This window comes from Oratosquilla oratoria, chromosome 24 (genome assembly GCF_046742065.1).
Source record: "Oratosquilla oratoria isolate Oo_2021 chromosome 24, ASM4674206v1, whole genome shotgun sequence".
Taxonomy (NCBI): domain Eukaryota; kingdom Metazoa; phylum Arthropoda; class Malacostraca; order Stomatopoda; family Squillidae; genus Oratosquilla; species Oratosquilla oratoria.
In genome coordinates, this window is record NC_134800.1 from 8,685,594 (window position 1) to 8,757,682 (window position 72,089).

General features: G+C 38.0%; 2 protein-coding genes across 9 annotated transcripts in view; both read right to left on the minus strand.

The window, feature by feature from the left end:
• Window positions 1-5,346: 5,346 nt before the first annotated feature.
• LOC143038425 (sodium-coupled monocarboxylate transporter 1-like) lies at window positions 5,347-38,528 on the minus strand. 4 transcript variants are annotated; one of them, XM_076207594.1, is made up of 11 exons: window positions 38,506-38,528; window positions 17,173-17,799; window positions 16,826-17,014; window positions 13,809-13,963; window positions 11,265-11,405; window positions 10,301-10,519; window positions 9,487-9,605; window positions 8,871-9,025; window positions 8,092-8,351; window positions 7,124-7,227; window positions 5,347-6,867 (listed from the first exon to the last, which is right to left on the minus strand). In XM_076207594.1, exons 2-11 carry the CDS (start codon window positions 17,497-17,499, stop codon window positions 6,599-6,601), a joined length of 1,938 nt encoding a protein of 645 aa, XP_076063709.1. In that variant the 5' UTR covers window positions 17,500-17,799; window positions 38,506-38,528; the 3' UTR covers window positions 5,347-6,598. The 4 variants fall into 4 exon arrangements, with proteins under 4 accessions (XP_076063709.1, XP_076063707.1, XP_076063708.1 ...); XM_076207592.1 differs by having other exon boundaries at window positions 38,497-38,521; XM_076207593.1 differs by lacking the exon at window positions 38,506-38,528 and adding an exon at window positions 38,456-38,500.
• An 11,596-nt stretch (window positions 38,529-50,124) lies between these two features.
• The window catches only part of LOC143038426 (polyunsaturated fatty acid 5-lipoxygenase-like), a 94,500-nt gene continuing 72,535 nt past the window's right edge, over window positions 50,125-72,089 (minus strand). For all 5 annotated transcript variants that reach the window (XM_076207596.1, XM_076207599.1, XM_076207598.1 and 2 more), the window contains 10 exons: window positions 63,963-64,088; window positions 63,142-63,239; window positions 62,446-62,578; window positions 61,641-61,736; window positions 61,006-61,220; window positions 58,985-59,244; window positions 58,465-58,581; window positions 57,872-58,026; window positions 52,866-53,029; window positions 50,125-52,741 (listed from right to left, as the gene is read on the minus strand). In XM_076207596.1, the coding sequence (XP_076063711.1) occupies window positions 52,627-52,741; window positions 52,866-53,029; window positions 57,872-58,026; window positions 58,465-58,581; window positions 58,985-59,244; window positions 61,006-61,220; window positions 61,641-61,736; window positions 62,446-62,578; window positions 63,142-63,239; window positions 63,963-64,088 (1,479 nt within the window). In that variant the 3' untranslated portion in view covers window positions 50,125-52,626. The remainder of the gene's footprint in view (window positions 52,742-52,865; window positions 53,030-57,871; window positions 58,027-58,464; window positions 58,582-58,984; window positions 59,245-61,005; window positions 61,221-61,640; window positions 61,737-62,445; window positions 62,579-63,141; window positions 63,240-63,962; window positions 64,089-72,089) is intronic.

The window sequence follows — 72,089 nt, forward strand, 5'->3', positions numbered from 1 at the left end:
CCTCCTCCTCCTCCTCCTCACTGACTCAGACACAAGTTTAGTCTCCGGAGGTCGCACAAAATGGCGACAGTCGCGTCGTGTGGGTTCCTCACCGCTTAATGGTGTCGTCGTTAGCGTCGCACCTTCCCACTCTGCAGTACCGAGGTCGAGCCACGCTCACGGCTAAGAAAAGGCTTTCATTAATCCTGCAAGAGGCTGGGTATGTGGTGTATGTAAGGTCATAGTATTACACAGATTGGATTGTTTGGACTCTCATCTGGGAGGTAAATGGCTGTCGACCATGGGTCTAGCACGTGATTCAAGACCGTGGTGAATTAAAAGCACACACGCACACATACACACACACACACACACACACACACACACACACACACACACACACACACACACACACACATAGCTTGATTCAACGTATATAAACAGTTCCCAATCTCGCTTCAATTCTATTTATTTTTATTTTTGTCAATTATTATTACTGCAGATATATGGGATAGGAGGAAATCTTTCAAGAGCAGTCAAGAGTTTTTATGAGAGTAGTAGAGCTTGTGTTAGGATTAGAAATGTAGAGAGTGAGTGGTTTGAGGTAAAGGTGGGACTTCGTCAGGTATGTGTTATGTCGCCCTGGCTGTTCAATTTATACATGGATGTGGTGGTGCGAGAGGTAAACGCAAGGGTAATGGGCCGGGGATTGGAGATGGTTAAAGAAAATGGAGAGAAATGGGAGATAAGCCAGCTGTTGTTTGCGGACGACACTGCGTTGGTAGCGGGATCAGAGGAGGGATTGAGGAAGTTAGTGATAGAGTTTGGGGAGGTGTGCGAAAGAAGGAAGTTGAAGCTAAATGTGGGCAAAAGTAAGGTGATGAGATGTACAAAGGGTGAAATGGCAGCAGTCTGGAAGTGAGTATTAAGGGAGAGAGACTGGAGGAAGTGGATAGTTTTAGATACTTGGGTGCGAATGTGGCGGGAAAGGGAGGAGTGGAGGTGAAGGTAGAATGTAGATTGAGAGAAGCGAGTAAATGCCTTGGGGGATTAAAAAGTATAATAAGAAATAGACATTTGGGAATGGATGCTAAGAGGAGATTGTATGAAGGAGTGATTGTGCTGACAGCACTGTACAGGGCAGAAACATGGAACATAAGAGAGGAAGAGTTTGAATGTGTTTGAGATGAGGTGTCTGAGAAGTATGATAGGGGTTACTAGGCTGGATAGAGTGAAAAACGAGGAGGTGAGGAGGAGAAGGAGCTGGAAAGGGAGTTGGTAGATATGGTTGATGAAAGAGTATTAGGATGGTTTGGACACATGGAAAAAATGAGTGAATAAAGACTAGTAAAATAGGTGTGGAAGGAGTGAACATGAATGGGCGCCCTTAGGATGAGATGGATGGATGGGGTAAAAGGGGCATTGGGAAAGAGGGGAATGTCTGTTGAGGAAGGACGGGAGAGGACAAAAGATGGGGTGAATGGAGAATGGTTGTGTATGGATGATGCTGTGATGCATGAGGGGGAGTGGGTGGGGGATAGTGGGTGAGGGAGTATGTGTGAGAAATAAATTGACGCAGTCCGAAGGGATTTCTCTCCGTCTTCTCCTTTTCTGCATAAGGGGACGGAGAGGTGGGTCGCCGATTTAATGAAGCGGCTTTGCTGTGGATGTGCTGTGTCTTGCGACACTGCTTTTGACCCAGGGCTGTGGGCGAGATGCTGGGATGATCAAGGAGGTGGCAAGATAAGAGGGAGAGAAGGGGGTGGATGTGAGTGAAGTATGTTGGGCATGGAATGGATGGAAGTGGTTTTTATGCCTTTTTTTTTTTTTTTTTTTTTTTTTTTTTTGTCTACCTCCCTTGTAAGGGGGGAAAAGCCTTTGGTATATGTATGTGTGTATTATTTGATTATTTCTATTCATTTTTAAGACTTGTATAGCATTTATTTGAAAATTACATTTTATTCAATGAAAACTTTAGCCTCTAAGTATTGAAAAATATTTGTTGTGAATAAGATTTTTCTTAGCAAAATGTGTTCATATGAAAAATATATTTTTATCAGCGTAATTATTATCATTATTTTCGTTTTCTTTTTTTATCTATTTAGTTTTTTATTTATTCATTTATCTATTCATTTATTTTAGCTATTGTCATTTGTGTACTGGTTGACGAATATTTTATTCAGATTTGTGTGAGCGTCGTCGATCATGGAGCGAATTTAATGAAAAATTGTAAAATTGAAATAACGCCGTAGCAATTCTAGATAGCGTGAATTCATAGTTCTTTAAATTAAGATTTAATTATTTACCTATTTATATCTTTTATTTTTTGGTTTTTATTTGTGTAGTTTGATTATATATTTGTTTTCTACAAACTGATTCTGCCATCAGGCTATCTTATTCATCTTGGTGGCACAATTTTGAAAATAAAAGGGTTTAAATTATATCAAGTAAGGAAATCCTTAACAAAAAATAAACATATCTTTTTTAAATTGGACTACATTTTCATTCCTACGACGCCAAGGTGAAGAAGAAAACGTGTATGCCACGGGTAAAGAAAGAAAACGTAGCTTCACTTATAATATTAACTCATGACTTTAATTTACCGCTTACATCCCTGTCATCGATTTCGAAAAAAAAATGACGGAAATGGTTCTCAATTATTTTTTTATTTGAAAAATTAACTTTCTGTTGTCGGAAGATCTTATTATTCTAAGAAAACGTCATCATTGTTCTAGTGAAACTCACGCATGGACGAACTGATATAGCTTAGTATATAGTTCCCAAGGTCCTTGATAGTTCCTTCTAACTTACGTAGTAATGCGTTTGTTTATATCCTGCCTTGTACCAAGATCGAGAGAATACAAGGTCTCCTCGCGCGCATGTTGTGACGTCATCTGAAGGGGAGCCCACAGAGAAAATGGTGAAAACGTAAGTGAAAATGTTAGGTAAAAGAGAAAACGTACAGGCACCACAGAGTTTCTGGGAGATTTACCTTTTTTTATGTTCTGCAACCGTTAAAATGGGGGTTTCATTTTGGAAAAATGTTCTTGTGGTTTATCTTTGACATATTTAATAAAGAAACAGACGATGCAGTTAAAACTGGTGATTGACGTAAACGCCATCTAGTGAGAGAGCCGCACAGTAAAATGTATGTGGACGATGCGGCTCTCCGTGAGCTTTCCCGTCTTTCCTATATAGTCTTTGGGCCAAGCACTTCTAGTGACGTCAATGCGCAAACGACCTAAATACTGGATAGCTGTTGAGTAGACCTTGTATTCTCTCGATCTTGCCTTGTACCACGTGTGCTTCGGTCGAAATGCAATGGCTACTGAGCTGCATAAGAGGTCATTGTTTCAATATTCACAGCATGTGATTATTCACGGTCTTGGACCACGTGTTGGATAAGTGATCGACAGCTAATACCCTCTCGGATGAGAACTCGTATATGGCCGATATATGGGTAATGCTGCGACCTTACACACACACACACACACACATAGCTCCTTACCCACAGTTGTGTGTATATGCTTGTGTGTGTGTATCCGTGCGTGTGTATGTGTGTCTCTGGTCATGTGTGTGCATTTACCAAGTTATATTTACAGGGTAAGATCTATATTCGTAGGTTCCCGTTTCTGTTTTTGTTGGTCACAATTTTGAATTCACTTATAGTGTCTGTTTTTCCTCTTAAAGAAACCTGTATTTCTTCATGTCCTTCTAGCATACTTTTATGTGTATGTGTGTGATTCAGCATTGTCTTGGATCACGTGTTGGATTCGTGATCGACAGTTATTAACCTCCAGGCTGAGAGCTCAGAGCTCGTATGACCGATCTATGCGTAATACTGTGACCTTACACGCACACACACCCCAACTCTCCGCCCACGAGAGTTGGAGTAACACCCCGCAGCGCAGCGATAGTAACACCCTGCAGCGCAGCGATAGTAACACCCCGCAGCGCAGCGATACTGAAATTATTTCTGCCCTGGGCGGGAGTCGAACCCGGACTGCCGTAGTGGCAGGCGAGGACTCTAACCACAGCGCCACGAGGTGTGTGTGTTTTTCAGAGCCCACCATGATCACACATGAAGAGGCCAGGATTTCGTATGAAATCTTGCATTACATACAAGCACGCGGGAGCACACACACACACACACACACACACACACACACACACACACACACACACACACACACACACACACACACACACACACACACACACACACACACACACACACACACACACACACACACACGACTCGGTGGCGCAGTTGGTAGAGCGCTGGACTACCATCATGGTGGTGCTCGTAGTACTTGGTTCGAATCCTGCCCAGGGCCGAAATTATTTCGAAATCGCTGCGCTTCGAGTCATTACTCTGACTCTCGTGGGCGGGGAGTTGTGTGTGTGTGTGTGTGTGTAAGGTCATAGCATTACCCATAGATCGGTCATACGAGCTCTGAGCTCTCTTCCAAATAGCTGTCGATCACGAGTCCAACACGTGATCCAAAGACCAAGGTGAATACACACATACACACATACACATACACACAAGCACACACGCACATACACGCACGCGTGCGCACATAAACACACACACAGAACATACCGCACATACACGCACGCACACACACACACACACACACACACACACACACACACACACACACACACACACACACACACACACACACACACACACACTTCCATTACAAAATTAATCAACACACCTTTGGGAAAAAATGGCAATAAATTAGGAGGAAAATGCACCATACACTAAATATATAAAGTAATAATCTTTATTTCTCTGTTTAAGACAAGATAATTAAAAAAAATATTAATGGCAAATTAAGACAACAATATCGCCGTCGATGTGTACGCAAAACCCGCCATTTTCGATCAATGTCGCCATCGTTTGGCGTTTTTTTTTGTTTTTTTTTGTAAATTCCCGCCAATATTTGGCGACATTTATTCTATGCTAGTCTAATGTAACCCAATCTAGCCTAATCTAAGCAAAGGCCACAACAAATTCAGGAGAGAACGGCGATATTTTTTTGTCTTAATTTACTCCATAAGTACAAAATCTTATGCCCTGCCGTGCAAATGTCTTGTGAATAGGTGAACATGTTCAACTCTGGATCATTATCGGATTCATTAAACATGAATAAAATTGTCTGGCGTCATCAAGAACAGAATATGGAGATATGAAGTTCTTGGCGAGAGGCTTGTTCAGAAATGGCTAATTTGGGAGAGCGATATTTTTTTTTTTTTTTTTTTTTTTTTTTTTTTTTTTTTTTTTTTTTTTTTTTTTTTTACTGCTCTGAACATTTGAGTAACCATTTGGTTCAGCTGTGGAGATATTTATGTGTATTTTTTTTTATTCATTTGCTTATTTATTTATCTATTTGTTTATTTATCTACCTATCTATTTATTCGTATCTCTGTTTATCTACCTATTTTCCAAGATTCATTCACAAACTTGTAAGTCTGAAGGTCCTTACTGCTTTGTCAACATATTTTTCTTCATAAAACGGGAATTTATTTTGATTCCAAATTTCTTTACACTGAAACGAATACATTAGCCTGGTCAAATGATCCATACCCATTAAACTCGGATGACAAGACATCTTGTCCCCCGAGTTTAATGGGTTAAAATTTTGAAGTTGTATATTTTGTTGTCAAATCTGTTTTTAATAAAAAAGAATATATAATTCATAAACATAATTTTTTTTGTCCAACAACAATATATTTCATTGCCAAGTGTTTTTCTATATGATATTTTTTTTTTCATAAACAGCACCAAAAGATAATCTTATTTCTTATGTATCACAAGATAGATTTGTTTTTCTACTATACTGTAAGAAAATAAAACATCGTCACATATTTCCAATGTTAGCCAATATTTACCAATCTCGTTTATCTTACTTTTTAGATGTTAGATAATGTGGAACTGGAGTTTTGTTTAATTGTGGTTCTAGATCGATACTAGAGAGGTTTTAGAGGATTTTTTGAAAACATCTTTCGAAACACTAAGAATTTTTCTCTTTCACAAGAATACACATGATCGTTTCATTCTTACCACAAAAGTCTTTGATTATTTAACTAATTTTGCACGCTCACTTTCATGTCATATAACAAACTAGAAAATCTTCTAAATTTGTCTAGATAGAGTGGGAGAAATATGTACATAAGTTCCGAACGAGGGAAGGATTTGGTGTTGGTGTTGGAAAACGTTCGAATCCTTCTCACACCACCGTCACTTAAAAAGGATTAAATTCTACTTCTACAGGACCAACATCTCTCCTTCATAATGCAAAGGAACCAAAATAAAGTTTACCTTGGCCGGTCATTGTCTGCCTTGAACAGTAGTTGATCAAGAGCAAGCCATAAGGTTGGTTGCTCCATTCGCGAAGCACAAAAAACAGACCAAAGAAATACTAACTTCTTGATAGTGCTAAACGCGCCCAATAGTTGTGTTTGTGTATGTGTGTGCGTGTGTTTGTGTGTGTGTGTGTGTGTGTGTGTGTGTGTGTGTGTGTGTGTGTCTGTGTATGTGTATGTGTCTGTGTGTGTGCGTCTTTTCACGGCCTATATACACAAGCGTCCTCCCAATGTCCTCCGCCTAAGTGTCAATCATATCCTTCCTCGTCCCTTCGACGGAAACATTGAGCATCTGCGCGCTGTTGGGGTTTAGGTGCTGTAGCTGTTCCTCTTCCACTCCCCCAGTTGTCCCCTCTCCTCCCCCGGGGGCCCTTTTCGAGATCGTGGGTTTCCTTTGAGGTAGGAGGGACCTGAAGCCTTCTTTCCGAAGTCGAGGCACTGTCTGAGTGAAGAGCCTCCAGGCGCCCGCGTCGACCAGACGTTCATCGAGGTCCTCCGGGGAGTTGCCTCCTACAGGAGAAGAAGAAGGGGAGACGAGTTAGACGAAAAAAAGGGGAAAGGTGGATTGTACTTAGCTAAATGAAATAGTCCCATAAACATCGGTGTTGCTCAGGTTCTTCCCACTTACACCAGATAAATGTGATCACAGGAAAGAATATGGTTACCATTGATAAAAGTACTAACATGCCTGTATATTACTGTCAAAAAACGATTATCAAAATAGAGCTTCATAAACAGTGGTGCTACTCAGGCTCTTTCCACTTACCCCAGATGACTGTGACGACGATGGCGACCGAAATGAAAATGAGAGTACTCCACATGGAGTTGAGACAGTAGGACATCTGGTAGAGACCATTAAACCCACCCGCACTGCAACACAAAAAACAAAACAAAGGACAAATCAATACCAGACGTTTATAAAACCAAGAACAAATTGGTACCAAATGTTTATAAGGTAAAGAATGAATACCAAACGTTTTGATAAGACACCCTGGGTTCACTCCGGAGACTAGGTACCGACCTCTTGGGGTGCGCCTTGGGCTGGACGGGGAAGGTGTTGATGAGTTTTGTAGACGTAAGTCAGGGAGATAATTCTCTCTCACGTCCATCATACTAGGCCACGGTTTCCGGGGACCCGTCGATGGTTCCACCGTCTTGGATATAAACACCAAGTGCTCTGTTTATGTGGAACGGTCTTCAGATCTTTGCTTACTAAATAGGGTTCGTAGTGCGTCAATGCCTCAACTCCAAAAACAGGAGTTTTTGCCACTAAAGACTAAAGGGCGGACATACCAAGGAGGTCTCACTTGAAAAACGATGCGTTTTCTCCCTCCCACACACACACACACACACACACACACACTCACACTCTCTCTCTCTCTCTCTCTCTCTCTCTCTCTCTCTCTCTCTCTCTCTCTCTCTCTCTCTCTCTCTCTCTCTCTCTCTCTCTCTCTCTCTCTCTCTCTCTCTCTCTCTCTCTCTCTCTCTGGTAGTATTCCTAGGCAAGAATCGAGTTGCAATCTTCTCATGGTTAGGTAGGCATGAAAGGGATGCTTGTGATGATAACTATGGGAGTAAGAAGGGTGATGAGGTATGTCACTTCCTCCATGCCTAACCACTACGTTTTGCTGGTACCGCCGTGCGTAATAATAATAATTAAATAGAAAACAAAAAAATCGGGAGTTCTTCCTTTCTCTAGGCCTGCATTCACCCCAGGAACACTCCCTCACTCACCTCGCTTCCTCCTCCGGGAGTACAGGAGGAGTTGTCGTCGAAATATCTGTTATGTTTAATACACTTGTCGTCGCAGCGTCGTCGAGTAGTGTGGTGGTGGTGGTGGTGATGTTAGGGGTGGTGGTGGTGGTGTTGGTGGTTGGAGGAGGAGGACATCCTTCCACCGAAAGAGGCAGGAACTTCGGGGGCGTCCCCATCATGATGCTGACCCCGATCCACATACTGAAGATGGACGCGGAGACGAAGCCGAAGGAAGCTCCCTGCGAGGAAGGATGCGAAATTGAGACGTGAGGACTTCTGTGCTTGATGGCACTTTTCCTTTTGTTCTTTCCGTTTGGGAAGAGAGGGCTTGGCAGTTGACGATTTACAAAAAGAGAAAGAGAGAGAGAGAGAGAGAGAGGTCGGGAGGGAGGGAGGGAGGGAGAGACAGAGTGAGATAGAGAGGGACGGGGAGAGATAGAGAGAAACAGATGGAGTGGAGGGAGGATTTTTGTACGAGAGAGTTTGGGAGGGAGAGAGGGACAGGGTGAGAGAGAGAGGGACAGAGAGAGATAGAGAGAAACAGATTGGGTGGAGGGAGGATTTTTGTACGAGTTCGGGAGGGAGAGAGGGACAGGGTGAGAGAGAGAAGGACGGAGAGAGATAGAGGGAAACAGATGGAGTGGATGGAGGATTTTTGTACGAGAGAGTTTGGGAGGGAGAGAGGGACAGGTTGAGAGAGAGAGAGAGAGAAACAGGTGGAGGGAATGTTTTTGTACGAGAAGACGCGACCCACTGACCTTGATGTTGACCCAAGGGAGGAAGACGGCTACGAGGAAGAGCCCCACCATGGGGCCGGCGAAGACCCCCAAGATGGACAGCACAGCTTCCATCAGGGTCGAGAAAGACTCTGCCAAGAAGCCCATGAGAATCCCGACCACGCCTGAGACAGCCACTGGAACCAGAGATCATTTGGTTCTTGAAAAGTGACCGTTAAGGAACCCAAAAGCATTACTGTTGAAAAAATAACTTGGTTCTTGAAAAATGACCGTTAATGAATACAAAATCATTACATTCGAAAAACCATTTGGTTCTTGAAAAGTGACCGTTGAGGAACCCGAAAGCATCACAGTTGAGAAATCATTTGGCTCTCGAAAAATGATCGTTAATGAATTCTAAATCATTACAGTTAAGAAACTATTTGGTACTTGAAAAGGGACCTTGAGGAATCCAAAAGCGTGACTTTTGAGAAACCATTTAGTTCTTGAAAAATGACCGTTAAGGAATTCAAAAACATCAGTCGATAAAGAATACATTTGTACTTTTTTTCGACGGATTTGAGAAAAGTAATACTCGCTTTGAGAGACTATTAACAATACAAGCACTCTTCCGTACTAAAGTGGCATAAGATCCTACCGATGCACTTCTGTAGGTGACCTATCTTGACCGGACTCCAGCCTTCGAAGCACTTCTTGCCCTTTAGGAAGTCTTCCCAGATGAGAGCGGTCATCGAGTTGACCTGCGTGGACACGGAGCTGCAGAAAGGTAGAAGGAATGGTAAATTGGCTCAAGATGATAGAGATGGAATAATTTTTGTTGTTGTTGTTGTTATTATTATTATTATTATTATTATTATTATTATTATTACTATTACTATTGTTATCATTACTATTGTTATTACTGTTATTATTATCATTATTATTGATTATTGTTATTGTTACTATTATTACTATTGTTATTGGATTTGATTGGCGTTGATTGGTGTTCCGGCAAGACACGTTCCCGCGTCCTTTTCTTGTTATGTATAAATTGATTTCGAGCGTTATTCCTCTAAAGAAGCCACTCAGGCGAAACTATTTAGGAACAAAAGTATTTCCCTCAGCCCGTGTTCCCTTTACCACCTATCCATATTATTATCATTGTTAGTGTTACTATGTTTTTATTTATTTTATTTATATATTTTTACTGTTTTTTTTTTTTTTTTTTTTTTTTTTTTACTTCGTGAATGAGAGGTCTGTTGATATGACATGAAATTTTGGTGCCGCAACCACAGAAGAAATAATAATGATAATAATAGTGATAACAAAAAATAACAATAATAATAGTAATGAAGATAATGAAAAAATAGTGATAATGATAAAGTAATAATAAAAATTTCTCCTTCCAAACCTTCCTTTATCAAGTGGACACACCCTCTTCCTCTTCCTCTTCCTCTTCCTCTTCCTCTTACCTGAGAACGGCCGAGTAGATGGCAGCTACAAAGAGACCTGCGAGGCCAGGGATGATAGTGAGTTTCTGGAGGACATACGAGAGGACAACGAGGCCAGGTTTCTTGAGGTTGAGGGACGTGAGAGGATCACAGTCGACGAAATTGGCGAAGATCACCAGACCAGAGAGGTTGGTCAGTCCACGGATGACCACCAACCCCACGGCGCCATAGTACATCACCCTGGAGGTGCAAGCAAGGTCATCATATTAAGACAGCAAACTAAGACTCGTAGTAATATGATCTAAATCGGACAAATTTAGAATCAAGAAAGAAACAGGCAAGAACTGGTTGATTAACAAAGTAGATAACAGATTGGGTAGACTTAGTAACCATGTAGTGAGGGCTGAAATATTTGGTTATTTCAAGAGATAACTTTATGGATAGGGGTGAGAGGTAGTAAGGGACATGGAACTGCCTAGTGTAGGCATTATGGTCTCTTGCCGTCTCCTCCGTTCTAGGTTCTTGAGTTCTTATGTTTGTTGTGGTTTTGTGTCTTCCAGTTGGGTCAATGACGTCATCAGATGCGTCATCATGCAACCCGTCATGTGATAAGCAGTTAGGGGGTGGGGTGGAGGCTTTTTCCGTTTCATTTATTTATTCGTTTATTCATTTATTTGTAGTAATCAATCAGTTTATTTACTTATTTATTTATTTATTCATTTGTGTAAAAAGATCATCAACAACATTTAACGACTTCACAAAAACATAAATTCCACTTTTGCCCGCGAGTTCGTTTTCGTTGCGATGGCTGAACTGGCGTCTCAGGGGGTAAGACGGCCATCAGGAAGCCCGCGGGAAAGATGGCGTGACAACATCAATGAAGCGCTTAGGCACAGAGGATCTTGCCACAAGCACTACAAGAGAGGAAACGGTATGATGGTGAAAAAATGTGAGAAGTCCGTCTTCGCTACTTTTCGGTACTCACTTCTGGGACTGTCTGATGGATCCTGTGCTGAAGGCTCTCTGCATCTGGCTTTGGGTGACCCCATACGTGTTGAGGGTGAAGAAGAAGCCAAGGATGATGACCAACCAGAGGCTGTGGCGCTCGTAAGGGTCCAAGCTGAGGCTGAAAGAGGATTGAGGAAAATCAGAAGATCTCCATGTAGTGGACTTTAGCTAAGGTGTCAACGCTCCCTCTCCAAAGGCTGAATGAGGGTTAGGATGGTTGATGAAATTGTTTATCGTTTTATAGGTGGAAATGTACATAGTCATAGGCGGTATACAGTGTCGCATTTCTCTCTCTCTCTCTCTCTCTCTCTCTCTCTCTCTCTCTCTCTCTCTCTCTCTCTCTCTCTCTCTCTCTCTCTCTCTCTCTCTCTCTCCCTCTCTCTCTCTTTATTTCTTTTTTCAATCTACAGTCCTACCACTTACTGTGTAGGGGATTCTTTCCCCCCTTCTCCTCCTCCTCCTCCTCCTCCTCCTCTTCCTCATCTTCCTCCTTCTCTTCCTCTTTCTCCTCCTCTTCCTCCTCCTCCTCCTCCTCTTCCTCGTCCTCCTCCTTTTCCACGTCCTCCTCTTCCTCCACATCTTCCTCCTCTTCTTCCTCTTCCTCCTCCTCTTCCTCTTCCTCCTCTTCCTCCTCCTCCTCTTCCTCCTCCTCCTCTTCCTCCTCCTCGTCCTCCTCTTCCTCTTCCTTTTCTTTCTCCTCTTCCTCCTCCTCCTCTTCCTCCTCTTCCTCCACCAGACGATTTTATTCAGCTGATGGAGACGACATCGTTACCAAGTTCGTTACCCAGTAACGGTTGCGGTAACGGTTATCCGGTGACGTCACGAAGACCAATATAATCAAAAGAAGTCTTGTAACGGTTATTCGGTGACGTCACAGGTCGACGAAGGCCAATGTAATCAAAAAGAAGTCTTATATAACTTAAAGAAATGAAAAATGAAATAAATAAAATTATATATATAAGAGAAATAATAATAAATGCAAGGTTAGTACTTTAGTGGGACTTGTTGAGCTAAAACAAGGTATTTGTCTGACTAATAAAAGAAAATGGCGGTACGTGGGTAGTTGTGACAGATGGCTAAAACTAAGAAAGCTAGTTTAACTATCTAACCGATTTCGTTTAACATCTAGGCTAGGACGGTGCCCCTCTCAGAAGACTTTGTAGCCTTGAATTTAATGAATCATACCCTTGGTCCAACTCGCTGGCGGCAAAGGAAGTGACGTCACCTCAACCTCCGCCGCAAGCAGCGACGCTCTAAACTGTTCAGCCAGCGAGCATCCCTAATTAGTTAAGAAAAAGATTAAGGAGAGAGAGAGAGAGAGAGAGGTTCGTGATGTGTGTGGTCGTGTACATCGGTTGAATGGCCAACACAGAACGTTCAAAACCAGACTGCCATTGCAAGAGAGAGAGAAGACTATTAAGGGGGAGGGGGGAAGTCTAGGTTACAGAGGCATAGAATTAACTCCCCAGGGCTCGTATCACCCCCCCTCTCTCTCCACTCTCTCCACCCTTCCCCTCATTAGGGGGTTTCTGCCGCTTCTTCACTCTCTCTCTCTCTCTCTCTACCTCTCTCTCTCTCTCTACCTCTACCTCGCTCTCTCTATCCTCTCATTCTCTCTCTCTCTCTCTCTCTCTCTGTCCTCTCTATCCCCCCTCTCTCTCTCTCTCTCTCTCTCTCTCTCTCTCTCTCTCTCTCTCTCTCTCTCTCTCTCTCTCTCTCTCTCTCTCTCTCTCTCTCTCTCTCTCTCTCTCTCTCTCTCTCTCTCTCTCTCTCTCTCTCTCTCTCTCTCTCTGTCCTCTCTATCCTCTCTCTCTCCAGAGTCGTGGCGTGTGTAGTCTCCGCGTGACAGCTTCTTTCAAGTGGCCGACATTCTTGAATGCACCATCTTCCGCCTCCTCTTCCTCTTCCTCCTCCTCCTCTTCCTCCTCTTCCTCTTCCTCCTCGTCCCTCTCCTCCCCCCTCATTTCTCCTCCTCCTCCTCCTATGCCTCCCCCTCATTTCTCCTCCTCCTCCTCTCCTCCTTTTCCTCCCCATCCTCTTCCTCCTCCTCTTCCTCCTCCTTCTCCTCCTACACCTCCCTCCTCATTTCTCCTCTTCCTCCTTTTCCCCCTCCCATCTCCCTCCTCCACCTCGTCCTCCTCGTCCCCCTCTTCCTTCTCCTCTTCTTCCCCCTCTTCTTCAGCCTCCTCTCCTCCTACTACTCCTCCACCTCTTCCTCCCCTCCCTCCTCCTCTCCTTCTTCTTCCTCTTCTTCCTCCTCCTCTCCTCCTCCTGCTCCTTCTCCTCCTCCTCCATCTTTCCCCCTACACCCCACTTTATTATTATTCATTTGTTAATTTTTATTTATTTGTTTATTTATTATTATCTATCTATTTTATTTATTTTTATCTTATTATTTATCTTATTATCATCATTATCATTATTATTATTGTTGTTATCAGTATTATTATTATTTTATTTTATTTTACTTATTTATTTATTTATTTATTTATTTATTTTTTGGTCAACAATGGCGTCTTACTTGAAGAACTCGACGCGGTCCTTTTGGAAGCCGATCTCCCAGACGTTGTCCAATCCGCCCACCAGGACGGTGCCCTGGATCACGATGGTCAGGATGCCCACGAGCATCACCACGGACTGGAAGACGTCGGCGTAGACCACGGCCTTGACACCCCCCTGCAGCAGGAACATGGAGTTGGAGGGTCAGATACTGACGGAGTGGACATCGAAAAGGAAGAACAAGACTATGTATATATATCTATATATATATATATATATATATATAGATTATATATATATATATATGTATGTATATATATGTATATACATATATATATACATATATATATATATGTATATATATATGTATATATATATATATATATATATGCTAATAAGAACACGGGTACGTGTGTTCACTTATGCAAAGTAGACCACTTGGAAAAAGAAACTAACGAAGCAGAGCGCTTTCGTATATTACATCTTCAGTGCAACAAGTACATAGTGATAGGAATACATAGACATTATATACATGATACAAAGGGGACTAGGACAGTTTTGAATAAGCATACCGACCAATTACCCCCTAGAGAGCGGAAGGTCATTGTCAATTATCTTACGATGGTCGGGCGACATTAGGTCATAGTCGCCAAGGACCTTCCGCTCCCCTTGGCGACTGTGACCTCATGCCGCCCGACCATCGTAAGATAATTGACAATGACCTTCCGCTCTCTAGGGGGTAATTGGTCGGTATGCTTATTCAAAACTGTCCTAGTCCCCTTTGTATCATGTATATAATGTCTATGTATTCCTATCACTATGTACTTGTTGCACTGAAGATGTAATATACGAAAGCGCTCTGCTTCGTTAGTTTCTTTTTCCAAGTGGTCTACTTTGCATATATATATATATATATATATGTATATATATGCAGTCAATCGCTAGTAACAGCGAGTATCAATCAAATAATTCTCACAGTCGATCAGGTTTAGCAATGAGTGAGACCTCGGTTCAAGCTCCAGGGCGGCTGTTAGAATTATTTTATAAATAATTAAATATATATATATATATATATATATATATATATATATGTGTGTATACATATATATATATATATGTATGTATATATATGTATATATATATATATATACATATATACATATATACATATATATTATTTGGACAAAATTATATATATATATATATATATATATATATATATATATATATATATATATATATATATATAAAATTTGGACAAAATGCCGTGGCACATGTCTCTATCATTTCTTGTAACCTGTACTTTCCTGAAGAGGACTATAGCTATTAACCTAAATATAGAAGTTATACTTTCCTTTAAGTTTCCTTTTATTCCCATCGTGGGTTCTTCGTGATTATATATATATATATATATATATATATATATATATATATATTATATATATATATATATATATATATATATATATATATATATATATTAGGAAAGTATAATATAGTGGCACATTTGTAAAATGAGACTTATTAACTCACTGTCGGAGAATGATATAAGATGGACAGAACATCTGTATATTTCTACCACTATCTCTGGTTCTCTTCAGCAGAAGAGGACCACAGATAGTGGTGTGTGTGTGTGTGTGTGTGTGTGTGTGTGTGTGTATTCACCTCGGATCTGCTGCAGCCTCTTTTCGAGACAGCCAGACACCACCCTACGGCAGTGAGCTCAGAGCTCATTATTAGCAGATCTCTGGGTAGGTCTGAGACCACTCACACTCCACACACCGGGAATGCAAGGTCACAACTCCTTGACTAACGCCCCGTACCTACTCGCTGCTAGGTGAACAGGGGTTACACGTGAAAGGAGACAAACCCAACTTGTCTCCGCCCGGCCGGGGAATCGAACCCCGGTTCTCCGGCTTGTGAGGCCAGTGCCTTACCGATCCGCCACCGGGCCGTGGTGTGTGTGTGTGTGTGTGTGTGTGTGTGTGTGTGTGTGTGTGTGTGTGTGTGTGTGTAATGCCGACACTCGACACAAGCAATCTCATGAACAACAAGTCACTTGTCACGGCCAAGGAGAACAAAAAGTCCCCAAATTATCTTTCCGAGGAGCTTCGTTGGTCGCACTGGAAGAGGGTAAAATGATCCGAAATTACACATAATTGGAAAATGCTGAGGAAGGAGGCAATTCTGGTGGAAATGCAGGACGAGATGGGAGGGATGGTGGTGGTGGTAATTGGTATGTAATGTTTTGTGTAAGTATATGTATGTATGTATATATATATATATATATATATATATATATATATGTGTGTGTGTGTGTGTGTGTGTGTGTGTGTGTGTGTGTGTGTGTGTGTGTGAGGATTGTGTTTGTGATAAGGATAAGGAATTTTGTGATAAGGATGGTGGTGGTGGTAATTGGTATGTAATGTTATGTGTAAGTATATGTATGTATGTATATATATATATATATATATATATATATATATATATATATATGTGTGTGTGTGTGTATGTGTATGTGTGAGGATAGTGTTTGTGTTTGTGATAAGGATAAGGAATTTCATGTAAGCCTGAAGAAAATGTAATTTGGAGATTAGAAATGTTGGTACTAAAGGAAATGACGCTTTGTGGAATATAGTCAATTGTCCTATTTTTAATATGTAATTGTCCTTTATTTATAGCTACTTGTCCTTTTTATATATAGCGACTTGTCTTTTTTATGATAATACAAGCAAACACGACATTTCCTTTTTACAAAGTTGAGATTTACAACAAGACTGCAGTGCCTATTTCTTCTTCTTTTTTCTCTCTTTTTTTTTTTTTTTACTTTTTTTTCAGAACGTTCATAATGACAACAAGACTACAGGGTCAAACTTGAGGGACAACCTGACCTACATCTTGAACGACCTGATCAAGGAGGACCTCAAAATCTCGACAAAAACTTACCTAAGGGGCAGACAATACACGACTAAATGTCGTATGATTGAGCCCGGATATACTCACGAAGATATACTACGAGATATACTCAAATATACTCACAAAGGCCGCATAGGCTGTGCATGTGGTCCCCATGATGAACATGTTGGCGTGGATGGAGAGCCCAGTGGACGCCTGTAAGATGATGGCTGGAGGGTAAATGAGGAAGCCCAGGAAGAGGTACGCGCCTATTAGGGTTAAGATCGCCGTCGCTTGCCGAAGTACCGAAGACTTGAATCGTTTCTCGACATACTGAAGAAGGAGAGAAGATGACGTCATTTTTTTTTTTTTTTTTTTTTTTTTTTTTTTTTTTTTTTTTTTTTTTTTTTTTTTTTTTTTTTTTTTTTTTTTTTTTTTTTTTTTTTTTTTGTCAAGTACTACCTCGACCCCTCCCCCCGAGGACGACCTACCTGGTAAAGGCTGACCATTTTGAGTGGGTAGAAGATGGGCACGAAGTACTTCGCCACGACCACCATCCCAGCGACAACGCCGATGTCCATCATCCAAATCTGTGTTCCATGAGTGTAAACTTCCCCTGCATTCCCGAGGATCGTGAGCGCTGAGATCGTACCTACAGTCAGGGACGCTGCCAGGGGCAGAGGAGAGAAGCCCCTGTCCCCAAGCATGTACTCCGAGGGCGTGGCCCTGATTCCCTTGACGCTGTGGTAGATCCCAATCCCAGCGCTGATGATTATCGAGATTACGAAAAGAACGATGTCGACGGTTCCCCAACCCATTTTGAAATCTTCGACTTGCGCGTCTAAGTTGATTTTCAGTTAAACGACGTTTGAGATGTTTTTTTTTTTTTGGTATTGTGACCCTCTGAAGTTGGTACTTGGAAGTCTTGTTCGTTATGGTGTGAAGGGTAGATCGACTGAATTAGCGTTGAATCCGTTGAATCATGGTTTGAATTGTGATCCTGTTGATTTCGGTTACGAGTCGTCGCGCATTTTGAAAAATCTCGTAACGGTCACTTCCGGTAATATTTTATCTAATTCATGAATGGTTGTTTTCTGGGTACTAGAATGAGCTCTATGCTGAAAGAATCAGAAAAATATATATTCATATTCATTGAGGAGAATAAATTGCCCAAGAAAAAACATACAGTGTATATTTCAAAATATATAGAATTTCAACATTAAATCGACATTTTGGTGTCGTTGCACAAGATTGGGTTTGAGATGCGCAAGTAACGGACTGTGCCTTGCTGCATTGTTTCTGACCCAGGTAGTGGGCATGAAATATACAGTATATACTGTCTATACATATATATATATATATATATATATATATATATATATATATATATATATATATATGAGTGTGTGTGTGTGTGTGTGTGTGTGTGTGTGTGTGTGTGTGTGTGTGTGTGTGTGTACACTGTATGCATGTATCTGTATGTACAGTTTGTATGTATGTACCCATGTATGTATATATACGTGTGTGTGTGTGTGTCTGTATGTATTTCTATATGTACAGTATGTATGTATGCATGTGATGGACATCATCATAAGCTTACCAAGTAGTATACGATATTTTTATGTATAAAATCACATTAATATTCATATGTAAAGATAATTCACATGTTTCTCCACCAGATATTTACATATGTATATATATATATATATATATATATATATATATATATATATGTATATATATTATATATATATATATATATATATATATATATGTATATATGTATATATATATATATATTCGGAGTTAAGTATCAAATAGTGGTTAGTAGTTCCCTAATTATGATTATTATTTACCTATTTGTTTATTTTCTTTAACAAGGAAAGCTCGGTAATGTGCTCCAGTAACGTTGCCCTTTTCTGTTATATATTTATTTATTAATTTATTTATATATTTACTTATCTGTTCGTTATCTTCTTCGTTTGCCTTATACTAGTACTGCTTTATGTAACATGCCTCCTTCGTCGTTATTATTCGTTGCGGTTATGTTTTTAATTTTTCATAGATATTTTTTTTCGCAGTATTCTAAGAATTAGTTACAAGTCTCGTTTTTTTTTCCAATTTACTGCTACGAATTTTTATTTGCGCGATGGAATCCGGGATACTGAACTAGACTTTTGTCTTTCGCTGTACATTCCTCAGCACTTTTCCTCCTTGGTGGTGAAACGTTTGATTATCTTGTTAAGACTTTAATTGGAAGGTATGTAACGATAGATCGGCAAGATGGAATTTCCCACTGTGACGTCATGTCGTTTTCTCCGAGAGCGCGGGCGTTTCTGTTGATTTTATCATTATTAGATAATTTCCACTTACAAATTTAGCTATGCAAATATAGATTTTGTCATTTGAATGTTATATGTATTTTCTATGCAAAAGATATTATAACAAGGCATTTTTTGCATTGAGTTTTATTAAATATTTGTGTTTAGAAATTATATTACTTTAAAAACAATACAAAAGTATCTTAATATAAAACGAATAGTATACAAGCACGGTTTTGCTTTGTGAAATGCAAACAGTCTAACGTGTCACAGTTGCCTAAATCCAGGAAAAGAATACTGTAAAATCATGGACAAATATCTTGAAATATCTTTAGGATTTCATAGTGCAAATATAATTTTTATTGGTGATTATTTGATATATCTTTATTCAATATTTACCTTACAGTACCCGTAACATTATTTTGAATTATCGTACATCATTGGATCCACCTTGACAGCACCAAGTAAAATGTGAATTACTTGAATATGCATTATTTTTTTTACATTCCAAAACATGATAAAAATTACGCAAATATATGTTTCTAATAACTGTACATCTTTTTTATATACTGTGATGACTTAACCAAAAAAAAATATTTTCCTTATAGTTTTAATTTATATTAGGATTGATTGTAAGATTAGCATAGAATAAGACTTATTGTACCACTGTCGGAGATTGAAATAAGATGAACAGAAAATCTGTATATTTCAACCACTACCTGTGGTCCTCTTCAGCAGCATGAAAAGGACCACAGATAGTGGTCGAAATATACAGATTTTATATCCATCTTATCTCATTCTCCGACAGTGGGCCAATAAGTCTTATTTTACAAATGTGCTACTATATTAAACCTTTCTATTAGAATTATATCCTTAACGTTTCAACTACCGTCTTAAGATAAAGACGAGACTAGGTAGTGTAGCATCTTCTATGCTTATGCGGTAGAAAAGTAGTGTTTTTAATAAATCCTTGTTTGTTCCAACACAAGTTATATACATTTGTCTTCATCTTAAAAAGACATAAATTTAGATTATGTTGACTAGTCTAACACGCGATCCAAGACCATAGATGGTGAATCACACACACACACACACACACACACACACACACACACACACACACACACACACACACACACACACACACACACACACACACACACACTTCCCTGTGTACCGTAGAGGTTAGTGTCGTGGCCTGCCACGCTGCGGGACCGAGATCGCACCTTTGTCAATGCTTGAAAGCTTCTTTCATACCGTAAGCCATTACTGTCTCCATTAAGATAGGAGATGGGTTATATGTGTGTGTGTAAGGTCACAGAAGTACTTAATGACTAGACTACATCGAGTTTGTGTTTATACACACACACACACACAACACACACACACACACACACACACACACACACACACACACACACACATATATATATATATATATATTATATATATATATATATATATGTATGTATGTATGTATGTATGAATGCATATGATAAGTTTACATAGTTCTAAAATTAGTTCATTTCTCAGTTCCTAGAATAATATTCTTTCTGAAATCTAGCGAAGTCAATAGATGTAATATAGTTTCTACAAATAGTCAATCATTTAGTTTCTTCTCTTTTGCTTTTCCTCTTTTTGCCAAATTGAAACTTAAAAGAGGACATGCCGGTATGTAAAGAATCACCTTTATATATATATATATGTATATATATATATATATATATATATATATATGTGTGTATGTATGTATATATACGTGCTAGCTCAGTTTCGAGTCCTTGGCTGTACCACGTTTCAAATTTTGCATGTATGCCTCCTTGAGTGTCTCGATGTTGATGGTTTAGAGTTAAAGTGAAGTTAAGTTGATAAATGTATATACGTATGTATATATATATATATATATATATATATATATATATATATATATATGTATATATATATATACATATATATATATATATATATATGTATATATATATATATATATATATATATATATATATATATATATATATGCAGAAGAAATCACTTGAACACTTGATTCTAATTATGCCAAAAAATCACAAGGAAAATAACAGAAAGGAGACCGAGAGCTTTCGTCTGAAAATGTCTGAATAGACGAAAGCGCTTGGTCTTATTTGTTATTTTCCTTGTGTTTTTTCGGCATAAATATATATATATATATATATATGTATATGTATATATATAGTATATATATATATATGTATGTATGTTTGTGTCTGTGTGTGTGTATATATATATATATATATATATTTATTTATATATATATATATATATATATATATATATAATGTGTTTATGTATACATATTGGGGAGGCACATGGATGAATTAAATTTTCTGGCGTCAGCGGGGACAGTACTACCTGGCAGGTAAGGAGGATGAGCGTCTTGCTTCACCTCGACCTCCCATTTGGTGGCGCGGGAAACCTTCCCTTCTCACAACACGTGCCTCTTCAGGATTGCACAACTTCCCTTGCGTCTTAATCATCTTCTTCTTTTTCTTCTTCGTCTTCTTCTTCTTCTTCTTCTTCTCCTTCCTCTTTTTCTTCTTCTTCTTCGTCTTCTTCATCTTCTTCGTCTTCCTTGCGTCTTCATCATCTTTTTTTTGTTTTGTTTTTTGTCTTCTTCATCTTCCTCTGCTTCATCTTCGTTTTCCTCTGCTTCTTTTCCATCTTCTTCTGTTTCTTGTTATCATTCTTGTTTTTTTCTGCTGCTTCTTCTTTTTCTTCTTCGTTTTCCTCTGCTTCTTTTCCATCTTCTTCTGTTTCTTGTTATCATTCTTGTTTTTTTCTGCTGCTTCTTCTTTTTCTTCTTCGTCTTCCTCTGCTTCTTTTCCGTCTTCTTCTACTTATCATTATTCTTGTTTTTCTGCTACTGATTCTTCTTTTTCTTGTTCTGCTTCTTTCCCTTGTTCCTCTTCGTCGTCTGCTTCTTCTCCTTCTACTTCTTTTTCAACTTCTTTTTCTTCTTTTTCTTCCACATCCTCTTCTTCCTGTTGTCTTCTTCTTCTTCTTCTTCTGCTTCATTTCATTGACTCATTCTGTGTCCAGATTTCTCTCAGGCGAATAAAATCGTCAATTACAAAGAATTACAAAAGTGGAGCATGCCGACAGGAGACCTTTTGGTCCATAACTAAGTCGGATGCAAAAAAAGAATAATAATGATAAATAGATAAAGATATGATATCGTAAATAATGATAAATAAAATAAATAGATAAATGCATATGTATAGTTAAATAATAAACAAACAGGTAAATAGTGAATAATAAATTGACATATAACTAATAGTAAATATGAATCAAGCAAATGATAATCAACAAACAGACAAACGATAACAAAACAAACAAATAATAAAAAATAAAATCAAAATCACCGACGTTCAGCATCGGTCAAGTGTCATCAACAATTATTTATCGACAATGACAACATTTAACAATATTTTTATTTTGTTAACTAGTACTTGTCCTATACCTTCAATATCAACTTGAAAATTATATACTCAATGTTTATGCATTGATATAATTATTCATAGATAATAATGTTTGACAATATTTTTATTTTAGTAATCATTACTTGCCAATGTTAAACGTGATACTCGTACAGTCAGAGTTACATAGAAAATACGTAAATAGCATCTGTAAGTGTTCACTGTATATAGAACATCGGGTATTCTGGGCCCGAGCTAAGTTCAATGAACGTTCTGACGTTCCCAGTACGTTCTCAGCACGTTCTCAGCACGCTCCGAACGTGACTGGCTCGTAGATGATGTCAAAAAAAAAACAAAAAAAAAAAAACAGTCGGGAGGGTAGTTGTCTATCACGAGCTCATCACGTGATCCAAGGCCATGATGAATCACACGAGGTAAAAAATCGTCAACTTTTGTCCAAAACAGACGCTTACATGAGGATCAGACGAGAGAAAAAATCGTCAACTTTTGTCCAAAACAGACGCTTACATGAGGATCAGACGAGAGAAAAAATCGTCAACTTTTGCCCGAGACAGACGCTTACGTGAGGTTCAGACGAGGGTAAGAAATCGTCAACTTTTGCCCGAGACAGACGCTTACATGAGGATCAGACGAGGAAAAAAATCGTCAACTTTTGCCCGAAACAGACGCTTACGTGAGGTTCAGACGAGGGAAAAAATCGTCAATTTTTGCAAGTCAGCGTGATTAAAACGTCCTTCCAATCACCGTTCAGTGGATATTTTCTAGAATAAAATCGTCTGGCGGCTGGCAAAATAAACGTATAAAAAAGTGGGTAAGTTACTCAAAGGATTAAAAGAGCGCAAGTTTCACGCCAGGAGTCGCTTCGCCGCAGCCAGGGTCTACGAATCATTACGAAAAATACGCTCACTATTAATCATAATACAGCGAACTCACAGTAATGATTGGAAAATTTCAAGATTCCAATATTCATATTTCTCTTCCAATATATATATATATATATATATATATATATATACATAAATATAAATATATATATATATATATATACATATATATATATATATATATATGTATATATTATCAACCACAATACACTCTAATTCTAAGCCACCAACATCGAGACTCGAGGAGGCCAACATGCAGAAATTGAAACTTGGAACAGCCAAGGACTCGAACCTGTGCTAACACGTGACAAGTGTTAGTAACTTAACCGATTGTGCCATCAGTGTTCTACATATATATATATATATATATATATATATATATATATATATATATATTAATATATATATATACCATCAAATCAAGTATCATTATTATCATTATCATTATTATTATGACTATTATTATTATCATCATTATCATTATTATCATTATTGTTATTATTATTATTATTATTATTATTATTATTTATTATTTCATAAATGTACAGTAGCCCTAACATACAACAGGAATGTACATATGCACCAGAGGGAGAGACAAAAAGAAAGAAATCTAACTGAAAAATGTCGTAAGATGGGGAGAGAAACAAGGACAGAGAAAGAAATGGGAAAAGAAAACGTGCAAAGAAAAAAGAGAAAAGAAGAGAGAGATAAAAGAGAAAAAGAGAGGGAGATAAAAGAGAAAAAGAGAGAGGGAGATAAAAGAGAGAGAGAGAGAGAGAGAGAGAGAGAGAGAGAGAGAGAGAGAGAAATATCCTTAAAAGGAAACATAGGCATTTGCCAAAACCTTCCTGACATCGGGCATCTCCTTAACCAGGATCTTATGGTCGTAAGATACCTTCGGACCATCATCAGCATCTCATAAGGTACGGGGAACCTCTCGTGTAAGTGCTTACAGGTGGGTGGGAAGTGGCTAAGATATAAGAGAAGGCAAAGGCCTAGTAAGCTTCTCCAACTCTTTAATTGTGCGTGCGCGCGTGTGTGTGTGTTTGTGTATGTATATATATATATATATATATATATATATATATATGTATATATAAATATATATATATATATATATATATATATATATATAGAGAGAGAGAGAGAGAGAGAGAGAGAGAGAGAGAGAGAGAGAGAGAGAGAGAGAGAGACGCCTCTTCAGATCATTGAGCTTCGAGCTCATCCTGTTTGTATATATACAAACTTCCGTGCATATATTAGGGATAGAAATTGTATTTAATCACAGAAAACCATCGCTTCTATCCTTGATAACAACGCTGCACCGAATAGAAGTTGACAGTGTTCTGCATTAGATTAATCAATCTCCAATCATAAAAGATGACTTAGGGACTCTGGTCCGTGAGGGCGTCACTTAGTGGGCTTTGTTTTATATTGTTTATGAATGAACGTTTCAGTGTGCACAGCTACAAGCCAAAGTGTTTATCTACAATTTTCACAACGACAATATTTTTTTCCAAGTACGTGAAGCATTTAACTAAGTCCTTTTCTTGAATAGATTAGAAAAATATTAAAAAGAAACAGAAAAATAATTTGAATTTTATTTCATAAACAACTATGGGTAGGTCAAAATTTTTGCTCGTGAATTTAACATCTAATGCAATGCAATGATATTGTATATTTACAATGAGAAAGCAAAATGTGCATTCACTGTATCCTACTAATTGACATTTTTAATTCGAAATAAAAAAAAGTACCTTCGTTCAGTAATTGGAAAATCTAATAATTTCTCAGGAAAGTTTGCATCACATGTGTTTCCATTGTATTTATACTGAATGGGGGTAATTTTTTTTTTTTTTTTTTTTTTTTTTTTTTTTTTTTTTTTTTTTTTTTTTTTTTTTTTTTTTTTTTTTTTTTTTTTTTTTTTTTTTTTTTTTTTTTTTTTTTTCTAAGATCATCAAAGGATACGGGCCCTGAAAAAGGTTAAGAACCACAGGTCTGATGGAAGGTATATTCTTGAAACGACGAAGACATTTAAGAACCATTTTCTGAGTAAGCCCCAGTGACGTCACAGCTTCAGTAAATTCGAGTGTAACATACGCAGAAGGATCATCGTCATCGAGGGGGAGATAGGAAAGACGAGTAGGTGGAGGGGGGAGAAGTGAATAGGGGGAGGATATTTCACACCTAGGGGGGGGGGGGAATGTGGTTGTTGAACCGAGAGAGGATGGGGAGGGGGGGAAGGGGGTTGTAGATTGTTTCGTTATCTTTGACCCTCCCCTCCTCTCTCTCTCTTCCCCCCTCTCTCTTCCCCCCTCTCTCTTCCCCCTCTTTTCCCCCCTTTCCCACTCTCCCCCCTCGATCCTAAATCCCTCCCTACTAACATGGATAAATATAATAACAACAAAATACCCAAAGTGCTGGATATCATTTTTGGTCCATATTGTAACCTGATTATGAAAAATAAACAAGTAAATAAACGAATTAATAAATAAATAAAATTTAACGGAATCCACAATCCAAAAAACAAAAGTGGGCCTTTGGAAAAGGGGTCTATGATGTGAATGAGGTTGGGAAACGCTCGGGGGGCCCCGCTGTATGACGTCAGAGACTCGCGACAGGATACAGCGACGGGGCCCACCCCAGATAAGCCCAGGCAGGACGGCCAGACCGGGTCTGGGTTTTTTTCATTGTACGCATCTCTTTTTTTATTATGTAACCTGTATTTTTTTTACAACTAAAAGGTGTGTATGTGGGTATGTGCGTGTGTGTCTCTGTGTGTGTGTAAATTTGTTTGTACAAGTGTGTGTGCGTGTGCACATGTGTGTGCATGTGTTTCTGTGTGTGTGTGTATTCACTATTCACTTGGTCTTTTGGATCACGTGTTGGACCCGTGATCGACAGCTATTTCCCTCCTGGAAGAGAGCTCAGAGCTCGTAGGTCCGATCTATGGGTAATGCTATGACCTTGCACACACACACACACACCCAACTCCCCGCCCACGAGAGTTGGAGTAACACCCCTCAGCGCTGCGATACTGATAATTTCAGCCCCGGGCGAGGATCGAACCCGGACCTCCGTAGTGGCAGGCCAGAGCTCTAACCACAGCGCCATGAGAGGTGTGTGTGTGTGTGTGTGTGTGTGTGTGTGTGTGTGTGTGTGTGTGTGTGTGTGTGTGTGTGTGTGTGTGCGCGCATTTGTTTATGCAAGTGTGTGTGCGTGTGCACATATGTGTATGTGTTTCTGTGTGTTTATGCAAGTGTGTGTGTGTGTGTTTATGTGTGTGTATTTGTTTTTGCAAGTGTGTGTGTATATATGTGTGTGTGTGTGTGTGTATTTGTGTGTGTGTGTGTGTGTGTGTGTGTGTTTGTTTTTTGCAAGTGTGTGTGTATATGTGTGTGTGTGTGTGTGTGTGTGTGTGTGTGTGTGTGTGTGTGTGTATGTGTGTGTGTGCGCGCGCCACAACTCACCACGTAAGAAATGCAACCCCACAGATGAATAAAATCGCCTGGCGGTGTTAGCCAGAATAAAAAGGCAAGTGCCACCTTCTTCATAAGGGACTAATCTAGATCAGTCTAACCCTTCAACCTAGTGCCAGTTAGAACCAGATAATCAGGTGCCATTTGGAACGGAAGCGACCAAAACTCGTTTAACTTCTTTAACAGAGCAAAGAAACGTTCAATGATTAAAATTTCATCTAAACTAAAAAATAAAAAAAAAACGAAGAAAAAAAAACACGGACATACGAGTAGCCACAGGGTTTTCCGTAAGCTTGATTGCTCCTAAAAGCACATATGACGTAATACACGTCATGTACATCTGAGTAAACAAGGTCCTTGGCGCTTTCTGGAGGCGGTGTTGGTGTCGGTGTCTGGTATCATACACGGAAAACTGACTGGTGTTTTTTTTTTCCAAAACTGTCAATGGCTGACGATTTATTTATTTATCTATTTGTTTATTTATTTATTTATTTATCTATTTACTTTTTTATTAATCAATTTATTTATCTTTTTACTTTTTTATAAAAAGGATTGCTAGCAGAACGCCGAAGTAGTCGTTTAACCAAAATGTAAAATAAAAAACGACACAGACATTTTTTAACCCCAGCAAAGAAAAAAATACAAATAAAATACACACATTTACATAATGAAAAAGAAATTCGATCTTCTTTTACAAACATTATAACGGAAAAGGACGCCGAAAGAACTTGTCCCCCAACTAAAAAAAAAAAAAAAAAAAAAAAAAAAAAAAAAAAAAATAATAAATTCGAAAGCGATAAATGTTGTCTTTTGTGAATGCGCAGATGGGATTTATTTATGTTCACCCACGCGCAGGTCCCTCGAATTGCCGGACGCGGTTGCTCGCTGATACACCATCGTGGTCTCCAGTGTTGTGGATGTCGATTATATATAATTGTTCTTTTGTAGTAAACTAAGTTTGGTCTTCATGATGATGATAAGCTTGAAAATTTTAATTCTAATTTACGAAAAACTCTTGTTCAACTCGAAGGACCTCTCTCATTGGATAAGACAAAATGCCAGATTCTGATAAGATTAGGCACTAAGAAAAACTTAGATTTTTTTTTTTTTTTTTTTTTTTTTTTTTTTTTTTTTTTTTTTTTTTTTTTTTTTTTGTCGCCTTCCCGCCTGGCCAGGACTATTGGGAATCGAACTCATGACCACTTGCTCATGAGTTCGACACTATCCACTGAGCTAACGAGCGGCACATATAAGACTTTAATTCATCACATACAAAGTCATTCTGATACTGCACTTTAGAGTTTGCTGTGGAGCTCATCTTAAAACCAACAGAACCCAGATAGAACCCTTTTAGCCCCCATCAAACCCACCGACAAATGAATAAATTAATAAATAAATATATAAATGAAAATAAAAAAGGAAGAGACAAGCCACTCCGAAATTAGGAAATCAAATGGAAATCTCATAGATTATTTTATTTTATTTTATTTTATCTTATCTTATTTTGTTTACTAATATTATTTCTTTTTTTTCGCTGCATTCCGAAATTAGGAAATCAAATGGGAAATCTCATTGGTTCTTTTATTCTACTCATTATTATCATTATTATTATTATTATTGTTGTTATTATTATTATTATCATTAATATTATCATTATTATTATTATTATTATTATTATTATTATCATTATCATTATCATTATTATTATTATTATTATTATTATTATTATTATTATTATTATTATTATTAATTATTCTTTTCGCTGCAGTCGACAACATATATTTGTGCTCTTGTTCCCACGCGTGATTTCAGTGACTTGAGAGCAACCCATTGCACATCACAAGATTTGAACTTCCGATTAATCTTTTGATTACTTTTGGGTGAAGTATACATTTGTTCTCTCTCTCTCTCTCTCTCTCTCTCTCTCTCATTCTCTCCTGAACACAATATCCTGTCGCCCAGCAGCCGTTGACAGTTATTCCCTTCCAACTGATTACATAATTCCTCTCCCCCTTCCCCTCCCCATGACGAAACAAGTGATAGAGGTAAGACCCGTGGCATCGAGTGGGACTTGGGAAGGTGTCGCTGGTGGCACTTGAAACCCTCGCGGGACATGAGACTCGAGTTTATCGCAACGAGGGCGACAAGATAAGCTCAGCCGGCTAATGGAAGAAGGGGCCAGCGACCTTCGCTGTTTAGTGTCTTTGCATGGTCGGCAGGGAGTTGTGCGTTTTGTTTATACGTTTGTGGGTGTGGGAGTTTACGTTTGTGGATGTGGGTGGGTTGCTGTTACGCTCATAGTGCCCCGTCGCTCTCTCTTAACTTAGAATTTATCTTAAATTCACTTATGCTGTTGGCCTAGCCCCTAGATTATAATTTTTTATCCTAATTTGTTCCACAATTTGACCTATGTGTGTGTGTGTGTGTGTGTGTGTGTGTGTGTGTGTGTGTATTCACCTCGGATCTGCTGCAGCCTCTTTTCGAGTGAGCTCAGAGCTCATTATTAGCAGATCTCTGGGTAGGTCTGAGACCACTCGCACTCCACACACCGGGAATGCAAGGTCACAACTCCTTGACTAACGTCCCGTACCTACTCGCTGCTAGGTGAACAGGGGCTACACGTGAAAGGAGACAAACCCAACTTGTCTCCGCCCGGCCGGGGAATCGAACCCCGGTTCTCCGGCTTGTGAGGCCAGTGCTGTACCAATCCGCTATCGGGCCGTGTGTGTGTGTGTGTGTGTGTGTGTGTGTGTGTGTGTGTGTGTGTGTGTGTGTGTGTGTGTGTGTGTGTGTGTGTGTGTGTGTGTGTGTACTTGTTGACGTGACCAGGTCAGATTTAAGTCTTGGTCACTCCAAAACAAAACCCTGGATGTAAAAGTGTTCAACCTTCATGGACCAATGCAGGACCACCCTATCCATGCGTTCAAGATACAGCCTGTGTACCAGGATGGTGTCCAGATTTAACATATTTTGATTGTTAGAAATCCAGTCCCATCATTGACTTTTGGTCCATCCTGTACAACACTGGTACACCGCACCTCTAATGTAGTTCTTCCAGGGGACCGAACACGGACTTCCCGATTTCTATGCAGTGACACTATCCACCGCTACACGAAGGTGCTTACTATGAGTGTACAATGTCCTGACTCCGCTCAACGCATGTTTCATGCAATAAGGCCCTGTTCACACTGGCGGTTTGAACCGCGCGGAAACCGCGGCGGTACCGCATAGTCAAGGAAAAACTGCGCGGCTGCGTGTGAACGCCTCCATTGATTTACATTGTAAATGAACCGCGCGGTTCAAACTGCTAGTCGTTTAAGTCTTAAACTGATTTAAGGTCTTTTAAGGTCCTTTAAACCCCAATTAAGTTAGTGTAGTAGACTTAATTGATATTCATTTTAATTTATTTTATTTTGTTTTACTTATTTTTTTATTTTTCTATGTTTTTGTATTTAATTCATCCATTTATCTATTTATTTTCATTTTATTTATTTGTTCATTTATTTCTTTATCTCTTCGATTTATTTTATATTTATTTATTTAGCTATTTATTTATTTAGCGTCGCGAGGCGATATGAGCGTGCGCGTGCACACACACACACACACACACACACACACACACACACACACACACACACGGATGTAACTCTTATACTGTATACTACAATTGGGTGAATAACTTGATTAAATAACTGCACACACACGCATACACGAACACACACACACACACACACACACACACACACACACACACAGTGGTATAGGGAGAGTGAGAGAGAGAGAGACAGAGAGAGAGAGAGATAGAGAGAGAGACTATTATTAATGATCATCCTGAGTGTCGCTCTCATTTCCGTTGTGTGAGTTCCCTCCTTCCCCCAACCGTTGTCGCTGTTCAGTTCCCAAGCGACGGCTGGTTTTAGTGTCAGCAGACTTATCCATATTTCTAGTACCAGCTGCCTTTTCTAGATTACAGGATTAGTCTTCCTGTCTAGGTTTATAGTGCTGTCTCTCTTGTCTATATTTCTAGTACCTGCTGCCTTTTCTAGATTATAGGACCAGCCTTCCTGTCTAGGCTTGTAGCGCTATCTCTCTTGTCTAGATTTCTAGTACCATCTGTGTTTTCTAGATTGCAGGACCAGCCTTTCGGTCTAGGTTTGTAGCGTTGTCTCTCTTGTCTAGGTTTCTAGTACCTGTTGTCTTTCCTAGATTATAGGACCACCTTTTCTCTCTAGGTTTGTAGCGTTCTTTATTCTAGAATTGTAGGTCTGTCTTTTCTAGGGTTTTAGAACCAACTGTCTAGATTTTTTGGTGCCATGTTTCTAGGCTCCTAGTGCCTTGCTGTCTGTCTGTTCTAGATTTCTAGAGACATTGCTGTGGTCATAAACGGTGTTGTTTGCCCCCATAGCGTAGAGTGTATCTATTTCTAAGATATATATTTTCTAGGATGATCTGACGTCATCGTTATTGCTGGGTCTCCGATTTTTTTTTTTTTTTTTTTTTTTTTTTTTTTTTTAAGTTGTTGATGTATGGAGGTTTCTTCTTCTTCGGATGAATAAAATCGTCTGGCGGATGGATATGATTGAAAATGGATGACTGGGTTATATGGGTGGTAGGGTCTAATCTATTTATTAATCTATTTATTAATTGATTTATTCACTTTGATTTTTTTTTATTAATTTAATTTATTTAGTTGATTTATCTTATATATTTTGTTTATTTACTTTATTAATTTATTCATCGCTATGTTTACAAAACGAAACCACACGTTAGATGTGTGCCCTATGGCCGCCATACAAGGACACCCTATGACGTCATTTCCGACATGATGACGTCACAGAACGTCTTTGTCCTCCGAAAATGTCGGAGACCCGAAGGCCCTTTGCGGCCATAGGGCAGTCGAAGAACGTTCTGGCATAAATATTCTATGTTGATGTTTATGTTATGTCGTCAGGGGGGTCGCAGATATTAGGGGGCGATTGTCACTCCACCATTAAGGGGGGGGGGTTAGGGTTTCAGGGTTGGGGGGGTCTCACAGATTTTTAGATTCAATATTTTTTTTCTTTTTACAAATTTACCGTTGGGCAGAATCTACAGTCTGCGTGACCTACATGATGTCCGATTATTATTATTATTTATTTTTTTTTTTATTTATTTTTTTTTTTTTTTTTTTGAGAGAGAGAGAGAGAGAGAGAGAGAGAGAGAGAGAGAGGCCGAGGGACATCAAAAAGGAGTTGAGGGCATCCAGTCACATCATTTGAGAGAAAAGAATTTAATCAATTTTGTTGATTTATGGTTAAATCGAATAAAGTGTTTCTGTTTCATTTGTGTTTATATGTTCAGAATATCTTCCTTTCCCATAATATCTCTGGGTACTATGAGGCCTTTATACTTGATTAGATCAGTGGTTCCCAAACTGAGCGTAAATTACCCCCCTGGTGGGGTAATCTAACAAATTTTCGGGTGTAATAGAGGAGTGACAAAAACAATAATAAGAATTCTGAAAATCTAGAAGTCAAGAATTTCTCATCTAGCTTCAAAGCATGCAACCCCATTCATCTTACTGATGTTCTCGACATTTTTGGTAGTAGTCATTAGAGATGCACAATGCTCAAAAACAATAAATGAATTATAATATCTCTAGTGTTTCAATTTAGCCACATATATCAATGTTAACTACATTTTCTGAAAGAGGTAACATGCTTAATGTGGCATGTTAAATTGGGTAACAAAATGAAAAAGTTTGGGAACCACTGGATGGCTGCACGAGCAATCCAAGATCAAAGTCCTGTGTAGAACACTCGTTATTTGTTTTTGAATGGGGCAGTTTTCCTTCGAGATACAAAGTATGAGGCTGAATATTTCAACCGAACCTACAACCAACGCGTTTACTCAAATATGCTGTGCGTCATCCACCATTGGCTGTGGTAGGCTGAACATCGCACCAAGCAAAACGTTCCTTAAACGACATATAACACTTCTCTTCATTTGAATCTCTTCAAAACCATTACTCAAAAATTGGAGGGTATTATATATTTACATACGCGTGTGTCCGTGTGTGATGATTCACCACGGTCTTGGATCACGTGTTGGATTCGTGATGGACAGTTATTTCCCCCTCCTGGATAAGAGCTCAGAGCTCATATGGCCCGACTCATATGGCACTACTTACACACACACACACACACACACACACACACACACACACACACACACACACACACACAACTCCTTGCCCACCAGAATCGGAGTGCCAGCTCACAGTGCAGCGATGCTGAAATTTGTTCAGCCCTGGGTGGGACTCGAACTTGGATTGCTGAATTGGCGGTTGAGAACGGTTCCACTGCACCCTCGAGCCGTGTGTGTGTATGTGTGTGTGGACCTAATAGCCTCTCATTAGGACTAACAATCCCACTTTCATCCAAAGGAATAAGCCGAACCTGCGGATCTTGCATCATCACTAGTCTGGTCTATCAATGTTCCACTAAGAAAGTTCCTTTTAATTAATTGATTAATTAATTTATCTATTTAATTAACTATTTGTTTAGTGCGTTCTTTGCAGACTTTGTTGTCCTGGCTTAAAATATATATAAATAAATAAAACAAAAACAAACAAAAAAATAAAAAATAAAAACGGAAGGGAAGCAAATCGAAATATGGGAATTCGAGAAAGATTATATTTGTTTATTTATTATTATCGTTTTATTTATTTATTTATTTATTTTCTATTTTATTTATCTATTTGTATTTTATTTTATCTATTTATTTATTTATTTTATTTTATTTTTTATTATTATTTTTTTTTTTTTTTTTTTACTCTGGAGAAAAAGTTACTGTCACCGCTTCTTGGCCATCCTACAGGCGGGTCCTTTCCTCCCAAAGGACACCATAAATAAGGAAGGAATGTATACAACACGTCATGCGCAGTTCCATCATGCAGACTCTGCATCACCACTAACTCGGTAGGAATGCATCATAGTTAGGGAACCAGTTTAAGTAACCGAGTTAATGTCTTCGTGAAGTAGAGGTGATTATCACGGAGAAAGAAAAAATATTATAATTGTTAGATTAGCGCATTGTCGCCTTTCATTTGTTATATAGTAGTGTCCTATATGATATCGTGGATTATTTATTTATTCGTTTTTTTTTCAAAGAAAATTGTACGAATACAACAACAATGAAATATATGTTCGCTTAGAACGTGTCGTGGGCATGGCTCAAGTGTCTTTAATGTTATGTGGGTCTTTCTCTCTCTCTCTCTCTCTCTCTCTCTCTCTCTCTCTCTCTCTCTCTCTCCTCTCTCTCCCTCTCTCTCTCTCTCTCTCTCCCCTCTCTCTCTCTCCCTCTCTCTCCTCTCTCTCCCTCTCTCTCTCTCTCTCTCTCTCTCTCTCTCTCTCTCTCTCTCTCTCTCTCTCTCTCTCTCTCTCTCTCTCTCTCTCTCTCTCTCTCTCTCTTTGACTATCTCTCTCCATCTTTTTCTCTCTGACTGTTTCAGTCTTTCCCTCTTCCTCTCTTCTCTCTCTATCTATATCTCTGTGTGAGTGAGTGTGTGTGTGTATGTGTGTGTGTGTGTGTCGACAAGAAAATCACCCAACCAATGACATGCAGTGCCTGTTGATGAGATAGGTGGACCAGCTCCCAGGTAGGACGCCCTATTTTTCATTTATTCCACACAAAACAGACGATGAATATCAGCGGACGACAACCGATTACAGATGGAGTTGAGAACTGACAGGGGACCTTTGGGTCCATAGCAAGGCTGAATACTGAGGAGGTGAATGGAGGCGAAATATCACCAGTAAATATCACCACGATGTACCCTTCTGAAATACTTAATTACATTTGTGTGTTCTCAACCTGGGGGGGGGGGGTCATGACGACCCCCGAGGGAACCATTAGAAGAATTTAGGGAAATTATGGGTTGCTGTTGCAAATTATACACTTATATCCAGTGTGAGGAATCTGGATATGGAAACTTCTTTTAATCAATGTTTTATTATTACTATTATTTAGTTGTTTATTTTATTTACGTTATTTATCTGTTATTATCATTGCTTATCATTATTAATTCTATTTATTTATTATTTATTTTGTTTTATTTTATTATTAATATTATCTTTTATATCTATTTTATTTATTTATTTATTTATTTATTTATTTATTTATTATTTTATTTTATTTTAGCGCGCGGGGTGGGACTTTGGAGGGAAAATGAAGCAGAGCCCCACGAATATTGACATTTCATAAAGGGGGAGAATGGAGCGAAAATGGTTGAGAACCACTTGTCTAATTCAAGAGCATCGTGGCATTAGCCCAACATCGAGAGCATCTGCTCTTCTTGTAAAGGTGTCGAGCGACAGTAGAGTTTCCGCTGGAAATTCCTAGGTCGACCTCGAAAAAAATCCTTCATCCTCCCTCACAAGTTACTCCGTGTAAAGAAGTGGTTCTCAGCCTCAATGGAACCTCTGGAGGATCTAGTGAGGCTCTTAAGTGAGTCCACCGACCGAAAATTAGTGGTAGTTAGTGGATGCTTAGTGATATAATTCATGGTTGAACTGGTCTTCTCCACGTTCATGAACAGTAGCACATAAATATAGAGATTAATAAGAAAATATGATCTTGGCGCATTTGACCCTACTGCTTCATAACAGTGCGGGGGGTTTTCTAATTAGTGGTAGTTAGTGGATGCTTGGTGATATAATTCACTGTTGAACTGGTCTTCTCTACTGCTTCATGACAGTGTGGAGGTTCTTCTAATTAGTGGAAGTTAGTGGATACTTAACAATTCAGTGTTAAATTAGTCTTTTTCGGGAGGCTTATGAACAGTAGTACATAAGAATGGATATTAATAAGAAAATAAGATCTTGGCTTCGAAACTGACCTTCCGGATTCTTGAGCACCTCAGATGAATAAAATCACCTGGCAGCAGATAGAACTAACACTAAAATAGGTTTAGATAGTAAACGAGTCGGTTTTAAGTGCTATACTAGAAAAGTTTATAGTTACCAAATTTCATTGTTGTTTCACTTCCCTCTCCTCCCTTCAAATTCCGTTTTCTTCCTGTAGTTCTTTTTCTTCGTTTTTTTTTTTCCATCTTCACCCTTCCCCTTCCCTCCTCCCCCTCTCCCCTTCCCCCTCCAGGGTACATGATATCAAGGATCATGCTTCAGGAGATGTCTAACATGACTTGCCCTCAGTACCACGCCGACGCACCCGTCCGACTATAGGCCAGACCATTTTATTCAGCTGAAAGAGAGAGGGACAATCTGGGCTAAGGTCTGAGCGGGGAGTCTCGATCCATCCAAGATCTCGTTCAGGTCGGGGTCCGCCATGACACAAAACATACTCACACACACACACACACACACACACACACACACACACACACACACACACACACACATGTATATATATATATATATATATATATAATATAATATATATATATATATTATGTATATGTGTGTGTGTGTGTGTGTGTGTGTGTGTGTGTGTGTGTGTGTGTGTGTGTGTGTGTGTGTGTGTGTGTGTGTGTGTGTGTAGAACATATGCTAATGATCACGGTGGCGTCGGGAGCTTGGTATTAGTTAATACCACGATTTGGCTCTTTTTGCGCTCAGTTGTGTAGTCGTTAGAGCGAAAGGCATTATGATGGTCCCCTCGTCTCTGTTCTTCAAAGGGAGATAAGTGAGGAGCTCTTATGTCAGGAGACACTCAACTATAACCGAGGTTGTCACCTTTGCCCAGTGTACTCGGGCTGCCAGGGAAATCAGAAGACGTCAGTTTCGAACGTGGGTGGCACGTCATTTGATTCGCTATCAGAACCAGCGCGCTACTCGGCAAAAAAATAACTAGATTAATGATTAAATAAAAACACAAATAAAATGGGACTCGCATGGATGGCAACATTACCACCAGAGGTATTGCTATATAAGTGATCATATAATTTCCCTTAGATCGGCTGAAAGAGAGTATAGTGCCAGGATGTAGTTACCTTGTTTCTTTAGAGAAGATCGTTCGTAGGAGTCTGTCAACTAAGCTCTGCCCATTTTTGAAACTCTGTGTCCTGATTGGTGTAGATCGCTTCAAGGTTACCAATGACGTGTGAGAGTCATCAGTTCAAATAAATGTTACTGTGCTGTTGAAAATATACTCTATGTTGGCTTTTCAAAAATTGAATTTATTCATTTCTTGGCTATCTTATTTTTGGGTCATTTTTGAAATATATAAACAAAAGATAAAACGTATTTATCAACCATAATTCACTTTAATTCTAAGCCATCAACATCGAGACACTCGAGGAGACATACATGCAGAAATTGAAACGTGGTACAGCCAAGCAATCGGTTAAGTCACCATCACTTGTCACGTGTTAGCGTAGGTTCGAGTCCTTGGCTGTACCACGTTTCAATTTCTGCATGTATGCCTCTTCGAGTGTCTCGATGTTGATAGCTTAGAATTAAAGTGAACTGTGGTTGATAAATGTAATTCTGTTCTCTGGGACCCATTCAGTGTTGTACAAAAAATAAAATGTATTGTGAAATGGGGGCAGGGCTACAAGGGAGTAGGCGGAGCTTCTGTGACCGATTGCCAATAAAGGACTCTGATTGGCTCGAAGGTTTTCGTGACCTTAAGGGAGTTTGGTGGGGGGGGGGTAGCTTTTCAAAACCCTACAAGATTCAATGAAATTTGGGAGGCGGAAGAGGGGAGGGGAGATGAGTAATGCCAAACCTCCTCCCCCCACCCCCTCCCCCCGAATGACTTTATATTACGATTTGTGGAAAAATATTTTAAAGGTTCATATCCCTTTTTAAGGGTTCAGATCCCTCGGTGGCATTGGATCGGAACCTATTTGTTAATTCCATGATAATGTGGTAGTAGTCAGTGACTCAGATTTGTTTACTTTTTTTAACACTTCACAATAATTTGGAGTTCTGCGAGGCAGTTTTATATTCTATATTATTTCGTTCGTTTTATCATTTCCAAATTTTAACATCAATTAACTTTGTATATGAAAAAAACACTCGAAAGTAGATAACTTAACCCTACTGATTACACAAAAGAAAATATATTATAAATGCTTAAAGGTGTTACTAATCCTTCACGTTTTGTTTGAACACACGAAAATTCGAACACTGCGCAGCTTCGACATTACTCTGCGCAAGGTCCATACAAACTTGCGCAATCCTAGAAATTAGTTGCCCAGTTACAGAATTTATTTGCGCAGTACTAGAACCTAGTTGCGCAATTCTAGGATTTGTTTGCGCAGTTCCAACGCATCCTTGCTCAGTTCTAGAACTTCTTTGCGCAGTTCTGGAATTTATTTGCGCAATTATAGAACTCATTTGCACAGTTCCTGACACATCCCTTGTTCAGTTCTAGAACTTCTTTGTACAATTCACTTCGCCCCCAACGTCTCAATTCTCGCACAAGACACATCACGCTTCAGTTCCAGTAACTCACGTCGTTCCAGCACTTTCTCACGTCGTTCCAGAACTTCCTTGCGTCGTTCCAGCACTTTCTCCCGTCGTCCCAGCACTTTCTCACGTCGTCCCAACACTTTCTCACGTCGTCCCAACACTTTCTCACGTCGTCCCAACCCCGGCAGGATCACCGATACCCGACACTAAGTTCCGACAACGAAGCTTCCCTGCAGAAGACCTCATGTACCTTCCACCGACACGGGATGAAGACTGGAGGGTCGTCACGCGTCCACGCGTGAAGGCACGATGGTCTGCCCCGTGGATATGTGCGTGCGTGCGTATATGCGTGTATTTACCTCGTTATATCTAGTTGGGAGTGTATGGGGTTTTAGTAATGCTAGTGAGGTCCCGTCTTTTTTCCTCCGTTTGACAAAACCTTGCTTTAAATTATTTTATAGCTTTGGCATGGGTTATATTTTCATCTTGTTCCACGGGTCTCCTTCTATGTGGAAAGCTATACTTCCTGTGTATGTGTGTTTGTGTGATTCACCATGGTCTTGGATCACGTGTTGGACTCATGATCGACAGCTATTACCCTCCCGGAAGAGAGCTCATATATGACCGATCTATGGGTAATGCTGTGACCTTACGAGCACGCACACACACCCAACTCCCCGCCCACGAAAGTTGGAATAACGACTTGCAGCTCACCGATACTGAAATTATTTCATCCTTGGGCGGGATTCGAATCCGGACCACCGTGGTGGTGGCCGTGAACGCTACCACTGCGCCGTGTGTGTGTGTGTGTGATCCACCATGGTAAAGGACCACGTGCTTTACTTGTGATCGACTGTAGATCAGAGATCAGAGTTCATGCTCGTACATTACATACCCATTCCATTGCTCAAGGGGTGAAAGTAACGGCTTGCAGAGTGGAAACTCATCTCCGTCTTTTTTTCTTTTCTTTCTTCATTCCACAACTTTTTTTTTTTAATAATCTATGTTGTCTTATTCGTGGAATAAGAATTTTCCTGTAATGTGTTCATCACTTGTATTTTTTTCAATCATTTCGACGATCGTGGGTGAAAATATGTTGGGAAGTCACGTGACCTATCCATTGACGTGTCTAGTCATTTGGTAAGTTGACTAGACGGGATTATGAGCACAGTAGTATTCTCCCAACCCTCCCCTCGTCTCTCCGGCCAGGTGCTTTGCTGGGTGAATGGTACAGGACTTCAAGGGTCCTTAGGGGGGAAAATAAATAAATAAATAAAAGATATTTGACTGAACTCCACCTAAGCAAAATACTACAGTATTTCTGTCGTTTGATTTTTTTTTTTTTTTTTTTTGTATGTGCGTTTGTGTTTTTCTAATTTGTTTGTTTCTTTGTTTATTTGTTCATTGTTATTCTATTTTATTCACATATCTATATATTGATTTATTTATTAGATCTGTTCATATATCATTTATTTATTTATCATTATTATATATATTTTTCGCATCCGACCTAGTTATGGACCAAAAGGTCTCCTGTCCTCAAAACCCGCCTTTTTAATCCTTTGTAAAATATTTTATTCATTCATTTGCATTTTTTTTTTTTTTTTTTTTAACTAATTCTCCTGCCTCGGGACGAGGAAGGTCCGAGTTCGATTCCCCGTGGAAAAAAAAAAAAACACTTTCATGTCTTTCCGACCCCTCTCCATAACGGCGGAATTCAGAGGTGCGGTAGCCCAGTGTCGCATATGTATACATACATATATATATATATATATATATATATATATATATATATATATATATATATATATATATATATATATATATATATATATATATATATATATATGCTAGTGCTTCATCAGTATGATCGAGATTATTACACTGATTTTAGACTTCATTCACAACCTTAACAAGCAGGATTAAAGCAAACATGGTGAGATACAGAGGCTGCAGCATCCCTGAGACGGCCTCAGTAGAAACCCATTTCAAATATGTCAACAATGGACGGAATAACTTCAAAACATTCAACAACACAGCTGCCGACCACTTGCGTATACTTGACAGTAACCCATACGAAGACACCTAAAGTGACTAAAGAGACCAGGCGTTGATACCCTAGTCGGATCCCCAGCTGTATCCAAATTTAGTAGTGCGCACCAGCTGTTCATGTATTTGCATAAATGAAGGTCGAGATCAAGAAAAAAGCGAATGAGGATACACTTATGGTCCCTCATGATTGTACATATTGTACATACGTACACATATCTATATACGATGATCTACGTTCCCTCTAAGCTGTGTTTTACATGTTTTACAACTAGTGCAAATAAAGAAAAAAATGTGAGCACACAAGGTTTTCAAATTATATTAAAATCTATTCAATAAAGAAGTTCCACTCAAACATCAACTTATAAATTCTCTAGAAATATAGTAACTTGCCAACCGTCAAACTAATATTCTTTTTTTTTCTCTCTCTCTTTCTCTCTCTCTCTCTCTTCTAACTCTAGCGCTTCCATTGCAAACGAAATTACTTTGCCGCCATGGGTTCAACCGCACATACTTTTTGCGCACACTCACGGAAAAAAATAAGAAATAATATATATATATATATATATATATATATATATATATATATATATATATATATATATATACATGTATGTATGTATGTATGTATGTATATATGGAACATTGACGATGATGCACTGGGTTTTGTTCTAACTAGGAACGGGATATACAGTTGTCATATTTCTGAATACTGCAGTGGTAGTGGAAACAACTCAACAGCAATACATAAGTGTGGGGTATACGAGAATATATAGGTTGATAGCTTCTCGTGATTAAGCTGATTTGACCATTTTAGTCAAAATACAATAGTTCACTAAAATACAATTGAAATGTGGAATTCCTGTAATTCAAATTAGATATTTCATAAGCATTGTTTATTTTTTTTAAATATCTATTTGATCTTCCAAACAGCATTTCGTACTGTAACGTAACATTTTTCTCCATGTCAAACTTCCTTCTGTGTCTGTTGGTCGACATGACGTCATGGCGTCGATGACGTAATGCAACGTAATCCTTCCCACGCATCACATGAAAGTCAGTCTGCAACAAAAAACAAACTATGCGTGGGGAGTCCACCAAAGCAAGTTCAGTTTTATATTAATTCCTTCCACTACGATCAACTGAAATTTGTTTTCCTACTCTTCCATAAACTGAGGAATATATAGTCTTTTTCAATTACTTAAACAAATGCACACGTATTATCATGTATGCAAACATAACTATACATACATAGGCTACGCACAGACAGACATGCGTCGCCAAAAGGGATATACGAGAAATACATTTTCCATATAGATGCCTAAATACTCGGAATAATTTAGAAGCTAATATAGCCTAAGTTGTATAAATACAATAATTCAAATCTAGATATGACAATGCTTCTAACCCAAGTTAGAACGATACTTGAATCTGAAGCAAAGTATGCCAGTTAAGTAGATACATACAACGATGCTGAAAATTTCAACACTGGACGGGACTCGAACTCAGATCGTTGAATTAGTGGTACCGTTTTCGACTGCTAATTTAGCGATCCGAGTTTGAGTCCTGCCCAGGGTTGAAAATTTCAGCATACGTCAAAGCGCTTCGGCATCTAATTCTGACGGACAGTGTGTGTGTGTGTATTCACCTTGGTCTTTGGATCACGTGCTCAACTCGTGATCGACAGCTATTTCCCTCCCGGATGAGAGCTCAGAGCTCGTATGACCGATCTAGGGGTAATATTGTGAATTTACACGCACACACACACCCAACTCCCCGCCCACGAGAGTTGGAGTAATACCCCGCAGCGCAGCGATACTGAAATTATTTCAGCCTTGGGTGGGAGTCTAACCCGGACCGCCGTTGTGGCAGGCGAGAACTCTAACCACTGCGCCACGAGTTGTGTGTATTTACCTAGTTGAATTTTACGGGAAGGGGAGCTATGCTCGTGGTGTCCCGTCTTCATATCTCATTTTGTTGAAACTATTTTTAAATTCATGTATTGTTTTTGCACACACTACTTTCTCATCTAACTTGTTCCAACTGTCTATTACTCTGTGAGGAAAGCTGTTCTTTTTCACATCTCTTCTATAGCTGTCTTTCTTGATTTTCTTTCCGTGTCCTCTTGTATTTCTATCATCCCATTTTATTAGAACATCTCTATCAATAATTTCTATGCCTTTCATGATTCTGTAAATAGCTATCAAATCTCCTCTCTCTCTTCTTTGCTCTAGTGTCTGTAGCTCAAGTTTTGCTAGTCTCTCTTCATATGATAGTTTTGAGAGTGTTGGTGCCAATTTTGTAATTGCTCTTTGTATTCTTTCAAGTTTTTTTTATACATTTTTTGTACTTGGTGACCACATCGTTGCTGTATATTCCAATCTTGGTCTTATCAGAGTGATTAGTATTTTCTTCACCATTTCTTCATCCAGGTATGTAAATGCCACTTTGATTGTTCTTATTAAGTTATAAGTTTCTCCAAAAATCTTATTTATTTGTTTCTCATGTGACATATTGTTCATAACAATGACTCCCAGGTCCTCCTCATTTTCATTTTTTTTTATACTTTCTTCTCCCAATTCATATGATCCTATTATTCTGTTTTTACTTTTTCCAAATTCCATTATACTACACTTTTTAGTATTGAACTCCATCTCTCACTTCCTACTCCATTCCCAGACTCTATTTAGATCACTCTGTAGTGATTCACAATCTTCTTCCGTGTTCACTTTTTTTAATAGTTTTGCATCATCTGCAAAGAAGCTCATATAACTTTCAATTTCTTCATCCATATCATTAATATATATAGCAAACATTATTGGGGCCAAAACTGTTCCTTGTGGAACACCACTTATTACTTCATCCCAATTTGAGTGTTTGTCTCTTATCACTACTCTCATTTTTCTTTCTTGCAAAAAGTCTTCCATCCATTTAAGCAGTTTGCCCTGTATTCCTCCTTCGGTTTCTAATTTCTTGAGCAACTTCTTATGTGGTACTTTGTCAAAAGCTTTTTTTAGGTCTAGAAATGCACAATCAGCCCATCCATCTCTTTCTTGTATTATATCTATTAGCCTTGAATAGAAACATATTAAATTGGTGACGCATGATCGTCCTTGTCTGAATCCAAATTGCCTTGGATTTAGCACTTTTTTTTTCTAAATATTTTACCCATCTACTTTTGACAATTCTTTCACAAATTGTTAGAGACTGGTCTATATTAGGTAGGGTCTTCTTTATTTCCCCCTTTATATATAGGTACTATATTTGCTTTTTTCCAATCTTCTGGAACTTTTCCTTCTTTCAAGGAACTGTTTATTATGCTATGTATTTTGTCTGCCAATTCATTCCTGCATTCTTTCAAAATCCAGTTTGCTATTTCATCTGGTCCATGCGATTTTCTGACATCAAGATTACTCAAGTATTTCATTATTTCATTCTTTGTTACTTCTATTTCTTTCATAGGGGGGACTTTCTCTTTCCATTCGATCTCTTAAGGTTGTATGTTCTTCCTTGTAAGCACTGATTTAAAATGCTTGTTCATAATTTCCGCTATTTCTATTTCCTCTGTGTATTCAACTCCTCATTGTCTTAATTTTTCCAAATCTTGTTTGTTTTTCAGTTTGTTGTTTACAAATCTGTAAAATAGTTTTGGTTGATCTTTACATTTTTCTATGACATCTTTTTCATATTTTCTCTTTTCCTCTCTGCACACTTGTACATATTCATTTCTATAACAAGTATATATTTTCCATTTTCAGGTCTTTTGTATTTCTTCCATTTGGTCCAAGCTTTATCTCTTTTGTCTTTTAACTCCCTACAACTTTTGTTGTACCAGCACTTTACATATTCTTTTTCTTGTTTTTGTCTTGGGACATACTTTTCCACTCCTTTTTTATCATTTTTTGTCAAAATATTCCATTCCTCTTCTACTGTTGTTTCTTCTTTGTATATTCCTTCCCAGTTTTCTTTTTGAAAGAATTCTCTTATTTTATCAAAGTTTGTTTTTTCATACATCATTCTTCCTTTTCTATATTGTTCATTTCTTTTCATGTATTTTTCCTCATTTAGTTCCAGTTCAATCAATATGTGGTCACTTTTACTTATTGGTGTTTTATATTCAATCTTTTCCACTATTCTAGGTTCAGATGTGATTATTAGGTCTAGTCTCGATGGTTCTTCTTCATTTCTATACCTAGTGTTCTCCTGTATCCACCGTGTCATTGTATGGTCAATAATCATCTCGAGTAGAACATTTCCCCATGAGCCGTCTCCACCCTTTACGGTCATCTCTTCCCAGCAGACTTCTTTGCAATTAAAGTCGCCCATCATAACTATTCTTCCTCCATCTTCCATTATCTTATTTAATGTTATCCTTGTGTCTTCTAACATACTTTTATGTTCACTCTCTTCCCACGAGGCTGTTTTTGGAGGCACATAATTTATCACAAACTTTCTGCTCTTCTTATCTCTGTCTTCCACTTCGATCATAATCATCTCTACTGTATTCTTTCCATATGTGACACACCTCACGTTTATATCCTTCTTAGTCAGGAACATAACTCCACCCCCTTGTTTTGTCTCTCTGTTTCTAATCCAATAATTATATGCATCATGTCCTACACTGTTGGGTGGTAGTGGACCTTTTAATTTCGTTTCTACAATTCCCATTATGTCCAGTTCTTTTTCCTTCAGATAATCATTCAGCTCATTCAATCCTGTTATTAATCCATCTATATTTGTGTAAGACACTTTTAGTTTTCTGCCACTTCCATTGTATTCTCTGTTTCCCTTTTGTTTTTCTCTACTATGTCGTATTTCCTTACTTTCATATTCACTACTCTCCAATAGAATTTCTCTTTTTCTGACTCTGTTCTCTTCTTGTTTTGTTTTTTTCCTTAGCTTCGTGTCTTTTTTTTCTCCTCTCTTTCCTCTTTATTCATTTCTCTTTTTATCCATACCTTTTTATATTGTTCACTTGCTGCTAGTTTCCCTGTTTTTGCTAAGATATTCTCTGCCGTCGTTTGTGACCTGAATTTAATCTTAATTTGTCTGGTCTTATCTGTACTATACTTTCCGAGTCTAAACATCTCTTCAATTTGTTTCATGATTTCAGGTTCATCTTCCTGAACTAATTCTAGTAAACTGCTTACTTTTTCTTTTTCCTCATTGATTCTTGTGGTTCTATTTAGGTTATATTTCTCTTCCATTCCTAATATAATTATACATTTCTTTTTATCTGCTAAGTCTCTTACTATATTCTCCTTCTGTCTCATCACTTTAATAACTGAGTCTTCAGTTTGTTCTTTCATTTGCTGTTTAATTATGTCAGTAAATGCAATTCTACTGTTCTCTTGGATTTTTTTCCAACCCTGTGCTTCTTTTGCTATGGCCTCTTTATTGTCTTTATTATTCCTCTTTAATTCCTCATTCTCCTCTTTTACTTCTTTTAACTGTCTTTTTAATTCTTCTATTTCATTAGTTAAGTTTTTGTTCACCTTCTCTAGTTCTTCCAATTTTTCAACTCTCTGCGCAATCTTTGCTATGTTACCGAACCTATTCTCCCACTGTTCGGTCATTTTTTCAAGTTTTTCCTCTAGTCTTGCTAATCGGGGGAGGTTGGTATCCCCCCCCCCTCATTAAATCCCTGGAAATTATTATCTTCACCTTCCATTGTGCTGCTCTTATCTATATTCCTAATCTTTACATTTTTGTTAATCCCTTCTTCAAAATCCTCAGTCCTTCGTTTGTTTACAAGACGCCTGGCCTCCTGGACCAAGTCCTCCCCTTCCTCATTTCCTTCCATTTCCCTCAGTAATCACCTCCCCTTCTTCTTTTTTATCACCTTCCCACTACACCACGAACTTTTCCCTTCCCTATAAATATAATAAGGTACTTCCTTGACGTTGAGATCCGCGTAGATTTAGCTTTCATCTTCGGAACTCCATTCTTCGCCGTCCATCCGACGAAAGTGTGTGCGTGCGTGCGTGTAAGGTCACAGTATTACCCATAGATCAGGCCACATATGAGCTCTAAGCCCTCATCGGGGAGTGTAATAGCAGTCGATCACGAGTCCATCACGTGATCCAAAACCGTGCTGAATCACATGCTCTATATTTAAGTGCCAAAAATTTTAATCACATCCCCATCATACATGTGTGATAGTAGTTGAGGAATTGTGTTTATTATTATTATTATTATTATTATTATTATTATTATTATTATTATTATTATCATTATTACCATTATCATTATAAATTATTATTATTGTTATTATTATTATTATTATTATTATTACTATTATTCTGGGAGGTAAGTTGTGGCCCATTAACTCCCAGTTTCTTGTATATTATCATTGGGCACGGTGACTTTGGTCTATTATGATTGGAGTATATATATCTAAGTCTAAATAAAAATATTCTTCTAAAAAACGCTGTGGAAGTCGGGGACAGGTGGTATTACGGTGACATTTTGTCCTAAAAATATTCTTGAAAAAGCGCTTGGGTAAGTCAGGGTTAGGTGGTATTCTTCTTCTTCTTCTTCTTCGCGTTCTTCTTCTTCTTCTTCTTCGCGTTCCTCTTCTTCTTCTTCTTCTTCTTCTTCGCGTTCTTCTTCTTCTTCTTCGCGTTCTTCTTCTTCTTTGCGTTCTTCTTCTTCTTCTTCGCGTTCTTCTTCTTATTATTATTATTATTTTTCCTCGCGTTCTTCTTCGCATTCTTCTTCGCGTTCTTCTTTGCGTTCTTCTTCGCATTCTACTTCGTGTTCTTCTTCGCGTTCTTCTGGGGATCCCGTGTTGGGGTTCCGCCCCGAGGCCGAGGCCGAAGGGGAAAACAAGGGGTTAGAGCGCGGAAAGCTGCGGCCGTAGGCCGCTGTTTCCGCAGCCAAGCCTCCGGCAAAGCCGGGGAGGGCGAAATCCGCGGCTTCTATATATACACACACATATATATATATATATATATATATATATATATATATGTATATATATATATATATATATATTTACTTAGTTGTGAAGGGGAGCTATATGTGCTCGTAGTGATCCAATTTTGTATCTCGCAAGATCAAGTTTGCTCTTAAATTCTTGTACTGTGTTTGCACACACTAATTTTTCATCCAATTTATTCTATATATCTATCACTCTATGTAGGAAGCTGTTCTTTTTCAGGTCTCTTCTGTAGTTATCCTTTTTGAGTTTCATTGCATGTCCTCTTGTTTTACCTGTCCCACTTTAATAAGTCCTCTCTATCAATGCATTCTTTTCCTTTCATAATTCTGTTGATGGTTAGTAGGTCCCCTCATTCTGTTCTTTGTTCCAGGGTCAGCAATTCCAGTTCGGCCAGTCTTTCCTCATATGTCAGGTTTGAAAGTGTTAGGGCCATCTTTGTCGTTTCTCTTTGTATTCTTTCTTATGTGTGTGTTTGCGTTATATTTTAGGCTGTATATACTTTGGATATATATACAGCTTATATTTTTTTTCTCCTGATGAGTCGGAGAAAAACTACTCCCAACATTGTCCCACCATTTATTAACTAGACCAACACATGAAATATAAGGGAATATATGATGGAGGCATGTTTTCCACAATGATAGATGTGTCAATAAACCATTGGCCATGATAACAACATACCATATATCGTAGAAAATCATTTAGATAATTCTTGGTTGACTGAAATCAGTTCATGGTTGTTAGTAACAGAGGCAAAATCAAAATAATTATTTCTAGTAAATATCGCCCATGTCAGAACTCTTTAATCTAAAGTAGTTTTATTCATAGTTGTTAACCCATTAAACTCCGATGACAAAATTCTTGTCATTTGGTCAAATAAAACAAAAAATCATAAAACACCAAAATGTTTGATCAAACACCAGAAAAATATGACGTCAGTCCTCGCTTCGCTCGCGAGTGAAGCGAGGACTGACGTCATATTTTTCTGGTGGTTGATCAAACATTTTGGTGTTTTATGATTTTTTGTTTTATTTGACCAAATGACAAGAATTTTGTCATCGGAGTTTAATGGGTTAATGCATATGTCTAGAAAAAATCAGGCCTTTTGCCTCAGAATCAGAATTACTGTTAATTCTTTCTGTATCTACAACAGAGAATATCAGTGAAACAAAAATCCTTTTTTTTTTTTAGTTGTACATTTTATTTCCTAAAATCCAATTCTTACAAAAAGCCATGGTCAACTCCGTGTCCCAAACAGATTACTTCATTTAAAGTAAAGCTGATCTGTCAGTACATAATATGCAATATTGAATATAAAATTCAATATTTGTGTTCCTAGAATATCCTTTTGTTGTATAAAAAAAGCTAAAATTCTGTACAATTTTTGACCAACTATGTGAAAGATATATTATTATTATGGAAAATCGGTCATAGGACAGAAGTACAGATCCTGTACTTCTATATCCTGTATTTCTATATCTGTGAAAACCTTGTTTTGGTTTCGACTTTCATCGATTACATGTACAATTGAGGTCAAGATTCACTATTAGCTACTCATATGACTCGAGAAGGACAAGGAATGATAAAAACTAGTTAAAAGATCTTAACCTACACAACATAAATCTATAGAATGAGAAATATCAGGGTACATTAGCTGAATCCATTTCTTACATGAGAATCCATTCACATCTTTTATCTTTTCTTGCTTTACGACAAATTCAAATACTGTTCTGTTTTTATCTGAAAATGTGACGAGAAAATATTATTTCTTTGGGTAAACATTTCTATAGGACATCAGTAATCCATAAGCCCCCAGAATCATTTTTGAACATTTCAGTTGTCAATTCTAATCTGGGTGTTAGATGGTTAAAAGTCATCTCAATTAAGTTACGACCCATTGTTGTGTATAATGATTTTGTTCTAGCTAATACTAGATGATTTTATTAAGCTTAGGTAGTCTTCTAGGCATTAGAGTTTATTATTCTCACATCTGTATTTGGTAACCTGCAACCCTGAAAGATCTTTGTAAAAACTATGTTCTCATAAGTTTCATATATCTTACATTACATATCTACAAATTTAACAATCTTATAACATAGTTATTTCATTTGTCTAATAATGAAGAATTCTGTATTTAATATGAAAAACATTAACAACATACTCATGACTACAAAATTCTAATTCATCACCTTCATGTAAAAAGTGCTATAATGAAGAAAAATATTTAATTCATAGTACCATTAATGTGACCACTCCCTCACAAGGAGGAAAGGCCTTTTGGTATGTGTGTATTTATATATATATATATATATATATATATATATATATATATATATATATATATATATATATATATATATATATATATATATATATAATATATATATATATATATATATATATATATACATATATATATATATATATATACCATCAATACCTCACTGCACTCTCCCTGACCCAAAGGGTGTGGCAGGAGTCAGGGATGACCCTTTATCCAAAAGGTGCTGAGATGAGAGGGCCATTAAATGGGTTTCGTGCATGAGGTGGATGTTTGTTTGAACTCCCCCACTCCCTTACAAAAGGGAAAGGGCTTATGGAATATGTACATACTATTAACAGCCTTGATGCTCTCACTCTTTGTGTTAACCACACTCTTTCAGTCATGATACTGTATTCCAGTTTGTCAAAATTTGGTTTAAGAGCATTTATAAAAAAAAAATAATTGATGGACATTACAGTTCATAATCTATTGGCTTAGTCAAGTTACTTAGGTCAAGCATAGATAAAACATGAAGGATTTCCTCGGTATTCTGTCATGAAAAATATATGAGTGCTGTGGAAAAATAATCTAGTTTTATCACTCCAGCCTATGGGTGATAGCACATAAGCATTAGAATTAAGTGGTAACAGAGTATGAACAACAGTGAACAAGTGTCACAAACAATTTATCACAGTAGTGGTATTACCATCAACAAGATAGTCATCTGGCAGGCATAGACTGGAAGTAGAAAATTTACTTTCTCAATGAGACAAATGATAGAAAGAGCCCCCAAGACTGTAGAAATACTTGGTACAGATAAATAAATACAGTTACTGTATGCAGGTATTATATTGACTGCATGATGCCATTGTGCAATTGCCATTAATACTAAAAGGAAATGCTGTTGATCTGTACACCTATGATCTTGAGGCACTGCAACTCCAACTGAATTAGATATTGTTTAAAACTAAAACTTCAATTTCTTTTTTCTTTTTGTAGAAAAATACTATCAAATACAGTAACATGACTGTCTTTGTGGACAGTCATTCAAACATACCATGTTAATGAAAGCAGGTATTATACAATTACAGTATTCAAACCATACATATGACTGAAACAAAAAGTCATGTACCAGGAAACAAGGAAGCAGCCTTGAGGATTATAAACAAATTTTATAATTACCAATAAACTTAATACATTACTTGAAGTGTATTCTTGAAGACCGATTCTCTTTAAGATCACAAAATTCTGCCTGCTCTTGTCACATTTCCTAAATTGTGAAAATAAAACAAAATATTTTTCTCCCTGCTGTTTTGGTCATTCTTAACATCACCCACAATCTCCCTTGCAAAGGGAAAAGGCCATATTGTTGCTCCATATCTAGGCATCTCTTTGGCTTATTTGTACTGAATGCTACTCAAAACAATCTATCTGGAAAATTAGTTTCATCTGCCTGCGATATATCTCATCATATGTACCCATGATCCTAATTCTATTTTACTCAACCCAGTGATAACAATAACATATACTCATCTCATTATACATCATACAAGCACAACCAGCAGAACACAACAAAGACCTGCACCAGCAACACACTACTTAAACATCTACAATAATCTACCACCTGCACAACACAACGCATCCATATGAAAAAAGATTCACACTCAGATCACAAAATAAGCATTTCAAGACTGACCACAAAACTCCCTACTCCGTCAAAGCACTTAAAGCATTAGCCCTACAGAAAAATCTCTCCAAAGAGAAGCAAGAACCACACTAGTATGACTACATCCAGGTCACCATTCAGCACTAAAGCAATGTCAACACAGAAAAGGCCCTGACACAGAAACACACTGCCCCAGATGCAATCATCATACAGAAGATACTGAACACTTCATCCTACACTGTCCCACCTCATATCTGGACAACACGATATTTCTACCTTGAGTAATTAACAGGCCAATTGAGTGGCTGTTGCTGGTTATCTGGGGGCCATGGGTATTTTACAAGAGAGATCTGAGACATGGGATTAATTGAATATTTCCTTTGCATTTTCACCGAGTGCCAATGACATATGCATGTATGGACCTAATTATATTTTAATATCAAGAAAAGAGCAGTGCTTGTGGTGTCATGTCTCTACATTTCCATCAAACATTTTTCTAGCTTTTCAGATATTAACACAATCGTAAGTTGGAACAGAGGGACTTACAACTGTGTACCCTCACTTCAAGATTCAAGCAATCATTCATCAAGCAATAAATGCCAGCATCCAAGTTTGCTTAGTCTTTTGTTTACCAGTAAATGTTTCCTCCTCAAGACTACTCCACAAATTGATACATCTGAATGGAAAGCTTAGTTTCTTTATCTTCAAATATAAATAATCACTTATAACAAGCCATGTTACATGCCAAATAACCTTTATAATAGCGCTTTACTTTCTAATGTGCATGAAAGGCAGTTTTACAAATTATAAAAGCAAGATATACATTAAAATTGAGGCAAGTCAGAGCTCTCTGTAAGGTGTTGTCTTCAAGCTGCTGTTATGGTACAAAGTTGTGTGCAGTGAACAAAATGATTATGATGGTATATTTCTGACTATTTTGAAAAATATTAATAAAAAATATTATAGTGGCATAATATAACAGCTCTAATCTGGTGGCAATCAATGCATTAATAAACACTGCTATACACAATTTCAAGGCACATAAATTGTGTAAAAAAAATACACAAGCCAATATATACAATTATGTGCATCACACATACAAAAAAAAAATATTATAGTATCTAAATAACTGAATTTTATGAAGTTCAGTTGAACAAGTTCCTTAACACTTGCAGGAGAGCCATCTTAGTATTTGGTAATGAAAATGTACAAAACTGTTGTAAGAAAGCATGAACCAATCAAAGTTTCTTGTATGTTCCTGTTGCCAAGACTTGCTGGGGGGTTAATATATATATAATATATATATATATTTTTTTTTTAGTTATATCTGAATTCATACTCTTTCATTACCAATACCTTCTGGTAAAGTGTTGAGGAATTTATTTTCCAACTTTTTACTATGACATTAATGTGTATGTCTTAATGAGATCAGGTAAAAGTATTTATATTTCTAAACACTGATTGAGTTCGGGACAATTGCAGGATTTAGCCAGTCAAATTCAAGCTCTCTGTCAAGATTCCTTATATTCACAATACAGCTTGCTTTCTTCAAATTCTTTCGAAATCTGTGGAGAGAAAATGAGATACATATTCATTTATTAATTTATTTATTTATCTATTTTTAAGATATACCACTTCTGAATTATATTACTTGAGCAAAGAGATCCTGAAGGGCTTAAGTTTACTTACTCTTCTGCAGCACGCACTCCCACAGGATCATAGAGATACTGCATCTCAAAATCTCCCAAACTTTTGGTACCCTTTGAAGACAAAAGATTGGTAATGACCATGATGTCCAGTGTGGTTCTCTTGTTAGGTAACAACTTCATGATGTCCTTCTCATCATACTCTCTCTGGAAAATAAGTGAAAGAAAAATATTATTTGTGTCAAGGTATCATAATTTTTTAATTATATACTGTTGTAGACAAAATCCAACTCACTGCAGCAATCATCTCCAATAGCACAAGACCTTGCTTCATAACCCATAAAGCACAGTCCAACCTTGAGGTAATATTAGTTAATGTCATTTCAGGGGATCATGCACCCCAACCTATCCCTGCTAGAAGAAGAAACTTCTGACATAACACCATAGAGGCAATCAAAGACTCACAGACAGGGAGACTGTTCACGTTTAGAGACCTAAATTGAAAACTGTGATTTTATACACTCGCCATGAAGTATACTGAGTACCTCGCAATGCACATTACTAAAATAAATAAAAAGTAAGCGTCCCCATTGTACATTGTCATTTATACTATTTTACTACAGCTCTGATCTCTGATACAATAAATATTAGTGCATACAACCTTGACTTTAAATGGTCTTTCAGCTCTTCAAGTGGCTAAACCCACATTATGTCAGAACTTTACAAAAAACATCTTTTGGTGTTGAGTATGGAACATGTTTCTACATATGGTAGCTTTTTTTTTTTTTCTTTTCCTGAAGAAAACTACTAATGTAACTATTATGAAAGATTATTTGCACAATGATGATATGGTTTAACGTCACAAACTCCCCCCTATTGGCATGGTTCTGATATGATGTTTGCAGCATTAAAGGGATTCAAGGAAAAATATAATCATACCTCACCTGCCCACAATGATAATAGTTTTCTTTAAGGTGAACTTATAATTGGTCATACTATGATTGTTGTTGTTGTTGTTGTTGTTGTTCCCTAGACTGTCTGTCCGAGCAGTCCCGTCTCCCCAAGGAATGCCATAGCCGAAACTGGGTTTTCCCACAAATCCTTTATAGAGCATATGTTGTGTTGTTTGCATGCATGATTGTGTATAATGCAGTCTTCCATTATGTGTTGTATGGTATGGGGTGAAGTGTTACATCCTGGGAAGCTGTTCACAACGCGGTCATCCAGCCTCTTCTGGTAGCTTAGAAGTGCTGGGTGGTGACCGCACCGCAGTCTGGCCAAGTGGACTCTGTCCTTTCGTGGGAGAGAGGATTCAGAAGGGTGGATATCAGGGGGTCTGGCATGCAGCAGTGTGTTGTCTTTCAGTGTGTTAATGGAGCGGTGAGTGTGTCCTGCTATGTAGTGTAGCGGGTGTAATGTGTTTGTGGTGGCTGGGGCAAGTGTTTGTGTACCTCTCATGTCGAGGTGGTCCTTGACTTTGAGGACTTTTGTTTCATGGTGTAAATGGTCTGTAGGTGTTGTATTTGTGCGGCCTGTAATTGTTTTTAGGGCTTTGTTTTGTATGATTTGAAGGGTGTGGTGTGTCTCACTGAGATTAGGAGCCCATGCAGGACTCGCATAATTCAACAATGATCAAAAGCATAGAAAGAATAATGTTATATTAGTTTCTTTGTTTTGTCCAAATGTTGTTCCAGTGATTGACTTAAGTGCGTTAAGTCTGGGTGTGCATTTGTTTTTTATGTTTGTGATGTGTTGTTTGAAAGACATGGATGTATCATATGTTACACCAAGAATTTTCGGTGTGTTTGTGTGTGGTATTAGAGTGTTGTTGATGTAGAGATGAGGTATGTATTTGTGTTCTTTTGTCCAGTTGGTGAGAAGTGTTGCTGTAGATTTGGTTGGAGCTATTTTGAGTCTGTTTGTGATGAACCATGTGTTGAGTGTGTCAAGGTATGGCTGGATTATTTCTGCAGCTTTGTCTGTGTTACGATGTGTGCATGTGATTGTTATGTCGTCTGCATAGGAAGAGATTTGTATTTCTGAGGTGTCTGGCGTGGGTAAGTCATGCATGTATAGATTAAATAGTGTGGGGGATAGAACTGAGCCCTGTGGTACTTCGTTCTTAATGTTTCTGATGTGCGATGATTGGCCATTATATGACACGTAAGCATTCCTACCTGCCAGATAATTGTGTATCAAACATACAAATAACCTTTATAATAGCACTTTACTTTCTAAAGTGCATGAAAGGCAGTTTTACAAACATATAAATGCAAGATATACATTAAAATTGAGGCAAGTCAGAGCTCTGTAAGGTGTTGTCTTCAAGCTGCGGCAAGTGTTTGTGTGCCTCTCATGTCGAGGTGGTCCTTGACTTTGAGGACTTTTGTTTCACGGTGTAAATGGTCTGTAGGTGTTGTATTTGTGCAGCCTGTAATTGTTTTTAGGGCTTTGTTTTGTATGATTTGAAGGGTGTTGTGGTGTGTCTCACTGAGATTAGGAGGCCATGCAGGACTCGCATAATTTTGAGTCTGTTTGTGATGAACCATGTGTTGAGTGTGTCAAGGTATGGCTGGATTATTTCTGCAGCTTTGTCTGTGTTACGATGTGTGCATGTGATTGTTATGTCGTCTGCATAGGAAGAGATTTGTATTTCTGAGGTGTCTGGCGTGGGTAAGTCATGCATGTATAGATTAAATAGTGTGGGGGATAGAACTGAGCCCTGTGGTACTTCGTTCTTAATGTTTCTGATGTGCGATGATTGGCCATTATATGACACGTAAGCATTCCTACCTGCCAGATAATTGTGTATCAAACATACAAATAACCTTTATAATAGCACTTTACTTTCTAAAGTGCATGAAAGGCAGTTTTACAAACATATAAATGCAAGATATACATTAAAATTGAGGCAAGTCAGAGCTCTGTAAGGTGTTGTCTTCAAGCTGCGGCAAGTGTTTGTGTGCCTCTCATGTCGAGGTGGTCCTTGACTTTGAGGACTTTTGTTTCACGGTGTAAATGGTCTGTAGGTGTTGTATTTGTGCAGCCTGTAATTGTTTTTAGGGCTTTGTTTTGTATGATTTGAAGGGTGTTGTGGTGTGTCTCACTGAGATTAGGAGGCCATGCAGGACTCGCATAATTTTGAGTCTGTTTGTGATGAACCAAGTGTTGAGTGTGTCGAGGTATGACTGTAGTATTTCTACAGCTTTGCCTTCGTTGTGGTGTGTGCATGTAATTGTTATGTCGTCTGCATAAGAAGAGATTTGTGTTTCTGAAGTGTGGGGGGTGGGTATATTCCGTGCATGTATAGATAAAAAATTGTGGGGGATAGAAATGAGCCCTGTGGTACTTCGTTCTTAAAGTTTCTGTTGTGCAATGACTGGTCATTATATGGCACATAGGCATTTCTACCTTCCAGATAATTGTGTATCAAACATACAAATAACCTTTATAATAGCACTTTACTTTCTAAAGTGCATGAAAGGCAGTTTTACAAACATATAAATGCAAGATATACATTAAAATTGAGGCAAGTCAGAGCTCTGTAAGGTGTTGTCTTCAAGCTGCGGCAAGTGTTTGTGTGCCTCTCATGTCGAGGTGGTCCTTGACTTTGAGGACTTTTGTTTCACGGTGTAAATGGTCTGTAGGTGTTGTATTTGTGCAGCCTGTAATTGTTTTTAGGGCTTTGTTTTGTATGATTTGAAGGGTGTTGTGGTGTGTCTCACTGAGATTAGGAGGCCATGCAGGACTCGCATAATTTTGAGTCTGTTTGTGATGAACCATGTGTTGAGTGTGTCAAGGTATGGCTGGATTATTTCTGCAGCTTTGTCTGTGTTACGATGTGTGCATGTGATTGTTATGTCGTCTGCGTAGGAAGAGATTTGTATTTCTGAGGTGTCTGGCGTGGGTAAGTCATGCATGTATAGATTAAATAGTGTGGGGGATAGAACTGAGCCCTGTGGTACTTCGTTCTTAATGTTTCTGATGTGTGATGATTGGCCATTATATGACACGTAAGCATTCCTACCTGCCAGATAATTGTGCATCAAACATACAAATAACCTTTATAATAGCGCTTTACTTTCTAAAGTGCATGAAAGGCAGTTTTACAAACTTATAAAAGCAAGATATACATTAAAATTGAGGCAAGTCAGAGCTCTGTAAGGTGTTGTCTTCAAGCTGCGGCAAGTGTTTGTGTGCCTCTCATGTCGAGGTGGTCCTTGACTTTGAGGACTTTTGTTTCATGGTGTAAATGGTCTGTAGGTGTTGTATTTGTGCAGCCTGTAATTGTTTTTAGGGCTTTGTTTTGTATGATTTGAAGGGTGTTGTGATGTGTCTCACTGAGATTAGGAGGCCATGCAGGACTCGCATAATTTTGAGTCTGTTTGTGATGAACCATGTGTTGAGTGTGTCAAGGTATGGCTGGATTATTTCTGCAGCTTTGTCTGTGTTACGATGTGTGCATATGATTGTTATGTCGTCTGCGTAGGAAGAGATTTGTATTTCTGAGGTGTCTGGCGTGGGTAAGTCAGAGCCAAACGGCAGCAACCACCCCTGGCCATCAGCTCTACACAGGTGGCACCGATCCCCAAGAGGAGCTACTATGATTGTTCTTTTAAATTATGCTTATGGTAAGATTCACTGCATTTTATTTTGTACAAAACTGTACTTATAACTAAAAGTATTTTATTTTTTTCAATGAGAAATGGTATCAATGCAACTACATAGTTCTGATTTATTATTGATCAGGTTATTGTGTTAAGCATTAAGCAATTCCAGGAAAACTATGCTTTTAATCTACCCAGAATAAGATTTTTCTTTAATGTAAACTTGCAACCAGTCAATCTATAATTCTTTTTTCAAGTGATCCTTACAATGAGAGTAAATATGAGTTATTTTATGTTGAGCTTGACTGACCAAAATCTGACCAGATCTTAGACATGTGTGACATCTACATGACATGGGATTTTACCAAGACATTTTTTTATAGTTTATAGTACGATACTTGTTTTCTATTGATAACAATGTGCTATATTGCTTATTCATTACCTTGGTCTTTGGAGGATCTTCCATAAGAATACCAGGGTAGTTAGGAACAAATGCATACTGTTCATACTGCTGGAAATTGGCTGCTGAATGGCCCAGTGAACATGTTGATATGATTACTGTCACTGTTTCAATCACTTCTTCCACTTTACAGAATCCTGAAATAGAAGATTCAGAAATTAAGACAAATTGACACAAGTGCAAAAGTTTGATTGTTTATTTGTTCCTTTTGAAAAAACAGTACATATATGTTGTAGTAGGTAAATAATGGGATAGAGATGAGGGAATTAAGAATCCCCATCTTCAAGTTTCTCCTACAAAGAGTCAAGGCAAAAGGTCTGGGATGCACTAGAAAATGAATTCTCAGACTTGTTTCTTTTGTACTTCAGACTTATGTGATGACATTACTCAACCTCTTGGTGGTCATTTTAACACTGAATAAAACTATAAGGTATCTAGTAACTTCCATTAGTTTTCCATTACCTCTTGTGATCTTTGCCCACCTCCATTCTTTTTTCCCCAGGTTCTTGGACCTTCACTTGAGAACCACTTCATAATTATTACAATTTTGTTTTCAAGAGAAAATTCCTGGTTACCTTTTACAGGATCTCCTGGAACACCCTCTAAGCCGACACCACCCAGTTGCCTCTGTTTCACAAGCTCCTCCCTCCACCACTGAAGCTCCCAGTCTTCTGCCAGTTTCTCTGGTGTATCTGAAATGAAAGATAATTAAGTTCTTTCTTCCATACATACATGAATTTTAGTCATAAAAACTAATATTATCTGAAATATTTTTATCTGATATCAAGGATTCCAATGATCATTTCCATTGCCAACCAGTATTTCTGATCTCCCCTCTCCCCAACCCTCATCCTAACACCACCCTCACCTCTAAGCATGTGAAGATAATGGGTGAAGTGAAGAGGGAATATATAAAGCAGTGGAAAATCCTTGTATGTGAGAGAAAACAATAATTATAAATTCATCTGAATACATACAAATGTGTACCAAAAAGCCTTTTTATGGTGTTAAAAAAAAGATATCCCCTGTGTGTTTATTTAGCTAATTGTAGTATACAGGAAAGGAGCAGTGCTTGTTGATGTGTATTACACTTACCATAATGATGTTGAACAACTTGAGTTACATATTTTTCAATTTCATTATGCAACAAGAGAGCATCATCTCGGTATGGATAGTAGGGAAGAACCTCCGGATCTAGAGTTCCATTGTGGCGAAGGAAGGTTTCGGGTTTTCCATGTATATCGAACCTCCATTGTTCGAGACCTCGTTTAATGAGGTTAAAAATTCCCTTAACTCCTTGTGTCATGCTACGATCCACCCATCCTCCTGGGGAGACCAATTTCCGGAGACCTCTCCTGTTTAGGCATTAATTATTTCAAGATTACACAACTGTGGCAACTACACTAGTCAAATAGAAATTACATTATTGATAAGTACTTGTTGATTCTGTAACAAAATATCATGAAAAATACTACATGTTTAAAAATCATAAATAGATAAAAAATTCAAAGTTTTATATTTTCTCATACTAGGGTAATGTCAAGTTACTGAAAATCAAGCAAGTATTATTGGACTGCTAAAGTATTAAAAAAACAGGAACAGCAACATGAAAACAACTGTCATCATATCTTAGATGCACAAATTTGGAACCCATATGCATAATATTGCTCAATTATCTACTATAATGAAAATAAAGGGATGTTTTGGAGGGAGGTTGTGTGGGGAATGGGGAGATGGGTCAAATGGAGAACAAAAGGTAGGAGCACACAGGGACAGATCTTGGCGGAAGGGGGAGGCAGTGGATGGAGTGTTTTGGGGAGCTGTTGAATATGGAGGAGGCTGGGGAGGAATTAGTGATGGTGGTGGGAGGTGCTGAGAGGGGGGAGAGTGGTGGGGGGGGAGAGTGGAGGATGGGTGGGAAGGGATAAGGTGCAGGTGGCTCTGAACGTGATGGGAGCAGGTGGGGCACCTGGGTTGGATGGGCGTGGTGCAGAGTGTCTGAGGAGGGGAGGTGCAGTGGTGATAGACTGGCTGGTGAGGTTGTTTGGTGTGTGTCTTGGGGGAGGATGGGGTGCTGGAAGGCTGGAGCCTGTGTGTTTCCGCTTGGCAGGGAAAATGGGGACAGATGTGAGTGTGGTGGTTTCAGAGGGATCAGTTTGTTGAGTGTAGTTGGGAAGGCTTATGCAAGGGTTTTACTTGAGAGGATTAGGAGAGGAACAGGGGGAGGAATTGGTGAGGAACAATGTGGGTTTAGGAAAGGTGGGGGTTGTGTGGATCAGATTTTTGTGGTAAGGCAGATATGTGAGAAAGCTTTAGGAAAAGGTAAGGGCGTTTTTTGGGCCTTTATGGATTTGGAAAAGGCTAATGACAGGGTGGACAGGAAGGCACTGTGGGAGGTTTTGCAGATATGTGGGATTGGGGGGAAAGCTGTTGAGGGAGGTCGGGAGTTTTTGCAAGTGGTGGAGCCTGTGTTGAATGGGAGGTGGAGAGGGTGAATGGGTTTGAGGTGGGGGTGGGACTGTGTCAGGGATGTGTCATGTTGCTGTGGCTGTTTGGTGTGTGTATGGATGGGGTGGTGTGGGAGGTGGGGACGAGGGTGGTGGGCAAGGGACTGGAGATGGTTGGGGAAGGCGGAGAAAAGTGGGTGGTGGGCCAGTTGTTGTTTGCTGGTGATACTGCACTTGTAGTGGGGGTCAGAGGGTGGGGTGGATGGATGAGGTGGGGGGGATATTGAAAAGGAGGGGAGTGTCTGCTAAGTGGGAGGGAGGGTGGAAGATGGGGGTGAGTGGAGAGTAGCTGTGTGTGGGTGATGCTGTTATGCAAGGAAGGGAGGGGTGCATGTGTATGTGTGATGTTTTGACATAGCCCAGGGGGCAATTTCTCCCAGTCTTCTCTTTTTCTACGAGAGAAGATGGAGGGGGTTGCTGATTGAGTAAAGTGGCTTTGTTGTAGATGTGCTGTGTCTAGCTGCATTACTTCTGGCCTGGAGCAGTGGGCAGGATGCAGGGAGTGGGTACATGCCTTAGACTATCTCCCTTATAAGGTGGGAAAAAGCTCCTGGTATGTAAACAGATATATAATGAAAATAAACAAAGATGAATGAAGAGTATACTCACTCATTGATAGCTAGAAGGAATAGGAAATGTGGAGCAAGTAGCTTGAACAGAGGATGCGAGGGTGATAGGTTTCTGTGTGTACAGACTACAACACCTTCCATGAGCAGATGAGTAAAGCCAAGATGAGTAAGTGCTTGGTGGTGCTGGGCCTCAGCATTGTTGTAGAACATTTTAGCAACCAGCCAAGTATTGGGAGAGTCGTTTGGAGTATATACCTGCAAAATAAAACCATCTAACAATTTGCAGGAAAAAGAAGACAAACACAGCAAGAAAAAGATCTCACCCATCCAAAAGAATATCACAAATATAAATTCAGCCTCCAAACTATGCAGTTCAAATACCCATCATTTCTATAATATTGCAGTTCCTGGAGAAATACCAAAGAAAATTTAGACTATGCCATCATGGAGCATGATTTTACATGATTAATTCAGTGCAGTGAAAGCTGTAACAAGCCTTCTGACCCATGAATTCTCCTTTTAAGACACACACGAGAACACAGTATTGGTAGATTCGCCTTCCCCCCCCACCACAAGATGTAATGAACATGTAATGAACATGTAATGTAAGATGTAATGAACATAAGACAAGATGTAAGATGTAATGAACATAAGATGAGAATAACAATTACTCACGGGGTTGTCTTCTCCTTTTTGCTGCCTAAGTTGTATCGCCACTGGGTTCAGTTTGTCATCTTTATCCAAGTAGAACAAAGCAATTGGCGCTGCGAGCTGTAGGCATGAATATCAATTACACATTCGTTCTAGTTTTTCTAAACTATCACAAATAGAAATATCAAGACCTTCAGCTATCCTAGTGTGATTCACCACCTGGATCACGTGTTGGACTCGTGATCGACAGCTATTTCCCTTCTGGGAGAGAGCTCAGAACTCAAATATGACCAATCTATGGGGAATGCTGTGACCTTACAAGCGCTCACACACCCGAACTCCTTGCCCACGAGAGTTGGAGTAACGACTCGCAGCGATACTGAAATTATTTCAACCCTGGTCGGGATTCGAACCCGGACCGCCGTAGTGACGGCCGGGTACTCTAACCACTTCGCAACTAGCTTTGTGTTAACGTGCTTTGTTTGTAGCTATAACCATTGAAGTATATCACAATAATCAAGAGTAATAATAATAATAACGAATAGAAATATTGAAACCCAATCATCCAATGTCACAAAAGTACACACAAATGCACTTGCAAAAAGTATTTTTGGAAGACCCTGTATATACAGTACGTATATACATGTACAAATATATACAGGTGTGCCAAAAATGTACTCTGTGACTATAGGCAAATTTTTATCATCATCACAAATATTATATATTTATCTAATTATATTTTTAATCAATTCATATATTCATTTCGCACGTTAAGGCGGTTCTAGTATTGAGAATCCACACAAAGATGACCCTTACTGTGTTCACATACCTCCTTGTCGTCTTTACAGTCGAGTCCATCAAGAATGTCTAAGTTACAAATGAACATTTTTTTCTTCTCCAACGCCTCTTCCAAGGTGAGGTCATCTAAGAGGCCTTCTAGTGTAGCGTCGGTCACGTCCAGGCTGGAATCAAAGACCAAGGACAAATGGAATAAAAAAAAATTATATTATGTTGTTGTTGGTATTATCATTGTCATCGTTACTATTATTATTGTTATTGTTATCATCATCATTATCATCACCATATTATGTTCCTGTTATTATTATAATAACAGCGATTTTATTCAGGCTAAATGTAGAAATATTCTGCCGACGTATATACAAATAATAATAATAATAATAATTATTATTATTATTATTATTATTATTATTATTATTATTATTATTATTTGTATATACGTCGGCAGAATATTTCTACATTTAGCCTGAATAAAATCGCTAGGCCGTACGAGAAAAAAGCTAAGCATAAAAATAGAAATAAAATAAAAAATCTAGCATAACCTATAAAAGTTCTTTCCTCCGGTGACAAAACGTTAAAGTCTCCCCTTGACTAAAATCATAAGTTCCTTGTCTGGCGACCAAACGTCTGGCAAATAAACGTTAGGTTTCTCCTTATTTGACGACTCAAATGCTCCTCAATTTGTGACAACTAAACGTAATTGTTTTATTCTTGTCTGTTGACTCACTTTTCCGGAAGACTAGTGCACAGTTGTATGATGACCGGATTGACGCCTTGAACTCGCTGTAGGCCAAACCATCGATCTTCCTTCCAACGTCGCATTGGCTGAAGAAACAAAACACAAGAAAATAAAAATCAGCACTTGACAACACGAAAACCTGCGAATTCACGCGAAGAATTTTTAAACCATAAAAATAAAAAACGTGATCTAACAAATATTGATCACTATATCTGGAAAAGAGTAAATATTATAAAACTGATTCTAGTATATTTCTCTGGATTCTACATTACACAACAATGCTGGCAATTAAAGTCGCCATTTTTTAGCGTTTATAACGGATTGGTGTGTGATGATGAGGGAGGGTTACTATATTAATTGTGTTGAAATATCCACCATCCACCGTCTCTCCATTTACCAGAAATTTGATAGAACTTCATAACATGTCAACCGAAACACTGTCGCCAGAAATTAATTAACCTTGAAAATGTTTCCTTCCCTCCGCCCGTCCCATGACAAATAGGACAATACTGCTGTCATTATCCTACAAAAGATAAGTCAAAATTGACTAAAAATAGGTAAATTGTTTAAAAAAACGTCAAAAGGTCAACACCCTCTAACAAGGTCAAATGGTCATTGGACTTGAAAAGGTTCAAATTTACCAAAGTGAACTCAAAAAGGTAAAAGAATTAAAAATAAAAAATAAAAGAAAAAGAAAAAAAATAGGAAAAAGTTAATGAACTTGGAAAATGTAATTTTTATCAAAAGAGGTCAACAGACCCCCAAAAAGGTCAACGAAAGAAAAAAGGTCAAATGTTCAACAAACTCACATAAGGCTCGCCCAGTGACTTGCTGTACACGCTCTTAAGGTCATCCAGCGAGTTCCAGGATGTCTGAGTCCATTCTGTGAATATGGTCGTGGTCAGCAACTTGCTCTTCCTCTTGGTGAAATCCCACTGAAAGTTAAAATAAATAAATAAGACTCAGAGGTGACTGGATACAGGTCTTTAAAATTCTAAAGGGAATTGACAACATCAAAAGTGACAAAATTTTTACATTGAATGAGAATCAGACAAGAAACAATGGTCTTAAACTCTCCGGAAATAGATTCAATTCGGAAGTAGGTAGAAACAACTTTGCCAACCGTGTAGTTAATGAATGGAATAAACTTCCTGCACAGGTAGTGCAATGTAGTTCAGTTCAAAGCTTTAAGAATCATTTAGATAAATACCTAAGTAAGATGCTGTAGTGATTATAATTTATCTTATATTATTTGTTTTGGTTTTGTTATCATTTATCTGTCCGATTTTGATTTATTATTAGTTATATGTCAATTTATTATTTACTATTTACCTGTTTGTTTATTATTCAACTATACCTATGCATTTATTTATGTATTTTATTTGTTATTTACATTATTATAGTTTTTATTTATTATTTTATTATTAATATGATTTTTTTTTTCGCATCCGACCTAGATATGGATCAAAAGGTCTCCTGTCGGCATGCTCCGCCTTTGTAATCCTTTGTAATCCTGTGAGTAGAATATTTAGTGTGCAGGTAGTTCTTGGTTTGTCCGATATACAGGGACCGAAAGACATCGTGTAAATAAAAAAAATCGCGTAAATTAAAACCGGGGTGGGGAACCGAGTGGTGTACTTCTGGGTGTATAAAAAATTTACACTCGACTACTGTTAATTCAGACACACTACTTAATTAAAATAGAGCGTATACTTTCATCAGTCGCGTTGAACCAAATTCGCGTAAGTCAAGAATTACCTGAGTTGGGGAAGCAAGACCCTCTACGCTCTGTACATATATACATACATACATATATATATACATATATATATATACATATATATATACGTATATACATAATATACATATATATATATATACATGTATACATATATATATATATATACATATATACATATATATGTATGTGTGTATATATATATATATATATATATATATATAGATATATATATATATATATATATGATATATATAATATATACGAACAAAACCAGGGAGCGTCTGATCTCGATCAAGGGTCATTTACGGACCATCATGTCGGCTGCTGCATCTGATAGCTTCTCAAGGCCACTACCAACCGACAAATGTAGGCCTACGAAGGGATGCTCAAGAGTAATCAGATCTACATTTTAAAATATTACAGGAATCTTCAAAATTTAGGGTCTTTAGCAGCCTCATAAGGAATTATATCAAGCCAAGATATTGTATATTAAATTTAAAATAAAACGTGATTCTGATTTGGAAAAAAAAAATAGGTTTTGATAATGTTTAATGGCATTAGGGAATTAGGTCTCTACATTTCTGTGTCATAAAAACTGGCGAGTTTGTCATGATGTTCAAGTTTTATCAAATTGAGTCTTTCATTTATATGTAAATTTTGTATTCATCAAATATTTATTCACCTTTTATTTATTCATTCAAAATATACAGACGTGGTGGCAACTATTCCACAAAAGAGAGAGAGAGAGAGAGAGAGAGAGAGAGAGAGAGAGAGAGAGAGACCTTAAGAACAAATTATAAAGAGAGATGGGTTAGGATGTGGAGGATGAGTGTCGAAGCCTGACGAGTGAATTTCACTGACCAACATAAGCTCAAGATCTAAGAATATAAGGTCTAACCACTTCCGACCGAATTTCGAGGGAGTTGGCGCAGCGGGCCCGTGAACGTCACCTGGGGCCGTATACACAAAACTTGTTAGCACTAACAAATAGCTGTTAAGGGTAACAAATTCCTGTTAAGGCTAACATTTAGCTGTTAAGCACTAACAGTGATACAGAAAACTTGTTAGGGCCTTAAAAGTACTGTTAAGATAAAAGTGCTGAGGAGGACTATTAAGCTCTTAACAAGTTCCTGTTAGTAGAGAAGATGGCGGAGCAACAACAACTAAAAAGATGACTGCGAGTTTATCGACAGCGACGGGACATATTTAACGAGTACAATGACGACGAACTCATCAAACGCTTCAGAATGAACCGTGCTGGTATAATAAAAATGGCTGATTTAGTGAGGGACAAACTTCAATCCCGAACAGAACGGAATCGACCACTGAGTCCTGAGACGAAGGTGGCAATTACCCTATGATATTTAGCCACAGGTAAAATGCAGCAGTGACGAATTTGGGACCTCGCAAGCATCAATCAGCCGTGTCATTACTCAAACACTTGATGCACTATGTAACTCAGTTTGTAAAATTCCTATTGACTCGCCAAGAAGTGCAAGTAAAACAAGCAGAGTTCATGGAAAACTGTAGGTTTCCCGGTGTTGTGGGTACCATAGATGGCACAAACATTAGAATTGGGGCTCCAAGTGTCGATGAACATTTATATGTAAACAGAAAACAATACCATAGCATCAACGTGCTTTGTCATGCCTCCCTCTTATCCTTGTGATTTAAACTTGGCTTGAATCGCCCATTTATTATTATTTTTTCTCCATAATCACGTTGATCAAGAGGAGTGTTTCCTCTTGTGACCAGTTTGGCTTCCTTTTCTTTTTCTGTGTTTCTTCTGCCATGTCTATGTCCTCTGAAATTATTGTTGAGTCTTCTGTCGGAAGATTTGTCTGTGGCACGGCCGCCTGTACAATGCGCCTTCGTCCAAAAATATCTGTCGTTGGTTAATAAGTACTTCTAAAAACCCATACATACGATATCTATGTGCTATCATGATACTTTATTAATAAATTCTGAACAACTGCATTAATAACACTGTTTTATGTGTGCAATTTTTGATAATACGTCCATTTACATGTTCATAAGCTGCTAACTTCAGCGCTGTTTAGCGGTACTTGACAAACAACTGTTTGCTAGCTAACAGTTGTTAGTTAAGCATTGGTGTATAACTTTTAGTGGTTTTCTGTTAGCTAGCAGAGATTGTTAAGGCTAACAAAAAAGTTTTGTGTATACGGCCCCTGGCTGTTCAAAGTGGGGTTAGCAGGTCCTATAGCTGTCAGTTGAAGTTGGTCCGTCGTTCGAAAATGACGTCGCCTTCGCTCGCACCGCTCCACTCAATTAGTTATATTCTGACAAATATTATATAAAATATTATAGTTCCTGTCTATATATATGAATATATAATATATATGATATATAATATATATATATATAATATATAAAATATTATAGTTCCTGTCTTCCTTGGCGTTTCACAGTTTTCTTCAGTGTATCACAAAGAGAAAATGGACGCATCCAAACTACGTCAGAAGCTGCGCAGAACTGATACAGCGGTTAGACCTGTTTACTTAGACCTTGCAAAAGCTAAGCGGCGTCGTCGTTGGCGCGCAGGTATAACGGTCACAAAGCCTCAGCAAAGCATGACCACAGAAATGTTACATAATAAGGTCGGATGCAAAATAGATCAATATAATGAACGTAATAAAATACGAATTATTATTTTCAAGAAATTACAGGGTGATATAGGTATGGATGGAGATAGAAATGGGAAATTAATTTCAGTATGAAAAAATGCAAAATATTATAAATAGGTAAAGGCAATGCCTCCATTAAATAATAATAATAATAATATGCTCCCCAGTGAAAGAGCATAATCACATAAACGTATGCTGTCTCTGAAGACAGAAACGCTAGTTAAAATCGGCGAAAATCAAAACACACACGGCCTACTGGTGTGGTGGATAGCGTCATGGTCCATCAGCGTTGGTGTACCGAGTTCCCGACTCGTCCAGGGCGAAACCGCAAACTTGTGTGGTTAAGGTTACAGTATACCCCCATAGATCGGACTACACGAACTCTGAAGCTCTCATCCGGATAGCTAGCTATCCCTAGTCTAGCACGTGATTCAAGGTGGTCTCGTGCACACACGAACAAGTTGTGGTGTGTATTATGTCATAATATTACTTATAGATCGGGTAATATCTTTGAGCTCTCATCTGGATGGATATTAGCTGTCAATCACGAGATCAACACGTGATCCAAGGCATACACTCACGTGTATGGCGCCGCCAGCTGTTCAGAAACCATTTGTAGCCAAGAGGGAGGGTGAGGGAGGGAATGAGGGATGTGGGAGCGGCGTTCAGTTTGGCCACTACGTCCACCTGCAGACACCCGGGGCTGCGTCGTAGTATCGGGGTTGGAGGGGTTAATAACGGGGTCCGAGGAGTGGAGGATGAATAGGGAATGGGATGTCCTACTACCTTTTTATGTTTTATTTTTTATTTATTCGCGTATACGTTTATTTATATGCATAAGTATATAATTATTTATGCATCTATTTATTTATTAACGTTGCATTATGGGTACATTTTATACAATGCCTATCAATACTCTAGTCATTTCTTTCCTAGTTCCAGCTTTGTGATCTTTGTAATGCGCATTTTAAGTCTAATAATAATTCACTAGTTTCCGAACACACGTTTTAGTTTTGATTTTAATTTTTTCAATTTCCATTTCTTTCTCTTCGGGAAAGAATGATAATGTCACATTTTTAGTAGCGAAATCTTATCTCAATAATTGGACATTATTCACAGTTTTCTTATCAGTTATTACCCACAATCCTCCACCTATATCTTGAAGTTAATCTTAACTTTTTAGCGTCACATTTTGAAGAAACTAAACATCATAAATAAGTCTTCGATAAACGTAGTAGGATGTTCATTGAAACAAAAGTTTGAAGTAAGAAATATTTTTCTTGATTACCTACGTGTGTAAAATCGTATGGCATTATCCAGAATAAAATATATCTATACCCTCTCTCTCTATTACGCAGTCGTCGTGGCTGCCACGACGCCTTTGCCTCTTGGCAACTCCATCACTATATCCGACGTGTTCCGTATGCAGGTGGCGACGGGACAAATCCTGTTTTAAAACTTTTACGACGAAAAAGAATCCCTGCGTTATATAAGACCCAACATTCCATGAATACCTTAACATTTACCACCTGTTTCAGTAGAAAAACTAAAAAAGTCAATACCGTTTCAGGTACGGACCTTTTGTTGATGTTTTGATTCTGTATTGCGCTGCTGCCATACTTCCATCCTGGAAACTTGTATTACCGGAGCTAGTGACGGTACGTAGATTTCATGTAACCTTGCACTGCACGTGGCAACAGGGAGTGTGAGAGGAGATGCATTGTTGTACATATCAGATTACAAATCTTTCACTCATTCGCAAATGCAACAGGTAGCTCCATACTGGTCAAGCGAGCTCATGTACTTGCAAATACTACTTGTTATTTAATTTTATATATTAATTAATTTGTTTATTAAACCGTTTATTTTTCCGTTTCGTTTCACCTATCATGTTATTTTTGCAATTAAACAGGGGCCATTTTAATTCTGTTTTGTAGTCTCGTTAACTATGTGGTTAAACTGGCTTATAAGAGAGATAATATATACTTCATTTGAAGTCGGTTATCTTATATCTAATATCGTACATGTGTCGTGTGTGTGTGTGATTCACCATGGTCTTGGATCACGTGTTGGACTCGTGATCGACAGCTACTTCCCTCCCGGAAGAGAGCTCAGAGCTCATATATGACCGATCTATGGGATGCTGTGACCTTACACGCACACACACACACAATTTCCCGCCCACGAGAGTTGGTGTAACGATTCGCAGCTGGGAACTCTACCAATTGCTCCACGAGTGTGTGTATGTGTGTGTATGTGTATATGTATATATATATATATATATATATATATATATATATATATATATATATATATATATATATAAAATTGAAATTGAACTAGTTAAACTTATGACGCATATGTAATAAAATCATAGTTAATCGGTTTCGGCAGAGTTAACTCTAGATTCTTCCTAGAATCTTTGTCCATTGAAATACGAACACGATCCAGACTGTGGCTGCGTGTCATGCAGATTCTCGGAAGAGGAAAATTGACTCCAAGATAACGAGATACGAGTGTTCACTGTCTCTCTCTTTCTCCCCCCCCCTCTCTCTCTCTCTCTCTCTCTCTCTCTCTATCTCTATCTCTCTTTCTCTCTCTCTCTCTCACACACACACACACACACTGCCCAATTTTTTATTTATCATCATCATTATTACTATCATTATTACTACTATTATTATCATTATTATTATTATCATTATTATTATTATCATTATTATTATTATCATTATTATTTCATGTGGGCTATCCTAGGGTGACAATTCTTCATGTGGGCCATCCTGTGTTTACGATTCTTGGGTTGTACAAGTTGATGACAGTAAGTATAACCCTCATTAAACCTAACCTAACCTAATCTTTATTCCACTGTTGATATTCGGCGTACTGGGGTGATATTTCTTCATGTGACCCATTGTTGTTGTTATCATTATTATTATTAGCGTTTTTATTAGTCATTATTATTATCATTATTATCATTATTATTATTATTATTATTATTATTATTATTATTATTATTATTATTATTATTATTATTATTATTATTATTTTGTTTTTAATTTCCAAGAATACGGAACGCCAGAGCAAGAAAGGGAAAAAGGAAATAAATAGAATTATTTCCCGTCGGTCCCTCTCCAACCCCAGCTTCGACCTGATGATCCCATTCAAATCAACATCGTGTTACGTTATGTGTCGCCGTGGCTATTGTTAATTTCCACGTATCATAATGATTTTTTTTTACATTATGTCGAGAAAGGATACGTTAGATCAAGTTAGTTTAGATTAGTACAGTTAGGGGAAGGGATCAGTAGATAAAGAATTCTGTTCTTACAAATATTAAGCCAAACTTTTTTCATTTATCTATTATTTTTATTTTCTATTTTTCGTTGCATTGGTTTTTTTCTGTGAATAAAATCACCTAGCAGCAGCCACTAAGCAACATTTTATCTAAATAATAACAAAGAGTAGTTTCATAACATTGAGCAACGTCATGTAACATCGAGTCAGAGAAGTTGCGCATGCGCACGTCATCCCTGGGCGGTGAGTCGTCATTCTTCCAAGTGCTAAATGAACGACATCCTATTTACATCGTCGGCGACACATTTGCCCCAGGGTCAGTCGTTTTTAGTCGAGGTGTTTATTTGTTAACGAATTTTGGAGTCAAAGTTAAGAAAAAATGTCACAGGAAAGAGAATATATAATAAATCAATGCAGAGCCCGTCTGGTCTAAATTATGATTTGTCTTTGAGAGGTAACATGAACAAAGAAAACGTGCATCTCCTTTCTTCATTTTCTTTCTGTTTCTTTGTAAGAGAATATGTGTTGAGACCGTAGTTCCAACGCTTGTGAAACTATATATTTTTTCTTTTTCGCTTAGCAACGAATGAATGACTCATCACTGAGTTTGTCATCCAAGTCGCCTTGACCTGCCGTCCATGGTACGGATCTCATCCATACATTCACGTTGGAATTCTTTCTCTCTCTTATATTTATTTATTTTATCTTAATTTGTTTCTCTTTTAATTAAAATTAATCTATGGAAAAGTTTAGTGTGCTTAACTGGGGTTTCCGTTTTTCAAAAATACTTTCAGTGGAACAGCCAGATTAAAAAAAAATCTTAATTTTTTGGCACAGACTTAAATACATACACGAAATTATTTTGTCATAAATAAACAAGTAAATAGATAAAAATAATAGAATAAGATATTTTTGCTGAAAGATTGTTTGGTGGCAAATAAAAGAATAATATAATTCGTAAATATTGCTCACGCTGGCTATGCAATAAAGAAAAAGAATTTAATAATAATAATAATAATATTAATAATAATAATAATAATAATAATAATAATAATAATAATAATAATAATAATAATAATTTTATTCTATCTATATACCAAGGGTATTTCCCTCTTACAGGAGAGATAGCCAAATCAAAGGCATGTACATATTCCCACCCATTTCACCACCCTTTCCCCCCTCTCATATTAGCTCCTCATGGATGACGGGTCATACCTGCATCCCTCCCACCGCCCCGAGTCAGAAGCAATGGA

Bases quoted from the DNA above. Each gene is read 5' to 3' on its own strand.
- LOC143038425 (XM_076207594.1), bottom strand. From the start codon at position 17,499: ATGGGTTGGGGAACCGTCGACATCGTTCTTTTCGTAATCTCGATAATC. The intron at 13,964-16,825 runs GTGAGTATATTT...TTCCTGCTGCAG, and splicing joins GCACAGCCTATGCGGCCTTT to GGGGGTGTCAAGGCCGTGGT. The intron at 7,228-8,091 runs GTGAGTGAGGGA...TTTGTGTTGCAG, and splicing joins CTCCCGGAGGAGGAAGCGAG to TGCGGGTGGGTTTAATGGTC.